Source organism: Coenobita brevimanus, chromosome 26, assembly GCF_032717465.1.
Source record: "Coenobita brevimanus isolate Jiangsu-jjx chromosome 26, ASM3271746v2, whole genome shotgun sequence".
Classification (NCBI taxonomy): domain Eukaryota; kingdom Metazoa; phylum Arthropoda; class Malacostraca; order Decapoda; family Coenobitidae; genus Coenobita; species Coenobita brevimanus.
Window position 1 is genome coordinate 5,190,020 of NC_136979.1, and position 71,643 is coordinate 5,261,662.

Genomic DNA, 71,643 nt, shown 5'->3' on the forward strand with positions numbered 1-71,643 from the left:
ACGCATTCCAATCTCATAAATAAGGCTCATCAAATGCAACCAAGACTTAATTTTCAGTTGACACGATAGTCCCAGTTCCGTCAAATTATTATTATTATTATGATGATGATGATGATGATGATGATGATTATTATTATTGTTGTTGTTGTTGTTGTTGTTGTGGTTGTTTTATTATTATTTTGTCGTCCTCAGAAGAAAGGTTGGTTATCCTACGTTTCACTGTTTCTCATTCTGTGCCAGCAAGGGACCACATTCACTTATACACTTACGATTAATCCCTCTCGTAAGTGTGATTGGGTTTTGCAGGAAAAACTAGGACAGGAGAGAGCAGAATCCCTCCTTGTGTATTGGTGATTGAGGGAAAACATTGTCGAGGTTTATATTTTTATCTGCAGGAAGCACGAGGAGCAGAGAGGTCAGAGTCTTCCCATATCTCTTGTTCCTGCAAAAACAGGTCTTGGTTATAAGGCGGAAATTATCATAGGTTATAATCATGTTTCTGGGAGGAACAGGGAGAGGACACTGCACATTTTTCCTATATATCTTTTTCTTCCTACAAATAGAAAATATTCATAGGTTATACTATATTTGTTTCTACAGGAAGAACTACTCCTTCCTCTCGTCTTTCCCTTCTTCCATTCCCTCATCTTACTTGAATTCTAATTCTGGCCACCACCAAGTAGTGGTCAGAAAGTCCACTCCCCCAACCTCTATAAACTCTTGCATTCATTACACATCTTCGCATCCTTTCATCCACACACACATAATCAATCATTGCCTTCCTTTCATTCAGTTCACCACCCACCCTTCTCATCACTCGCCATGTATACCTGTGGATCATTTTATGCCTGAAGAGGGTATTGGCTATCACCAACCCCCTCCCAGCACAAATGTCCACTAACGCACTCCCATTCTCATCTATCTCAGCAGGCACACCCCACTCACCAACTATTCCATCCACCTTCACATTCCCAACTTACTAGAGTGAGAGCAGTGGAAATGAGTTATTTAAGAGGAGCCTGTGGAGTCACATGGAGAGACAGGCTGACGTGTGAGGAAATAAAGGAGCGTTGTGGTGTGGTGTTGATGTACTGAGGAGACTGAAGCCTCCCCATAATTTTTCTTCTTCCAACACAAAACAAATTAATTATTCGGCGGCGGTGAGAATACTTCCGATCTTGAGATAACGAACAGTTTTTGTCCGACCTGAATTGAATTTGTCGGAGGCTTTGCGGGGTAGCCCATAATGTGACCGACCAGTTTCGATAACAGTAGGTTAAAAATCAAAGTCACAAGGCGAGGTCAACTTTGAACTTGCCTTGTCGCCATGACGTTGGTCCTTCTGAGCTCAAACCTCGAGAGTTTGGTCAAATGAGGTCCGTTAACACCTCCACTAAATTTGGTTAAAATCGGAGGAAAACTACTCGTCAATGCATGGCCTGAACTATTATCTCGGCGGCCGTGAGAAGAGTTCCGGCCTTGAGATAACGAATAGTGTTTGTAAGATTTAAACCAAATTTGTTGGTGTTGCGGGGCAGGCCCAGTGTTCGGAATGCAGTGGGGTTTGGGGGGTTTGGCCCCTCGTATACAGTGATGACCCATGGATATAGACAGTGCAGGAGGACTCACTCAAATAAGATGTATTCATTATTGTTTCGAGGGGGTATACTTTACTTGTATAATTCAGAAATGAGTAAAGACGTAACCTTTATTATCTTCAGAATTAGGAGAAATAGTAGTTCACTCGCAACCTAACACTGTTCATCATATTGTGAACAAAAAAACAAAAAAAAAACAAAGTTTATGTTGCCCCAGATTTTTTCACATTTTTTAGCCACCTTAGATCCATTCTGTGGCGTGATATTACGGATTGGAAGCACTTGGAATATTCCTATTTTATTAATGAAATTTTTAATCTCATTTGCAAGAGAATATACTTCACTACAGGTGGGAATCAGAAGAGACTTTGAAGATGACGCATACCAAACGTAGTTATATATGTTATAAAAAAAAAGTGTATTATATTGGGAATACTGCACCCTGAATCTTCGAAAGTAATGACCCTCCAAATACAATGACCTATTCTGAAAACTGTTCTTTACCAATACAAAGCAGTAATTGATGCAGATATGTTACGAATACAGTGATTGTTCGTCTCATCTTCAGTTTTGTTTAATATCATTTTATTTTATATGAATGTAAATTGCAGAAAATATTAGTAACGTTGCTTTGAATTATTTTGACTATTAAATTATACGGCACGGATCTCATCTTTTAGGGGATCATAACAACTAATCTCTCGTTGATGGCCAAATTTAGCGTCAGTCAAATATGGCGTAGTTTACCCCTTAATAAGTTGGTTTTCTCTTATTACCATCCATAGAAAACGATTGCTGTTCCGGGTTATTCAAGTCTTTCATAGTAGTGTCATCGTTTGTTAGCTCGTGATTTCAACCAGTTAAGTGCCTTTATGAACGATATTTGACAGTTTTAGGCAAATCAGGTAATCATTTAATTTTTTTTAGACAACAGTGCGTAAGTGACATTATGATACGTTAATGTTATATAAGGCAGTTGGTGATTTTCTGACAAGGTGATTGATAATTACTCAGCCTTACCTGTTTGTTTGCATTCTGCGACGGACAAGAACAGCATGCAGTGGTGACTTAATATGGTTTCTCGAACACTTAGTTACTGTAGACAATTACAGGTGTATCCGATAAGTGTAAAGTCAAAGTGAACATTTGATATTTGCCGTGACTAGCGCAAAAGTGAACACACGAAGGTTCAGTTTATTTCTCCAACCATTGCTGTTGAACTTCACTCGTCTGCAGATAGTCGTGGAAAAGCGGGTGGTAAGTACTTGAATTATGCTTTGGTAAATGGCAAGTTGATGGTCATTTTCCAGAAGCGCAATGATTTCATATTGATCATTCTTTTTGGTAAGCGCTCGTTTCATTTGTTCCGCCAGTTTTTGTCACGGCATTAGCTTTCTCTCATTTCTTCCTAAAATGCCTCCAGTATCATTTTCATTTGTTTTTAATGAATCCAACAATTTTCTCTTGGTAAATAAAAGAATATACTGGAAGGAGCCGAAGCAACACAAGTGACGCAGGTAACCCTTGGCCAATAGTCTCGTCGGGTAAGAAGGCTCCCTGATACCTCTTCCTTAGCGATTTATTTTTGGATATGGCTGGTTAATATCCTTTTGAACGTTGTTTATGGAGAGTATGGCGATATTAGAAGGATTTTTGTAACACAGAATAGGACAGGAAGGCGTAGTAAGCAAAATAAATCGCTTGGGAAAAGGTGTTACGGAGCTTCCTTAATCGACGAGAATACGGAGTTTGGCCTAGAATTTCCTTGCGGGATACTGAAAAACAATCAAGCCTATTTAGCCCCTTCAGTCCGATGACGCATTCTCTCTCTCTCTCTGTCTCTGTCTGTCTGTCTGTCTGTCTGTCTGTCTCTCTCTCTCTCTCTCTCTATCCTTGCTACGTTTGACAGCTTCAACTTTTGAGAGACTTCGAACTGCGGGGGGGGGGGGGTAAATAGAGCCCTCATTAACCCTTTCAGTGCGAGAGGGGTTTCCTAATCTGAAAAAAAAATAATCTGCTGGGAGTAAGAATAGGGAGGAAAAATAGATCATCTAATTAAAGAGGATGAATAACTTAATCTAACCTAGGAGGAGGGAAGAACTTTGATGCCTTTTAATATTTTCCAGGACCGTTTTCAGTTATTTTTTTTGTGATTGATATTATTTACCGTTTTTATGACAGCAATCCCCCCAACCCACGAGAAGATGATCTGTATTATTTACCCTATAATTTTATGATTTTGGTTAGCCTCTTCAATCCCATGACTTTTTATTTTATTTTATTTTTTTAATTAAGGGCATTTCTTGACGATTATATTCAGATTAGATTTTTTTTTTAAGCTGGAGGATCAGATATACAGTTTATTAAAATCTTCACTGCCGTAGCAAAAACATCCCCAAAACTGAAAGAAAGAAAGAAAGAAAGAAAGAAAGAGACCCTCGAGTATCGGTAGCAAGAAGGAAAGTAATTAAGCATGTAATAAGGGTGGACACATTTTTTCTATTTCACCTACTCATTTTCACTTTTTAACGGCATCATATTGTTAGAAAAAGCTACAGTACTGTTTGTGTAAGCGACCTCACCTGGAAAATGACCATGAGCTTGAAATTTACTGGTATTTGTTTAAACTTCGGTAAATATATAGATAAATGTGATGTGCAAATGCTACTGACACCGTTTTTTGTATTTATACATTAATTCATTCAGATTAATTTAAAGAGATGTCAAAGGATGAAATCTTGAAAAAGTCCCTTTCTAGAAAGTAAAGATGTCGGAACTAAGGTAAATTAATTTCAAGATGTCGGAGCATACTGTGGATAAAAAGCGACAGTACTTTGACTTCTATATATTTACCGAAATATATTTGTAAATTTTCTTTTGTACTACCATCCATATTTTCTGGTGTTATATGTTTTTCCGTGTGTGTTTGTGAGTGTTTTTTTTATTCGATTTTGATCTTCACTTCCATCGCAAAAATTGTCCTATTGCAAGTTACGTGACCTAATCTAACCTAACATAATACCTAAGCAGTTGCTCCCTCCACCCTCTCCTATGCCTTCCTGCATCGCTAGCTTTCGAGTAGTAGCCTGTGGAAATTTCGCTAATGTTAATATTTATCTGCGAACATATTTCATAGGGAATCAAAGTTAGTACAATCTGAAAAACATTTACTGCATGGCAAAAGGAAATCTCCAGAGCTATGGGTACACAAATACGAATTCATCAATGTATTGTTTATCAGATAATATTAGTGGCCGTCTCCCCGAAATGCGGATGATGGGTTTCAGCGTCGCCATTTCATATTTATTTATTTATTTATTTATTTTTTTGCAGAGTCTGTGTTGTACTTAGGTCACTGAATTAAACTGAACATGAGATTAACCAGGAGTAAAGGCTGTGTGAGACTTGGGTACGTGGGAGAAGATATATACCGAGAATCAGATAGAAGGAAACACTAGTGGAGTAGACTTAAATGAGGGACGGAGGTGTATAATGGGAGGAAGGGTCGTTGCTAGGTTAGAGAGAGAGAGAGAGAGAGAGAGAGAGAGAGAGAGAGACTTTCCTTTTGTGGTGCAACATACTGTACTTTTGATGGTTGCTGTCTTCATAAGTATAAACCTGCATGATGGAATTTCTGAGACATGAATGTTAAGTGATGAGAGTGGATAGGATAATGAAAAATGAGATTCGCGAAAGATGATGAATAAGGAAGTTCTTAGACAATACAGCTGAAGTGAGTGTGCTTAGATGATATGGCCGTATGGAGAAAAATGGATATGAACATGGTGGTGAAAAGGGTATATGTGAGTGAAATTGATGGTGGGAGGAGGCCTGGTAGACCAAGAAATAGGTGGATAGATATGGTAAATTAGTGTGTGAAAAAAGAGGTATATGGAATCTGACGAGGCTAGGGAACTAACAAGGGATAGGGCTGGTTGAATGAAGTTTGTACGGAGTGTATGACTGTGGTGTGGCACTCCCTCTTTTAATTTGACAGTCGTCGAATTGACTCTGTCGATCAAGCAAATATGAAGATACGTGTAAACAAGTGTACCTTTCAGATGGAGCCACGATTCCGGGGGCTTGAACGGTGAATGAATGAGTGTGTGACCCATTTCATTGAACATGCTGTTGATTAGTTCTCTCACTGTCGTATTCTTCCCCTTTTCCTAGCTTTTTGTACCCTGCTTCATTCCACATGTAGTACTTCATTCCACGTGCAAGTGGGAAAAACAGTAAGGAGGGATGACCTGATTGCTGTAGTGTAAAAGGTGTGTACCCATGTTTTTAAGAACAATTTTATTGATTTCTTTCCATCTAGTCAGGTTTTCTATATTTAAAGCGTTAAAACACACACACACACACACACACACACACACACACACACACTTGGTCACCAACTCAAGAATGCTCGTTTACAGTCGTTTTAATCTTCTTAATGTCCCTTTTGTCGGACAGTTGCAGGTAGCTCTTTATAATGAATCCACATGAGAAAATTTCCAGTATCCGTGACGTGCTGGTAAACACTGGACAGACTGTTGGCGTGCTTTTTGGTAACTTAATGACAGGGTTGGCATTGATTAAATCAAACTGATTTAATCATGTGATAAAAATCAGTGATTTTTATTACTAAAAAATCATGATTTTTTTGAATTTTTGATTTTTTTGATTTTTTCACCTAAAGATTAACAAATAGAATCTGAGGGTTTATAAAAGTTGTGTATAACTTTGCATTCATTTATTCTGATTTTATACTTAGGCATTAAGTAAGCAGATTTTTAAGGAATGATGCCATTTGAAACTGTTACATTGTATGACACATAAAATAATTTTAAATTTGTGGAACTAAGGATTGATAATATTTGCAAGTTGCAACATACATATTAGATAATCAGGGTCCAAGCAACACCCTTCCGGGCCCCGGTACTGCTTTTGAAATGTTTCCTACCATATATGATGAAAAATCAAAAAAATCAAAAACATCAAAAAAATCGATTAAATCATTGAATTTTTGATTTTTTTGATTTAAAAAAAATCAAAAAAATCCCCAACCCTGCTTTATGATCCGTTCTTACCATCTTCACTTCGTGGCTTGGATCAGTGTATTTTCTTAGTCTCATTCTTTTACTCTCCTGAATTTTTATCATACTTAGTTTTTGTCCTAAGTATGATCAGCTTGAATCCCTATCACTGGCTGAGTCACGTCGGGATTTTATTTAGCCAGCTGAGGAAGGTACCCCGCCCTTAAACTCTATCTTGGTTGTATCACTTTCCTCGGTGAAAATAGGAGGTTCATAAAACATTTTAGCAGGCTTTATTTTGGCCCATATCATCCCTGAAAAATATCCCTCTACAGTATATAACACTTAATGTCTCAACTGTATCAAACTTCACATCCAGGTCTTTTTCATTAGATCGATTATTATTATTATAATTATGATTATTATTATTTTTATTATTATTATTATTATTATTATTATTATTATTATTATTTTGTTAGTAGCAGTATATTGTTTTCATGTAGAGTGGAATAAAAGACCCAATGTACTGATGAAAGAATCCATTTATTAGATAGGAAGTACCAGCAATAAACATTTTAACAGTAGCCTACGAGGTATTAGTTTTACCTGTGCAGGGAAGCAGTTATTACCATGGTTACCTCCGACAAGGTGATTATATTTTGGGTTTGGTTTGTTTGTTAGTCTATCTTTTCGTCTCAGCAAGATTATGGAGAACCTACGTGATGAATTCCACCAGATTTGGAATAATGGCTGAGAACCCTTAGAGGAACAAGGGTTTAAATGATAGGCGAAAATGGTCAATATTCTGGTTCACGGTAATCAAAAACTCTCTGATGGAACTGGATATTTGGAATTATGACTGAACACCATCAGAGGAAGGTGCGATTAAATTTGGGACGACAAATGTCAGAGATCTAGGTCACAAAAAAAAAAAAAAAAAAAAAAGTTTGAGGTCTAGTTAACTTCTTCACTCCATGACGTATTTTTGATAGCCTATTTAATTTTGCACCCTCAAAAATGACTTTATTCGACGTAATCTGTTCAAGTATCTCAAAGTGAACAGATTTGACTTTGGCTTTCGTACTCTTCAGTTGTCTTTCGAAAGAACAGATTTTGCTGGCTTTCAGCCTTTGGTTCTTACGTTTTGGATAATAATGAGTGGTGAGGGGTATATAAATGAAAGTAATATCTACAGTAATTCCAGGAGTTTCGAAAGTTTCTCAAGTGCTTAGTGGTTGTAATGATAAAATATAAAACACGTCATGGGATATTAGGAGTTAACCTGTGAGTGTGAGTGGCCAAGCGATCACACGACAACACTAGTGCTCCGGACGACCCTGGTGACGCAGGTTTGCCGCTGGTAGTCCTCCAGTTCCGTCTGGGCCTTGCGGAACTTGGCCAGGTTGAGGGCCGCGATCTCCTCCGCCTCGTCCACCTGCCGCTTGTAACTCTTGATCTTCTGCTCCATCTTGTCCACGAGGTTTTTCATTTTGACGCTATTCTTCCTCTCCTCCTCTGCCTGGAAAGTAAGCTCGCTGATGTGTCTCTCGCATTTCCTCAGCTGCTTCTGGGTCTCGGAGTGATGGGAAGTCTCGCCATCTAGTTTCTTCTCCAGGTCCCTGTTGCGGGTCTCCAGTTTGGCCACCGTCGCCTTCCCGGTCGTCTGCAGGATCTCCTCGCTCTCCTGCAGACGCACTTGTAGCTCCCTGGTGGTCATCTCGAGGGCCTTGCGCATCTGCTCCTGTGCGTGGGCGTTATCCTGTTCGGCCCGCAGCTCATCAGCCAAGCGTGCGGCGTCCACCTTGGCTTTTCTGGCTTTGTCCTCGGCGTTGTTGACTTGCGCTGCCATGTCCTCCAGTTCAGCCTGTGCCCATGGGAGAAGCGATTAATGGTTTGTGATGCTACTGAGTGTTAAAACAAATACATATTTCACAGTATTTTAACAGTTATTCTACAATGACCCACTCTCAGCTGGTTAAAATATTCGCCTTAGGCCTAATCCGGAAAATAAAAAATTAGATTTGTTCCGACCGTGAGAATCAGTGGTATCAATATTAACACTCTCATTGTCCTGTAACGTGGCCTAAGATGAATAAAATATCTGACGTTAGTAGAACTGCATTTACTAGAGTTGACCCTACCATGAGAGGTTTCCAGTAATGGTAACTTGTCGTAATGTATCTTAACCAAGCTATTGTACTTCTGTATCAACTCCTGAGCTGCTAAACTCTGAGTGCTATTAATAGAAAATGATTGTGGTTAAGTTAGCACTGATCTGATTTACGGATTCCAAGAGCACAGGCTGTACTCTTAAGTGACGGTATTATATTAATGAAAATATTCTCACTTATTGAAAATGGAAATAATTCTACCTTGTTTCAAAAAACGACATTACCCTCAGAAAATAGTGATACGTATGTGTGGTTTTTCGTCACAAAACCTGAACATACTTTACACATGTACTATTACTATTTGGTGTGTGATCATTAACAGTTACTAGTGAGATTAGTAAGCTCTTCAGTTCAATGATGTATGATATTATATTTCATTCCTGCTCCTCTTCAGACGATTTGTTATAGTTTAGCAGGGAAAACCAACTCGATGGGTTAGATATTGTTTTTACTGAGACTCCTTCACAGAAGGTCTCCCCCATGACAATTAAAATCGTCTGTAAGCAGTAAAATACATTACCTGACTGGAGTGGCTAAAATTCCTCACCGTTTACGGGTTGGCCTGTGAATAGGTGAGGTGGGACATTTCGAGAGTTTTGTGGTAAATGAACGGCGATGGATATACTCTTCTTTATTCAGTAATGTATTTTGCCTTATTTCATTTATATATATATATATACGTTATCACCTGGGCAAACATCCATCCATCCATCCTTCCATTCATCCATCCATCCATACATAAAAATGATGCCTTGCTGCTCCTTACCTAAACCACTTACTGGGATTGGTGATGGTACCGCTGATTATTTCCTGTGGACTGGAAGCTAAGCCAAGTGGCAAAACTAGCTGATTACCTTCCAACAATTGCTGGAAGATGTTGAGAAAAAAAAATTGAGATGTGTAATAAGAGTTGGAAAAATGTGAGAGTCTCAGCCTGGACTTATGACACCACGCACGGCACTCAAAAAACAGAACAACGAGTGACTCTACTTGTGGCTGACTGTCCCGCCTTAAAATGATGACTGTGTAGTTAGTTATTAAGCTTGTAGCCATATTTTATTCTCATGGTAGTGCCTTCTAGGGTCGATGTTAGCTATCCATTTACGAGAAAAACCTATCTGTCTATCTACCTATTGCCAGAAGTCTCAATCCCGTACGGGGTGGCCACAAACAAATCGCCTCCACGTCGCCCAGTCCCCAGCCATTTCACTGCCCTGCTCCCAACTCACACACCCCTCTTTCATATACCTCTCCACCCCATCCCTCCATCTCATCCTCGGCCTCCCCCTCCCTCTCCCCCCCTCTACCTCACTTACACACTCTCCTCGTCAGTCTCTCACCCTCCATCCTCTCCACATGGCCAAACCACCTCAGCGTGTTCCTCCTAACGCCTCCTATCACATCCGCATCCACACCACAACGCTCCTTTATATCCTCATGTGTCAGCCTGTCTCTCCATGTGACTCCACAGACTCCTCTTAAATAACTCTTTTCCACTGCTATCACTCTTGACTTGTGTCCTTCCAACAATGTCCAAGTTTCACTTCCATACGTTAGAGTTGGTATCACTATACTGTCATGTAGTACGGTAACTTTTTCACTTCCATGCTCACTTCCCTGTTTCTTATCACTGCTTTCAAGGAACCAGCAACCTTTCTTCCTTGTTGTACCCTTTCAAGCACTTCACCCTCCAAACTTCCATCCTTACTCATCACACTACCCAAGTACTTAAACGTACTCACATTTTCCAGTTCCTCACCATCCAACCTCACTGTACATTCACTGACTTCACCCCTCTCAAAGACCATCACTTTACTCTTCCCTACATTCACCTTCAGATTCCGTTTCTTACACACTCTTCCAAACTCATCCACGAAGCTTGCAGCTCCCCTTTGTCTTCACTCAACAACACAGTATCGTCTGCAAACAACAGTACAGAGAGTTTCCAAACACTACCCTCTCTCACCAGGGCCACTCCAACATCCACTACCCTACCTTGTACCTCTTTTATTGCCCCATCCATATACAGATTGAACAATCATGGAGACATGACACATCCCTGTTTCAACCCAACCTTCAAAGAGAAAAATTCACTCAGTTCACCATCCACACGCACTGCAGCCTTAGCACGCTGATACATACTCTTCACAGCATTCAACAACTTCCCATCTACTCCATAAATTCTTAATACTTTTCACAATCCTTGTCTATCCACCCTGTCGTATGCTTTCTCCAAATCCATGAAAGCCACATACAACTTCTTTCCCTTCTCTAGATATTTTTCCACTAAAGATCTAAGAATGAATATCTGATCTACACAACCTCTTCCCTTCTTAAAGCCTCCCTGTTCTTCTCCAACTAATTTCTCTGTTCTTTCCCTAACTCTGTCAATAAGTATCCTACCATACACTTTTCCTATTACACTAAGAAGACAAATGCCCCTATGATTACCACACACTTCTTTTTCCCCTTTTCCTTTGTACAAGGGAATAATTATACCTGACTTTCAATCCTCCGGGACTCTACCTTCCTCCCAGGCCAATCTGCACATCTTCCACATCCATTCTACTACAATCTCTCCCCCATGCTTCAGCATTTCACCATACACTCGAACCTACGAGAACATTAATACTGAAGATATCTGACGGAGTTGATCTCTGCGCTCATTATCCTTCTGATCTGCGTGAGGTTCCTCGTGAAGGTTATATTCTATAGTCATTTTACCCTAACTTGGCCCAGATTTTTGTCTTTTGCAGTTTATTTCACGTTGCTGTGTGGTAAAATAAGACAATACTGTGGCTTTACATCCTTTGCACAGCACTTCTTCGTGACTTACATCACATTATAGCGTTACTCTCTTGTCACAGCTCAGTATCCAAATTGGCGAGAGGGCAAGTTTAGGCCAAGTTTGAGTAAAACGGGTATGGTGAAGGTAACTAATATAGCTACCTACCTGAAGTGAGCTGATCTCGGCATCCCTCATCCTCCTGATCTGCGTGAGGTTGCCGTTTTCAGCTACCAGTTTGCCGTGCTGGTCGCGTGACGTGGCGAGGTCGTCCAGGGCCTGGCGCCGGGTGCGATCTGACTGCTCTAGGAGGCTTCGGGACTCCTCCAACTCGGCCGCTAGAGTGTTGGCTCGGCGTTCAGCTGCGCTACACTCTTCGCTGAGCTGTGAGTACCGCGTCTGGGCCTCGTCAGCACGCGTCTGCATCTCGCTCATCTGTGCCTGCATTTTCTTGATGTGTTTCTCCAGATCGGTGTTGGCGCGGTTGCTGTGGTCAAGCGCCACTTCAAGCTGGTGGATGTCTGTCTCCATCTTCTTATTCAGCCGCATCGCCTCAGCCTTACTCTTGGCCTCAGCTTCCATGGAGGCCTGCAAGGACTCCACGGCCCTCTGGTGCCCCTTCCTGTCCCACAAAATTAAGACTGTATTATTATTAAGTACTGAATTTCGCGCCGTATGGTCAGGGGTTCGCTCACTTGAGTTAAAGCGTATGTAGGTATGTGAATACCTAGGTGGGACAGCAGGTTTTAACAGTTAATAATTATCTTGTTGGAACACACACACACACACACACACACACACACACACATCTGTCTATCTATCTGTCTATTTATCTGTCTATTTATCTATCAGTCTATATTTATCTATGTCTATCTATCTGACCATCTGTCTATCTATCTATCTATCTGTCTATCAGTCAGTCAATCTGTCTATCTGTTTGTCTTTCAGTCAGTCAGTCTATCTATTTGTATGTATCTGTCTGTGTGTGTGTGTGTGTGTGTGTGTGTGTGTGTGTGTGTGTGTGTGTGTACACTTTGGAATTCTATTACATACCTGAGATTTTCAAATTCTTCTTCTTTCTCTTGAATTTTCTTTTCGATTTCTTGCCTGGCTTGATCAAGTTCCACTTGTACTCGAAGAACTTTGTTTTCCTCTTGTTCAAGTGCTGTCTCAGCCTCCTCCAGAGCCACCTGCGTCTCCACCCTGTCCGCCTCAATGCGTTTGGCGTTCTTCTGCACCTCGAACAGTGTGCGGTCACCCTCACTGATCTGGTTCATAAGGTTAGTGATCTCGTCGGCCAGGATTTTGTTCTCGCGACGAACTGAGTCAAGCTGGCTGAGATTCTCCTCATTGGTGGCCTTCACGTGGAGAAGTTCAGTGGAGTAGGTGCGGCATTCCCTCTGGGCGGCGTCCAGCTCGGTCGCAAGTTCGTCAATTTTCATTTTCCATTCAGCGGCGACTTTGTCAAAGTGCTTCTGTCGCTTTTCTGCCGCCATGGCCATGGTCTGGGCACGGTCCACCTCTACCTGGACCTGCTCAAGTTCCGCGTTGACCTGCATCTTGGTCTTCTCCAGGTTAGTGTTGCGTAGGGTGAGCTGTTCTATGTGAGCTTCGGCCTCCTCCAGCCTGGCGTTCAGCTTACCCCGCTCTGCCTCCAGCTCCTCTGCGCGCGCCAGACCCTCGGATTCAAATTTGGCGCGCCACATCTTCGCCTCAGCGGTAACCTTATCCAGCTGTCGCATCAGCTCGCTCTTGACTTCGTATTCCTCATCCAGCTGCTCCCTGAGGCCCTCGTTGTCCAGCTCCAGGTTGCGGTACTTGCTCAGGATGGTGATGCGGCTCTGACATCAAAACAAAGACAGTGAGTGAATGATGGCCCCTGTTGCAAGATTACTGTATTTTTCTTTTTGTGCCGGACTCCTGGCGTAAAATTTAGTCCCTGATAGAAGACTACAGTATAGACAGTGACAAAAAACTATAATATAGTCTCAAGTGCAAGAATATAATATAGTTACTGACAGAAAACTTCAGTACAGTCTCAGATACCGAACAACAGTACATATGGTCCCCGATAGAAGTCTTCAGTATAGTCCCTGATATAAGATTGCAGCGAAGCCAGCTAAAACACTAAAGATGCAAAACAAAGCACCCAATGTCAGGTAATAAAACATAACCAGTGGTACCTCAAAGTTCGAGAGCATTACACCTGTTCAAGAAAAAAGGCCGAAGCTAAAAGGAAAAAAAAAAAGGAGAGGAAAGAAAAAGAAAAGTAAAATATAGCAATCTAGAATCCGATAATACCGTACCATGATGGCTTAAAATTTGAAGGCGCCTCATATGTTCGAGGAAAGGTGAAGGAAATAATAAGAAACAGGTAATGGAAAATAAAATGTAAAAATGAAATGCGTACTGTTTTCATCAGAAGGGGTTATAGTGTCATTTATCTCCTTGATTCCAATAGGACGTATTTTTCAACACATTCTTGCTCTCTCCTCACTGTAGCATTCAGCACTGGAGAAGCTTTTCGAACGGGGGAAGTTAGATATAGCATTAATTTACTCCTTAGCTACAAGAGGCCTCCCCAGAGCTGAATAACACGTCTGGTAGCGGCAAGAGTAAAGATATAGGCGTCTGTACGTGAAGGTGTAGAACGTATTCGAGCACGCAAGTTAGTTTATGTTATTGTTTTACCTAGAAGATGAAGATTACGTGTCTCTAATCAAACGAAACTCATTGGAGAGGAGGGATCGCGGGGTCGGTCCGCGGGCAGAGCACAGGAACTCTGCCCCACAATGCAGTGCCCCCAGTGCGCAATACAGCCTTCGGAAGTGGTAGGTGATGGCGACCATCATCCACTCACTTGATGTAGTGCTGCCTACTTCTTCCTTAGCCTTTATCATTCTTTTTCTGTGCCTGCCCTCCTCTCTTCCTATTTTTCCCATCTTTCCTGTCACTTCTTATTGCTTTTCTTTCCATTACAGGTGGCTTTACATTGAGTGACAAGCCAAATGGTTTCCTGTAAGCCAAGAAACCATTTACAACGCTGGGTGGTAACCATATAAACAGACCATACGTGCTCCCTACGTGTCAACAAGTGGGTTGGTGAAGGGTTAGTGCCCCTCCCTGTAAAACAAATAACTCAGAGTCAAATGGCCACCCCTTACGGGATTGTGGCGTCTGGCAATAGATAGATGAAGAAGTAGTATGTTGTCCCACTTGCCTGATATTAATGTAGACTTTAAAATGAGCCATATTATATCAGTATGTGCATGTTATCACTTTGGGAACTTTTAAACCCTTATGCCAAAATATGGTGGTTTACACTCTTGATTTTTTTCTAACTTTTGCGATTTTTGGCACTTTTCAGCAGTACATTGGTGAATTTTGGGAAAGTCTCTGAAATAACAAATCTATAGCTATTCTGTAAGCTTCCAACAATGCCCGTAGGTCCGCTGAAGCTGTAATGATTTCCGATATATCCCGGGTTCGGTGCTTAGTTTGGAGCCTTTCTTTTTTTTGGTCTGGAATATGGTGGTAAATATTGAGAAAAACCATTTAAATTACATATATTATTTTTTCATAAGTGTCCCAGCCATGTTCGTAGGTCCGGTGTAGCTTCTTTAATAGTCTTCGAGATACCAGTAACACAATTCGGGTGCTCAGTTTGGCCTTTTTTTTTTTTTTTTTTTACCCTTAAGCAGTATGGTGGCGAAATTTGAGAAGAATCACGTAAAAAAACGTAATTATTTTTCCATACACTTTCCAGCGATATGCATAGGTTTGTTGTAGCTTTCATAGTATCTAAATAACACAGATTACTTGACTTTGATGTTATGTTTAGGCGTCCATCCCTTTCTGTGTGTTCTCGCTCGCTTCGCTCGCACGTGACCAGGAAACTAAAATGGCTGTCACTGAATTGAAGGGAACCAGGAAACTGATGACGTCATTAAATAAGTCGCCGAACAATAAGAACAACGATAGAAATAATCTAAATAAAATCGTCGGGAAATAGCAAATATAAACCAATAAAAAACATTATTTGACTCTCGTATAGACCATTGAGCCCAACTGTACCCTGGTCTCGTCGTTGGCTAGCTTCTTGGCCTCGAGGAGCTGGTTCGAGAGGGAGATCTTGAGCGTGCTGAGCTGCCCCATCTTGGCCTCGGTGTCCTCGAGCTGGTGGACGAGGTCGCTGTTCTCGGCGGCCAGCTTCTTCCTAGTGGCGTCGTACTCGCTCAGGAGACGGGTGGCCTCGTCTAGCCTGGCCGTCACCTCCGTCACCTGCTGCGTTAGTTGCCTGTTCTTCGCCTCTACTGCCGTCTGTAATGGGGGAAGCCGGTGTCATCATCATCATCATCATCATCATTACCATCTTCATCATAATCAAAAATCATCATCATCATCATCATCATCATCATAACCAACTTTTAGCTTTGATTAACATTGGCGTTCATACCTACCCCCCTCTTCCTTCTCCTCCTCCTCCTCCTCCTCCTCCTCCTCCTCCTCCTCCTCTTCATCATCATCATCATAATCATCCTCTTAACCTTTCTTCCCACCCAAAGATAAGACAAGGCAAGATCCACAAACAAGGGAAGAGAGAGCACAAACAAAGGGAGTAGGGCTGGGACTTGCATTAGGACCTAGGTTATACAAAGACCTATGAAATATTACCAAGAATAGAATGAAAGAATTATTACCCACATGTAGAAAGTGTCTGTGGTTGGTGTACGGTTGCTGGTGTTAGTTTTTGCCTTGTTCTCAATTTTTGTTATGTGTTCTCGCCATGTTCTCAATTTTTATGTGTTCTCGTCTTGTTCTCAGTTTGTTATGTTTTCATCCTGTTCTCAGCTTTTTAACTGTAATCTCACTTTGTTTTCAAATTATGTAGTGTGTTCTAACCTTGTTCTCAATTTTTATATGTTCTGATCATGTTCTCAGTTTTTGTTATGTGTTCTCACCTTGATCTCAATTTATATGGTGTGGTCTTGCCTTGTTCTCAGTTTATTTAATGTGTTCTCACCTTGTTCTCAATTCATGTGATGTGTTCTCACCTTGTTCTCAACTTATGTAATGTTCTCATTTTGTTATCGATTTTTGTTGTGCAGTCTCACCTTCTCAATTTATGTGACATGTTCTCGCCTTGCTCTCAGTTTGTGTACTGTGTTCTCACCATGTTCCCAATTTTTGTTATGTGTTCTCTTATTGTTCTCACTGTCTATTATGTTTCCACCGTGTGCTCTCTTCTTTTTAAATGTTCATTCGGCAGCAGAAGCTTTGTCGCCTCTCCTGCTGCTCCACGGACTTCAAAAAATCAGTATAAGTAACTCCTCAGCAATCGAAAAATCAATATTAGTAACGCCGCAGCAGTTGAAAAATCACATAAATAACTCCGCAGCAACTGACACTTTTCACCTTATTTAGCAATGGATCAGCGTTATTAGTGTAGTCAGCTGCAGTTTGATAAGCGTGGTATTGTAAGGTCATGGAGGGGAAAGCAGGTCGGGCGTTCCTACCAAATTCTCACCTGCCGTTGTATTCCTACCTTGTCCCTCAGAATATTGTCCATGGTTGCCCTGGTAGCGTCCGCTGCTCGCTTCAGGTCCTCTCTCTCCCTCTCGCTTCTGTGGGGGAGATAGTATAGTTGGTTGGTTTTCATCTGAGGGAACTGGGTCACTCGCAACTTGAATACTAAGTGGTGGTTGCATGAACTTTATTGAGATTTTGGTTATGAGGTAGGGATGAGTGTCCTTGGTTACTAGACAAATCACGCTTGCAGTATGACTACACTTCGCCATTAATCAAGCTAAAGGGGGTTAGAAATTTTTATCGGGTCCGAGCAAATGAGCAACAGTAGTAGTTGTAACCCCAGGCTCATCTGGATGTGACCGGAGTGGACGGCAGGCTGAGGTTATGTGCAATCTCCATTCCAACTCCCCGAGTATCTGTCTTAAAATTTTAGTTTGGCTTACCCCAGACGACTGTCCAATTGAGGGGAGACCCTTTGGGCTGAAGGGAACAGAAATTTCCATCTAACCTCTGCCCTTTGGAGACGTTATTTATATATTTATTTAGCTAAATTCACATGATTAGGTTTAGTTAAGGAGAGTTCCCTAACATGAAATGGTTAGGAACACATTATGCATTAACGTTTTACCCCAAATACTTTATGTGGGTTCATGGTGGCAATTCCTGACGATTTTATATGGCACAATAAATACCCTCGAGGTAAGGAGTCTAACCTGAATTTGTGACTCCTTTCGACTGTCAGTACATAAAGTGAGCTCACCTGGACTTCGCCTTATTGAGGTTTTCGATCTGGTCGGACAGTTCAGCCACGGCGTCAGTGTGCCTCTTGCGGAGGATGGTCAGGGTGGATTCGTGCTTCACTCTGGTTTCCTCCAGCTCCATACGCAGCCGGGCTAACTCACCCTCACGCTTTTTGTTCAGTTCAATCTGGACTGCGGTGGCTCCTCCAGCTTCCTCTAGGCGGTCCCCGGCCTCAGATAACTCCTTGATCAACTTGGCCTTGCTTGTCTCCGCCCTCACACGACCCTGCCGCTCGTGGTCCACCTCTTTATCCAGCATCTCCGTTTTCACTTCCAGCTCCCTGACGTGTCTCTTGAGCTTGGAGGAATTCACCTGCTTCTCTTCCAGCCTGGCAGTGAGGTTGCTGATCTCGTTGTCCTTGCGTAAGATGGTGGCCTCCAATTCTTTGCACGTCTTCTCAAGGTCAACGACGGCCTCCTGCGTCAGTTTCAGGTCACTTTCAATCTTCCTTCTCAGTGTGTCGCCCTCACCTCGTCTCTTCTTCTCACCGTCCAGGGACTCCTCAAGCTCGTCCATCGTCTTCTCCAGCTTGGCCTTGGCGCTGTAGAGGTGTGAGCACTTGTCCTCAACACACTGCAGGTCCTCAGCCATTTTCTGATTGGACTCCTGCAGGTGCCTCTTCTCCTTGGCCACCTTGCTGATGTGCTCCTCCCGCTGGGCGATGTCCTCCTGCAGCGAGCGGATTTGGTGTTCCTTGGCTGCCTTTTCGTGCTCGCCTTGTTGCACCGCCGCCTCCAGTCCATGCAACTCCTTCTTCATATTGGTCAACTCCTGCTCGGTCCTCTTCTTTTCTTGAACGAACTGCGTGCGAGACTTTTCCTCCTGCTGCAGCCGGCCTGAGAGATCCTGTGGTTGGACAAAGAGTAAGTACAATTATCTATAAATACAGTTATCTGCAAAATCAGCGTCGTCCATCCTGACCCACCTTGAACCCCCGTCAATGTGGCACTGAATTTGAAACAGCACACACACACACACACACACACACACACACACACACACACACACACACACACACACACACACACACACACACACACACACACACACACACACACACACACACACACACACACACACACACACACACACACACACACACACACACACACACACGGAGAGAGAGAGAGAGAGAGAGAGAGAGAGAGAGAGAGAGAGAGAGAGAGAGAAATATCTTTGTTAAAATTATGCCTATGGCTTTGGGTTGGTGAGGGCCCAAGAGTGAGGAAAAATAAGTGTTTGGGGGTGGAAGTGAGGAGGAGATCAATAACGCGACTTTCTTGGTTGATTATATCGTAGTGTATATGGTCAGCTTTATCAACAATTTCAGTTCAGTCACACTGGTTAAACACCGTCACAGAATTGATTGATTATGGCATCGTTGAACACAGCACTCTCTCTCTCTCTCTCTCAGCTGTATCAAACGTGTCACATTTTACTTACACTCAGCTGCTTTTCCAGTTCGCCCTTTTGTGTCTGAAGCTGCTTTTGTTTCTCCACATACTCCGACACATTTCCCTTGGCGGATTCCACGGTGACCATCAGGTTGTTTTTCTCCTCGACAAGGGCAAGGTTGATCGCCTCGAGTTCCTTACGAAGCTTCACCTCGTTCTCGAAGTCGGCTTGAACCTTGGCCACCTTCTCCTCGAGGGCCTTCATCTCGTCCTCGATGCGGGTCACGTTGAGTAGCGGCTTTACCCTCTGCCATAGGAGGAACCAGGACCAGGTGCGCATCTTGAGGTATTTCCTAAGGTTACGCTGGACTACTTCAAGGGCGAGGCGCTGCTCCTGAAGCTTCTTGTAGGTCTTCCTGCTGATGAAGCCTCTAATCCAGGCCTGCAGCCACGACACCATCCTACCCACTCGGTCGTCACGGATCTCCTCCAGCGTGCCCAACACACCAGCTCGGAAGAACACCTGGGCACAAAGTCACAAAAGTTGAGGACAGTCGCACACTTATTGCCACAACAAATTTTATTCTCTCACACACACACGGTCATGAAAAACGGAATACAACCGCTGCATATAGTCTCAAGAAACAGAATGATACAGGTGCAGGAAATACAGTCGCACACTTATACCCTCTTAAGAAACTGAATGATACAGGTCAAGAAATAAAGTCGCATACTTTCCTTCCCAAGAAACAGAGCGATACAGGTACAAGGAATAAATACAGTCGCAAGCATATATACGGTATCTTTTGGTCTTCGAATATTATGTGCCCAAAAAGATGAGTTCAGAGAGAGTTCTCAGTAGTGAAAATTGTGAAACTAGTGTAAAACAAATCCCTTTGCTGCGATGAGATTATTATTTTTTTTTTATTCAGTCCGCCTCCAAGAGATTTTTGTCCAATTCTGGGAAGATGTCTCGCAGCAAAAGGGTTAATAGCCATGTCTAACCACTCTGATTTGAGAAGCTTCCCTTGAGCTGAAGAAAATCGTCTGCGGATGACAAGAACACACACACACACACACACACACACACACACCGAATTGAAGGGACTACTGGATACTGTAACTTTATATTTATTTATTTATTTTTTACCTTGGTGTTTCCTAGTCGATACTGTTCATCTGTCAGACCAGCCTTGTCGAAGCAGGCCTTAGCTGCTTTTTTGTCGTCCTTCGCCTCGGCCATCTCCTTAGCAGCCAAAATTTTGTATCTGAAGTGAGAACAGATATATTGCCCACATAGTTACTGTTCCTATAGTTACGTGTATTTTGTTACGTAAGATCGCGGTAAAAAAAATTCGCCGACACCTTCCTGACGGTTGTGTAGATGAAAGGTGTTGCATGAGCATTTTTTTCTTATCAAATCTATCTAACTATCTATCTATCTATTGCCAGACGCCTCAATCCCGTTTGGGGTGGCCACAAACAAATCGCCTCCAAGTCGCCCTGTCCCCCGCTATTTCACTGCCCTGCTCCCAACTCACACCCCCCTCTCTCATATACCTCTCCACCCCATCCCTCCATCTCATCCTCGGCCTCCCCCTCCCTCTTCCCCCCTCCACCTCACTCACATACACTCTCTTCATCAGTCTTTCACCCTCCATCCTCTCCACATGGCCAAACCACCTCAGTGTGTTCCTCATAACGCTTCCTATCACATCCACATCAACACCACAACGCACCTTTATATCCTCATTCTTCAGCCTGTCTCTCCACGTGACTCCACAGGCTCCTCTTAAATAACTCATTAAATGACAGCAAAATGAAGCAGACAGTAAAAAGAGTGTGAGAAGGACGGATCCTCTCTGGCAGTCGAGGATGAATGAAGCAAATATTGGAAGACACAACACAATGGTGGCAAAGGAATGTCGGGAAAATTTTGCTCGCGACACAATTTTTGATTTAAAGGATAAAATTGATTCATGCCGATAATGCTGGTGAATTCCTATAAGCCTCATTAATATACTGTATATGGCTTGTCTTCATTCAACACTCTTATTGCTAAGGAATTGTCTCACCTGTGCTTGAAGTCAGGGTAGGGGATCCTGTTGGGAAAACCTTTGCGGCAGATTCGGATACCCTCAAGCACACCGTTGCAGGTCAGCTGATGCATAACCAACCCAGCGTCGATCACACCTACGTGGAAAATAGACAAAGTAGTGTTATAGAAAACAAAAAATCTCCTGCTCACAAGGCAATATATCTTTAGACAGAATTATCTCTCAAACTTGGCAGTCTTCATTAGAGATCTTCCAAAACTGACAGATAGAAAATGACCATAATCACACCGCGCAGTAGAATACATCAAATAAATAGACATAACTGATCCTTAAGTTTGGACGACATTATCAGAATTGCCAAAACTCATAGAAAGGAAACGCGCCCTTACTTGCATGATAAAAAATGAACTCGATAGACAAAGCTGATATTTGTACTTGTCTGTTATTATGCGAGGTCTTCCAAAACTGATAGAAAAAAACGCATTAGTCACCTTATAATCTAACTGTGAAATCGGTGAGAGAAGTAATACTTAAACTTGTATAGAATGATTAGAGGACTTCGAAAATTTGAGATAAAATAAAAGTCACTCGCCACAACGTAATTTAACTGCGAGATCTTGACAGAAACTCCCACCCTTTGTTTGGCTGTCGATAAAATTGCCTGAGTACGTGGTTTTGTGTGAAATGTAGCCCAAATATTTTACAGGATTAACTAAATTCATATTACACACACACACACACACACACACACACACACACACACACACACACACACACACACACACACACACACACACACACACACACAAAGTAGCTGTGCCCTGAGCTGCTGGTTAGTTCTGGAATTGCTTTCTACAATCTGCTTTGCCCACTGCCTATGACCTCCAATCTTTTCAGCAATGTGTATTCACACATCTCGAAATGAACTGATCGGTTTTGGCTTTCTTTTGTTTTGTGTCTGGAAAGGACACGTGATAACACCCTATGGTCTTTAATTCATTCCTTCTGAAAAAAGTATAATATGGGTTAATTCTCACTGACTTAGAAATATTACTCTGCTGAAGCCTCACCTGGCGATTTCGTTTCGTTGGGCACGATGCAGCGGATGAAGTGAGGTTGTGTAGCGTTCAGGGTCTTCATCAGGTTGGCCAGCTGCTCCTGTGGTGGGGTATAAGTGGTGTGGGGTTAGCCAGCGTCATCTCGTGCCTTTCACTCAGTAATATCATGTCGACAGTGGTTTTAGCATGGTTAGATAATCATAATGTCATCCGCTACACTTTTCAGTCGGATCTCTTATTTCAATTAAGTCGCCATCCAAGCCAATAAACTTCTGAACTTTATGGTCGAAACTCAGGACTCAAGTTAAATACCTTAAAACAACTGAGTACATGCATATTGTTGGTAATAAGCATCATGAAAGACCTTGAGCTTGTATTTAATGGCGTTGAAGCTGCTTAGTCTTACCCTGTATCCTGATGATACGGTCTTGAAGGCCCCCGACTTCTGGCCACGACCTGCAAGATATTACGAAACTAATTCTTTAACCCAGTCAGCATCATTACTATTTTGATTTTTAATAGTCTGCCAACACGTAATTAAATTAAACTTAGAAGGACCTTTAGCTGTAGGGGGGTTGACGAAAGGTTTATATAATCCCATCAGTTCAGAATGTCTCCCTTAATGGCTGGAAATACCGTGATAATAAGCAGAAACAAAAAGAATAAAGACATCCTCGAAGTGAAGGAATTTTGTAGTTGTTTGTTTAGTGTTTCCTATTAGGCCTACAGCAGTCACAATATGGAAGTATGCATCTTAAAATATTTCGTATTTCCTGCTAGCCATGATTTACGCAGTGTGGGTGTGGTGAAGGTGTACAGCCACGGATATAAATACTGATCCACTTCATACAGATATCTAACGAGTCAGTGAATGAAAATTTGCGACACTCAGTGATGTGATTTTCGGAGTCCAACATTTTTTCCATAATACTTTTTCTGAGTTTCAGTTGTCTTACTCTAGAGAGGAGCATTATTTTTGTCCGCAACTGTACTATAACACTGACCTGCCTTCGCCTCTCCACCTCCGGACTGGCCAGGATGATCAGCGAACAGCAAGACCGTGAGCTCGTTGGTGGCCTTCTTCAGCTGGTCCACTACTGTATCGTTGAGGGGGTCCTTGTTCTTCTCCAGCCACCCCGAAAGGTTATAGTTCACGGTGCCGGCGTAGTGCACGATGGCGAAGTGGGACTCGGGCTGGCCTGGCTTGGCGGGCTTGGGCTTGATGAAGACGGCGGACTTGCCCAGGTGGTTGGCGTTCAGTTTATCGTGGAAGGTCTTGTCCGTGGCCTTGGGGAACATGGACTCCTCCTCCAAGATCGAAAAGATTCCCATTTTCTGTAGAGACAAAAAGGCTGATTTAGCTACGTAAACTTCTCGTACTTGGCAAAGAAAGGCCGCAACAAACGTACCCTTTGACAACGACACCCAAACGTCATATTGGCAGGTCCTGGTCCCTAGTCCAGCTGTAAGTGCGAACATATTGCCCATAGGTCTCTTGGTTGACCGAGGTTTGAATAATGGTGAACGAAGATATAATGTATACATCTTTCAATCACAGGTATAACCAAGCCAGTGCTGTCTATTCGTGAACAGTACGTACCAGAAACAGAACTTTCGATAAAAACTGAGTACTATTTGTTTACCATCAGTTAATATGGCTACTGTTGGTTATTCGGCCCGACCCACATCAGAACTACTAAAAGCAGCTGGATGACATAATTGTAAACACATATTGTTTTTACCTTCTCAAAGAGTTCGATGCAGGCCTGAAGATCCATTCCGAAGTCCACGAACTGCCAATTGATGCCTTCCTTCTTGTACTCCTCCTGCTCCAGCACGAACATGTGGTGGTTGAAGAACTGCTGCAGCTTCTCGTTACAGAAGTTGATACAGATCTGCTCGAACCCGTTGTACTGCTCCCGTCCCCATAAACAGGTCATTAGTTTCTAGAGCTCTATCTGTCTATCTATTAATCCATCTGTATGTATGTATGTGTTTATGTATGTATGTATATATATATATATCGGTTCATGTATTTCATCTCAGTCATGTTGTATACACACTCAGCAGAATGGTACTAATATTCTCAAGGTAACTTAAAGTAAGGCAGTGTGAAAGGGGAAATAATAGAGGAGTGAAAGATAGGAATAATAGATTGTTGGTGGAGAAGAGAGAGAAATTGAGGAGATGGAAGGAGCACTTTGAGGATTTGTTGAATGTAGAGAGTGAGAGCAGTGTGAGTATAAGTGGTTGGGGAATGGCTGGGAGAAGAAGAGATGAGAGGAGGGAGGAAGAGATCAGTAGGGCGGAAGTAGTGGAAGCAATGAAGAAGATTAAGCTGGGAAAGGCCCCAGGAATTGATGGAGTGTGTGGTGAAATGCTTAGGTATGGGGGTGAGATTGTTGTGGAGTGGATATGGAAGTTGTGTAGATTGGCTTGGGAAGAGGGAAGGGTTCCAGAGGACTGGAAATCAGGTATAATTGTTCCTCTGTACAAAGGAAAAGGGGAGAGAGAAGTATGTGGTAACCATAGGGGTATTTGCCTTCTTAATGTGACTGGTAAAATATATGGTAGAATACTCATTGATAGGGTTAGGCATATGACAGAGGAGCTAGTTGGAGAAGAACAAGGGGGATTTAGGAAGGGAAAAGGGTGTGTAGATCAGATATTTGTTCTAAGATGTTTAGTGGGGAAGTATCTAGAGAAGGGAAGGAAAGTGTATGCTGCCTTCATGGACTTGGAGAAAGCTTATGACAGAATAGATAGGCAAGGTATGTGGAAGGTATTAAGAATATATGGAGTGGAGGGGAAATTGTTGAGTGCTGTAAAGAGTATGTATGAGGGAGCTAGGGCTACGGTGCGAGTGGATGGTGAGCTGAGTGAGTTCTTTGATCTCAATGTGGGACTGAAACCGGGGTGTGTGATGTCTCCATGGCTGTTTAATATATATATGGATGGGGTTGTAAAGGAGGTGCAAGGTAGGGCAGTGGATGTGGGGCTGGCCGTAATGAATGAGGGTGAGATTTGGAAGCTTCCGGTGTTGCTGTTTGCTGATGATACAGTATTGTTGAGTGAAGATGAATGGGAGTTGCAAGGTTTGGTGAATGAATTTGGGACAGTGTGTAGGAGGAGGAAGCTGAAAGTTAATGTAAACAAAAGTAAAGTTATGGTGTTTGAGAGGAATGAAGTCACAGAGTGTGCAGTGAGGTTGGATGGTGAGGATATGGAGAATGTGAGTGCATTCAAATACTTGGGTAGTGTGATGAGTAAGGATGGAACTTTGGGGGATGAAGTACGTGAAAGGGTACAGCAGGGAAGGAAGGTTGTTGGTACACTGAAAGCAGCGATGAGAAATAGGGAGGTGAGTATGGAAGTTAAGAAGTCACTGCATGATAGTATTGTGATCCCTACCCTGACGTATGGAAGCGAGGCGTGGACCTTGCAAGAGGGGAACAAGTCAAGAGTGAGAGCAGTGGAAATGAGTTACTTGAGAGGAGCAAGTGGAGTGACATGGAGGGACAGGTTGACGAATGAAGAAGTGAAGGAACGTTGTGGGGTAGATGTGGATGTGGTTGAGAAGATTAGGAGAAATACACTGAGGTGGTTTGGACATGTGGAGAGAATGGAGAACGAAAGACTGACTTAGAGGGTGTATGTAGGTGAGGTGGAGGGAGGGAGAGGGAGGGGTAGACCGAGGATGAGGTGGAGGGATGGAGTTGAGAGGTATATGAGGGAGGGGGGGGTGAGTTGGGGGGAGGGTAGTCAAATGGTGAGTGACAGAGTGACTTGGAGGCGTTTTGTCTGCGGCCACCCTTTGCGGGATTAGGGCTTCGGGCTATAGATAGATAGATAGATAGAACTTAAAGCCACTCTTCCTAATGAGAAAGTAATAACATCCTTACGTCGAAAATCTCAAAGCCAGCGATGTCGAGCACACCGATGAAGGAAACCCTCTTGAGCCCGGTCTCAAGGGTCTGATTACACTTGGCCACCAGGTACTTAAAGAGACGATCGTAGAGCGCCTTGGCCAGCGCCCCCACGGAGTAGAAGCACTGTTCCCGGTTCATTCCCTTGGCCACGAACTCAGCACCGACCTTGATCTTCGGTTTGGTGATGTTCTTGTACAAATCAGCGGTGTCCACGCCCAGCAGCTGTGCAACCCGCTCTCCTTCCTGAAATAATATGTGAAGGATAAAGTTAAATGAAGTAAAATGGAAATACTAATACCGGTATAAATGAGATAATGTAAAGTGTATATGTACCGTATAATGTAATCAGTAATGTAAATGTGATTGATAGTGTGAATTTAAATGTGTGATGTAAACGTTATTATGGCTATCATCCAATCCTGCATTGCCGTATCAGGAGCGTAGGGGCCCGAGACTAGGCTACTCTATCCGGACACAAAATCCAAGCGTGACCAATCCCCTCCACAGGTAGCATTTATGAGCAATTAGCTCAAACCACTCCTTGGGTTTAAACACTTACGGGCCACTTACGGCTGGAGCGCCATAACCCATTAGACCACCAGGCGTTCAGCTTTTGACTTTACGGTTACCACCCCGCGTATTAAGTGGGTTTCTGGATTGCAGGAAGGCATGTGATTTATTACTTAGTGAAAACTTACATAAAATTTGCAATACATCGAGTGAGTGGATGGTTAGGTCCTCCACTTATCGCAGTGTCTGAAATACCTAATGTAAAGAATTATAATCGTCAGATCCACAGGTCACACATCATTGAAATTCGGAGCTCTCTCCACCTCCTCCTCAGCGATTTATTTTGGATATTTCACGTTCTGTTGTGTCATTTATATTGTTGTAATATCGACACCTAATGCATCAACGGCTTATGAAAGGGTACTGATATGGAATATGCAGACTAAGTTGCTAAGGAAAGGATGTTACGAAATCTCCAAAGCCATTTACAGTACAACATGAAGACTAACCTTGGTACCTTCTGCTTCGGCTTGCTCCTCCCTGGGTCTCTGCTTGAACTTCATCTCGCCCATATGCATGACGGAGGCGGTGATCTTGTACACGTTGTCGATCTCCTCCTTGCTGAACCCCAGGATGTCGAACGCGTCCTGAGTGTCGGCAAGCGAGAATGAAAGATATCATTGAGGAATTGCCTCTTTTTAGTAGTAGCCTATCCGTAACACTTGCAGTGCGAAAGTATGGAAAAGGACCAAAATTATTAACGACATTTGAAAGATATATGACGAAGGCTCGTGCTGGTTTTTCGTGCCTGGCTGATGAATATGATATGTATCTGGGCTTGCAGAGTGCCCATATTTTGTGTCCACAAGTGCTTCATAAGCTATAATAAGAATTTGTGGCATGCTTAAACCCTCACACTACAAGTATTAAGAAGACAGACAGTTTCTTCGATGTATGGTTGATCGTAGAACATTTTGATAAATGTACATTTTTTTTTTTTTAACTAGTTGAAAACCATCAGCCTTATAAAGTTTGCACAAGACTTAATCAGTCAAGTTATTACCATCCGGTTTGATTTATATTCAGCACCATCCATATTACACAATAACTCTGTTCAAAGCTCTGTTTATGTTAATTTTACTATGGCTGACAAATAAGACTCACGTGACAGAACTGCATGTCCTCCTTGTCATCTATGGAGGGCACGGTAACCTTGCCTTGAGACACGTACTGGTAGTCGTAGATGTCGTCAGTGAGGATGCACATGGCTGAGGGAACAGGTGTACATATGAGCGTGAAACCATTAAGGTGCTCGCAAATACAAAAGATTACTTCAGAGGGCGATAAAATCAGAAAGAATTATATTGTTCAGAGAAAAGGTGTTAAGCGTTGATAAAAAAAAAAAAAAAAAAAACTGTGTGAAGTCCAGCTGATAATCTTTGTTTTTCGGACAGCAGAAACAAAAGAGGAACATCGTATGAGTGTCTTTGTTGTGTACGATATTCATAAGTACATTTTTTTTTGTAGTTTCAATGCATCGTAACTCACATAGTGTCTTACATACCAACGATTATCATTCATTCAAAACTGAAGGTTATTGTAATGTTGATGGCTGACCATTGTAAGTCAAGAGGTGAGTGAATGAGAATCCAGAAAGTAAATAGCAACTTTGTAGATACAAATTTGATTCCGATATGCGATTAATATTTAATGTCAGTCACTGATAACTCACGTTTAATTTCCGGGATTTGGTCGGACATCATCTCGTAGAAGATGTGGTAGGAGCGCTCAAGCGGCTGTTGGGAGTTGACACGAGCCTTCTCCAGCAGGTACACCTCGATGTCAGCACCGGACAGCTTGCCGTTTTGTTGGAAGTGGATGCGGATGAACTTACCCTGCGAGAGAGAGAGAGAAAGAGAGAGAGAAGGTTTCACTGGAGAACAGATATCAAGAGTATTATTCGAACAACACTTGTGAGTTACTCTTGGACGAAAAAGGACGCAAAAAGGATCTAAGAAGGCCATAAAAGTAACTTGAACAGGGAAACCTCAGGGAATCATCTAGAGGGTCCCAAGGCTTAATTCTCTGTAACTGGCCAAGAGTCTCTTAGGGGGTTGAAAAAGGTTAATTACAAATCGGGTCCTCTTTACGATGTAAGTCAGTAACTTAGTGACACGTTTCTAGGACGACCGCTGAGAGAGAGTCTGGGAATAAGGAGGAAAAGTCGCTAATTTACATATGTTTGATTAAAAAGTTACTTACGAAACGAGAAGAGTTGTCGTTACGGACGGTCTTGGCGTTACCAAAGGCCTCCAGCACAGGGTTGGTCTGTACGATTTGGTCCTCCAGATTCTGAGGGTAATACACAGATTTTTCACATCACCGACTGGGTATAGGAAGAATATTATGTCCATGCGTATTTTGAATTAGGTTTGGAGGGGAAGATGTGTTCCTTGTCCACTCTAACCTGGCCTAAAATCACAGTCTTTCCATCTGTATACTGAGTTTTAGCAAAAGATTAATACTAGAATATAATGTTAGTCACGGAGAACTGCTAGGAAACTAGTGTAGGGCCAACGTATTGTCTTGTTTTATTACAGAACTACGAGAAATATGTTGCAAAAGGACTTAAATCTCCGCCAAGTTTAGGTGCTTTGGAATAGGTGTGGAGACATAACATCTTCTTGGTTTGACACTGAGCTACGGGAAATACGAAGCAGAGGGAACGAATTTTCCTCCAGGTTAAAGTGGACGAACTTTAATACTCACGGGCTTCTCCTTCTCTCCCTCCTTCTTGGCAGCAGTAGAGGCACCGACGTTGGCGAAGTAGGAGAGTACCTTCTTGGTGTTTTCAGTCTTGCCCGCACCAGACTCACCGCTGGGGGCAGAGGGAAAGTAGAGAGGGGGTTGGGGGAAAGGAGAGACAGTGATTGAGATAAGGGATCGTCTTCTAAGTGTCTTGGGAGATATCGCTACAGTTTTGCCGTAGAAATATATTCTGCACATTGGACTTAAGTATCCTCTTGTATGTTATTTAGGCAAACTATATCGATACAAAAACACTTACAGTAATTACGGTAATACTGCAGAGTTCGCATACCTTCTTCAGTACCAATGAAATTTATGATTTACCGCTGTAATTCCACTTCGCTATCAGCCGAATGTTTTTACTGTCTTACATGGTCAGTTAAATCTGCGGTCTTAGTCTGCCCTGAAGTATAATCTCAGGGAGCACATGACTGGCATCCGAATTCGGACCCACCTCAAAATGCAATAAATTCTACCATTATCCACGGTGCACTGATTCACCAAGTTTCATTGAAATCCAATAAAAACTTTTTGAGGTGTCTTGTACACATGCACACAAACAAACACGAGTGAATACATAACCTCTACCCAACTTGGTTGGCGGATGTAAAAAAAAATATCAAAATGTAATATGAATAAAAAATCCCCAAGGAAAAAAAAAAGCCATAAGCCACTTATGCCACCTACCTTACCACCCAGGTTGTCATGAAACTGGAGAAAGTGGGTAGGATGGAAACACAGGAAAGAGTTGAATGTGTCGTGCGAAGCGTTTGAGAAAATTAATCTACTTATCTTTCTATCATCCAAACTTTTTTTTCTCTCTCTTTTTATGCCTCAGCAGGAGAGTAGGGGATCGTGGCTAGAATAAGCAATCCCAACATGTAAGACAAGGGTGAGCCGTCTCCCTCACCCCTGTATAGCACTACGTAAGCATTAATCCCCAATCATCCTACTGATGTGTACCCATACGGACCCTATCCGGTAACTAGACCTGTGTTTCCTTTCTTCCCATTACATCCACATCTCGTAATGAATCGGCCACTTTTGTCTGTAAATCTTTATTAGTCAGTGCCACCATCTTCTTTATCACTAATGTCAGTTTCTTACATAAATAAAAAGCATGAAACATAAGGAATAGGGCTACTTACGTGATCAACATGGACTGATTCTCTCCACCTGTAAAAATATGGGCGACGTTGGACATTTTTCTAAATTACCTAGAAGACTGTTCTTTTTAGCATAGTTCTGTCCATGATGTATAACCGTATATCAGTTTTATTCAGCCATTGCAATACACTGTCTTAGCTATCAGACCTTGCATCATGTCGGTATATGCTCCGTCAGAGATGGCAAAAAGATGGGGCGGCACCTCATTACGCCTCTTGCCCTGGTAGATCTTGACGACGCGGTTGGTGTAGATGGGGTAGCGCTTGTAGGGGTTGACGACGATACAGAAGAGGCCGGAGTAGGTGTAGATCAGCCTGTTGACGTAGCGAGCCTTCAGGTTATACAGGACAGAAGCGTCGTTCAGGTAGGTTAGGTTGGACATATCCTCGCATTTCTCGTACTTGGGAGGGTTGACTTCTTGAACCATGGTCTTCTTCCAGTCCTTGGTCTCCCCGCCGGCGTAGACAGTCATCAGGTCGCCCTTGGTGCCCTGGATCTCGCCCTCGATGAAGCCCTCCTTTTTGTCCGGCACCCAGCAGGACTTCTTGGGGTCGTAGGGCTTCGTGGAGTCTTGGATCTTCATCTCTGTAGACACGAAGAGGAATTCGGAGGGGTCGGGGTCAGGGCCGGTGCTTTTCTTGACGTGGCCAGGCATGGTGGTGGTGGTGGTTGTGGTGGCGTTGAAGTGGTGGTTATGGTAGATGTGGAGTTAGGTGTAGTGGTTGTTGTGGTTTTGGTGATCAGGTGGTTATTGTCGGTGTGGTTGTGGTAATATTGGCGATGGATGTTGTGGTTTTTGTGGTGTTGATGCTGGATATGATGTTTGTTGTGGTAGTATTATGTTGGCTGTGGTAGTGTAAGTGTTGAATTGGTGGCTGTGGTAGTGTTGGTGTTAGAAATGATGGTAGTTAGTTGTGGTGGTGTTGGTATGTGAATGGTGGTTGTTGTGGTAGTAGTGTTGTTAGATGTGGTGGTGTTCGTAGGTGAAGTGGTGATTGTTGTTGTGTTGGTGTTAGTAGTGGTGGTTGTGGTAGGAAAGGTGGTAAAATAGTGCTTTTGTTGTTAGAGATGTTGTTTGTGGTGTGTAGAAGGAAGTGGAAGTAGTGGTTACAGTAGTGTTGTTCTGAAAGTTGTGTGTTGTAGTGATGTCCGTGTTAGAGGCTGTGGTTTGTGGTGTTTGAAGTTTTGGTTGTTTAGTTTTAGTAGCCGGAGGGACTGGAGGGCGGGGGAGAGTGCTGTCTGCTTCACCGTCTTCTTATAATTCTGTAAGTAGAGGTTAAGGTTGTCAGTTATAATTTCCGTTGTAAGTTATTACTCGTGGAACAGTGTACGGGCATGTTTATTTTTTGTATATATTATGTAAACACACACACACACACACACACAACAGACTATCAAGAGCAATCGTTCCAAGTGACAGGAACATTTGTCAACCTACAGCAAATTACAGATATATTTTTAGCGAGACCTTTGTTAATTCTTCACTCCTTAAGCATTTCCTTCATCTGAATTAACCTCTTCAGACGGTTGACGTATTCTTTTTATTTTCGCTACTTTCAGACGATTTTATTCTGCTTACCGGAGGCTTTTTGAACTAGGAGATTTGGAGGATGTTTCACCGACCTCATTCTGATTCCTATTCTTGTCGATTAAGGAAGCTCCCTAACGCCGCTTCCTTATCGCTTTATTATTAGTCATAGGTGGTTAACATCCTTTTGTGTGTTATTTACGTAGAGTATGGCGATATTCGAAGGATTAAAATATTACAGAAGAGGACAGTAAGGTGCACCAAACAAAATAAATTGCTAGGGATTTTTTTCTGACGGACGGGAATATGGACCAGAGTTTCTCCCAGAGTGTATAAATTTGTCTGGAGGAGGTATGAATAAACCAATGGAATATGTCACCTCATACAGTAGATTAAATTATTTGGTCAAATTACACTAAAGTGTCTGGGACAGAGGGAACAGCGTCAGGTTAGCTGATGGATGTAGTGGACATTTCCGAATCATCATAAACATTATTTTCAAGTCATAAAACGAGATATAAAGGAGCGTTGTGGTGTGGATGTGGATGTGATAGGAAGCGTTATGAGGAACACACTGAGGTGGTTTGGCCATGTGGAGAGGATGGAGGGTGAAAGACTGACGAAGAGAGTGTATGTGAGTGAGGTGGAGGGGGGAAGAGGGAGGGGGAGGCCGAGGATGAGATGGAGGGATGGGGTGGAGAGGTATATGAGAGAGGGGGGGTATGAGTTGGGAGCAGGGCAGTGAAATGGCGGGGGACAGGGCGACTTGGAGGCGATTTGTTTGTGGCCACTCCAAACGGGATTGAGGCGTCTGGCAATAGATAGATAGGTAGATAAAACGAGATCATGGCATGCAAGGCAACTTTTGGTGCTGGAGAGGGATGGCTGCATGTGGTGGCACTGATATAACCAGGCGACTCCAATGTCTGGTTATATATACGTCCCTCAGCGACATCGCTCTCCCCTGAAAGGAGAATGTTGGACTTCAGAAGGACAACTTTAGTTTGCAGTCCACAGGGTTCACGTTTCAAATATGCGTGGGGCAACAGCAGCAACAGGACAACTTTTACAGGTAGATTTCCTTAGCTGTTTTTGTCAGTCTCTAACAGTCATTTCTCTGCATTTCTAGACAGTTGCTAAAGTAATGGGGAATAGGTGAGTCTTGTAGGTGATCAGCAGGAGTATAATGTTGTCAGGGAAGGAACATCACACTCACAAAGACGGATATTTACAGTAGTCAAAGGATCGCCTTTCCTCCGAGTTCTGTCTGGAGATAATTTACAACAGGTGAAACAGCTAAAGTTTTATCTCGACTAATGTTTGTTTCGGATAGGTCCACATTATCCAGATGTATTAAGTTTGTGAAGATTTGTTTGTCGTACGAGTAGATGGCACAGTTATGGACAGTAACATTGCCCTACTTTTCACTTCAACAAGCACGAAACTCTGTCATAATATTTTGACAAGCTTGATGGGCTCCAAAGCATTATCGGATTTGGAGATTCAGTGCCCACTATCTCATCATTCATCTTATTAGAGTGGATCGATAATCATGTCCGCAACTGTACATAGCTATTTTATTTCCATCACAACTCATGTTACTCTTTAGTCAGTATCATATGAGGCAGAGTACAGTCACGTCACCGTATATCCCAGGTGGTTCACGTCACGGCACTGCTTCCTCTGCCGTCACCTGTCCAATACGTCAAAGGTGTCGATTCAGCTATCTTCATATCTCATATCTCTGGTCGACACACTTTCATTTCACTCCCATAACCACACATTTCCTTCCCTATGTCAGAAAAATCTCCACATCTGGCACACCAACCACCAGATGCCACCGTTCAGTACCAGTCACACGTTATTGCACTGCCACATCACACGTAATTTCACAACTTATCTACGGTAATAACTCCACCTCGTTCAGTGCCTCCCCTCTGCCACGTCAGCCGAGCCCCTGGTGAACGGAGGTGCTTTGTGGCTTTCCTGGGCGTGGTGAGGGGGGTGTCGGGGCAGTGTGGGGGGAGGGGAGGGGGGAGGCAGGGCAGTGAGGGTGATGGGAGGGGTGGGGGAGGGCGATTACGGGGGAAGGAAGGGGTGTGGCAGGGAAGGGAGGGGTGGGATGGAGCAGTAAGTTGATGGGAGGGGTGAATCAGGACAGTGCGGGGGAGAGAAGGGGTAGGACAGAGCAATAATGGGGAGGGGAGGGGTGGAAGCAACGTGGGAGAAGGGGAGGGGAGTGGTGGGCGGGGCAGGGGAGAGAAGAAAGGTAATGAGAGGGAGGGGTAAGATCGGGATGCATGACCAGGTAAGGTTAGGGAGGGAAGGGAGGGGGGGGGGCAGCGCAATGAAAGGGAGGGGAGAGGTGGGAGTAACGTGGGAGAAGGGGAAGGGGGAGTGGTGAGTGGGGCCGGGGGGAGAGGAAAGGTAATAAGAGGGAGGTGTAAGAGGGACGGGATGCATGACCAGGTAAGGTGAGGGAAGTGGAGGAGGTCCAGGTGTTAATTTCCCCGCAAGCAAGAATAGTCCCTGGCCACGCACTGACCACACCCCCCCACCAATGGCTCCTGGCACCTCACCTGCATTTTCAAGTCCCGCTGCATTGGAAAATTCCGTGACTGTCTGTTGCAGCGGACATAAAAAGAAGAAAAGAAGGAAAGGTAGGCGACACCTTTGGCACGAGAGATAATTAGGAAGGTAAGAGGCTGAAATAAATAAATAAATATATAAATACAGTAAATAAATAAATAAAATAATAAATTCATACTGATGTACTAAAATCCGTGACATTCTCTTGGGCCGGATATAAAAATCATGAAAGGTAGACGACATTTGCAGAGTGTAGTGATCCTGGAAGGCTTTATGGAGCCCACTAGAGGACAGTAAGGTGTAATAAGCAAAACAAATCACTAAGGTAAAGGTGTTAGGGAGCTGCCTCAACCAACGAGAATACAGGCCCTGAATTTTGGTAACTATTTGACTCTTGTAACCGCACACGATTTTATTCAATTTTGGTCCTTCCTAGAGTGAAAAAAAAAAAAAAAAAAAACGCGTAGTGGTTGCTAAATCGAAATGAAAAAGGTATTGTTGTCATGAAGGAAGTATTATAGAGTCTTGTATTTTTCTGTATTCATAGTAATAAAAAAGTAATATAGAGTCTTGTATTCCTTTGTATTCATAGCTCTATATGGGATGACACTGAAGTTATATATACCGCACCCTTGTCGGAGCATGTGACACTAGAAAACAGTGGAAGGTGGTAATGCTGAACTGATGGAGTGGGAGACTAACTAGGAGTGTATGTGGCATGGGAGGAGGAGGAGAAGGAGAAGCAGAGGGAGACTTAGAAGGTGGGGAGATATGGTGTGATATATAGCATGTGTGGTGGTGATGTGTTGTGGGGAGAGGGATCTTCACTGAGTAGGGATAAAAGTGCTAGGAGGTCCTTTAGTCGAAGCAACCCCACACAGGATGCGACTTCAGGCAACAGACAAGCAGACAGATAATTAAATAAATAGATAGATAGATAGAGAGAGAGAGAGAGAGGTAGACAGACAGACAGAAAGACAGATAGATATAAATATTTGGATACATCGATAGATAGATAGATGGGTAGCAACAGTGAACATTAATTTGCATCTGCCTACCACAGATTTCGATGTGTTTATAATGTGTGTGTGTGTGTGTGTGTGTGTGTGTGTATTCAAGCCACACCAATTATCCCTTCAATCTGAGGACGTCATTTTTCTCTTACTCTTTCCCTCGACAAATTTGTTCAACTTCAGAAGGATCTGTGTTGGTGGAAGAGCTAACCTGAACTAAAGTTTGTTTTGTTTGGGTTACGTTAGGGTAGTTTAAGCCATTGAATACAGTGTAGTTTTATTGGCTTACTCTTTCTACCTTTGGATGATTTGATGCAGGTGTGAGGGGTTAAATACGGTCTTCATTCACCCTTCCACCTACAGAGATCCTGAACAAAATTTATCTGTTTGTCTATCTATCCATCGGTCTATCTCTCCTTCCTGAGCTCAAGAAAATTTACCTATCTGTGTATCCATCTGTCTCTCTCTCTCCTTCCTGAGCTGAAGAAAATCGTCTGGAGATAGCAAGAGTGAAAGAAAAATGATGTGGAATAACGTTTAAATAAATCTTGGGACTGAAGAAACAGGTAGCTCATAAATAAAATAAGAAAAAAAAAAAAAAACTGCGTAAGCGGTGGTAGAATGCCTTGCAGCACGGAAATACCTGTATGCTTGGGGACCCTTACCAGGTGGGTGTTAATGAAGGAGGGGTTGAGGTGAGACATAAAGCGGGGATAGGAACGGGAAAGTTTGTCTTCGTGCACCCCAAACTGTGTGTAGGAATGTGCAGTCTCTCTCTCTCTCTCAATAAAAAAAATGTACCACCCTTGTCCCATACTCAATCTTGGTAAGCAGCCACACAATCTCTCTCTCTCTCTCTCTCTCTCTCTCTCTCTTCGTTTTTTCCTTCGTGTTTTTTGTTGCATAGTTTATAGTTTCAATTATTTATTATTATTCTTTTTTGTATTGTGGTTATTTTCTGTTATTTCATTTCATTTATTCTATCGTATTTTTTTATTATTTTTATTTCATGATTGTGCTTAAGGTGTTTATTTCGTGGCTTTTATGGTTTTAAATAGTGGTGTACATTTCAAAGTTTTTTTAGGGGAGAGGATGGAGAGCGAGAGACTAACGAGGAGAGTGTACGTGAGTGAGGTGGAGTGGGAGGGGGGAGAGGAAGAGAAAGGCCGAGGATGAGGAGGGATAGAGTTTTTTAGAGGTATATGAGAGACGGGGGTGAGAGCTGGGGGGAGGGCAGCGAAATGGCTGGGGACAGGGCGACATGGAAGCGATTTGTTTGTGACCACCTCTTACGGAATTCAGGCGTCTGGCAGTAGATAGATAGATAGATAGACAGATAGATAGATATTTCAGAAGTATTCATGGAGATATTTTGCGTAGTTTTTCATGATTTATATTTCGCGGTTTTATTTCATGATTTATATTTCGCGGTTTTATTTCATGATTTATATTTCGCGTTTTTTCGTGTTTTTTTTTTTTTCACGGTATTTTAGTTTCGTGGTGATGGTTTAGTATATCTGTGCGGATGGTGTGTGTGTGTGTGTGTGTGTGTGTGTGCGTATTAGTAATATAACGTAAACCCTTTTTTTTTTTCCGATTTAGGCCAAACTTGGTGAAAGGAGTTAAGGTTAATGCAAAAACGAAAAGCATCGATTTTGAGAACAAGAAATGAAAGGTCAAGGATAAAAGGCAGTGTAAAAGTTCGACCCTTGTGTGTGTGTGTGTGTGTGTGTGTGTGTGTGTGTGTGTGTGTGTGTGTGTGTGTGTGTGTGTGTGTGTGTGTGTGCGTGTGTGTGTCAATAAAATAACTAAAACGGTTCTGATCTGGTTTAAACCGAACTTGTTGGTAGGGTTGAGGATCAGCCAAGTGACCTTTCATAGTTCCTGTTTTCATTGTTTTTATTTTATGGTTTGTGTTTCATGTTTTTTTAGTAGTATTTATTTTGTTTTTTCATGTTTTTTCTTATGGTTTTATTTTCTTTTTTGTCTTTTAATGTGTTCCATTGTTTTTTATTTAGTTGTTCTATAGATTTTTGGTCATTTTATATTTTTATTTTATTGATTTAATTTCCTGGTGCATTCGTTTCAGAGTTATGTTTTTATTTTCATTGTTTTCCTGCCTATAAGGACGCGAGACCAATTCCAGCAACATTTTACAGGTCTGAAGTTCACCTAAAGAGTATCTGATTTTTCCTTACAAGTTTCCAGTATGTTATAAAAGAATCCCCATTGTTACTATCATACCCCTCCTGAATGAGAGCCTTAACGTGTATTTAGTGGATGGATGGTGGGTATTAGTGGTGAAATGGTGATGTGTGAAGGTGATTGGCACATAGGTGGACTTTTGGGCCCCAGAAAACGGAATGTCGTATGCCCAGAGTCAGAACCACACAGGAAGAAGAAGAACGATGAAGAAAAACGAGAAGAAGAAGCAGAAGAAGAAGAAGAAGAAGAAGAAGAAGAAGAAGAAGGAAAGACAGAAGAAAGATGAAGAAAAAGAAGACTAGCCTCATAAATGGCACTAAGACACTATCATCAATGGATCTCGCTTTTGTCTTGCTGTAACCTCCCCGCTGCCTGGCCATGCAGCCCACCGGCCGTGGTCAGTGTGCCTGCTGCTTCTCTAATGGTCCCCGTCAATGCCTCCCTCGTATACCCTGCCTTTACTCTGTCCGATATTCAGATTTTGATCTTCGCACACACGTTCAGATTCACCCCCTCTCTCTCTCTCTCTCTCTCTCTCTCTCTCTCTCTCTCTCTCTCTCTCTCTTTCTAATATTACGTAGTTTTCACGTATCCCTCTATCTTCTTATCCATTTTTAAAGTAGTTATTTGAAGCACGCAGGTCAACAAAAATCATTATTTTTTTTCATTATTGTTTATTAGGATTTTTAGTGCATTAAAAATCATCGCTTAATCGTATAGTGGGTGGATGAAAATATTGCGTGTCATTTTGTTGCAGTTTGTTTTTCATTTGGTTTGAACTAAAAAAAAAAAAAAACAGTATGACAGTTAATGGTCACTCCATCCTATGGCTTTACATTTCGATCTCCATGATACTTTGTTTTATTTTTAATCACTACAATTTTAATGTAAATTATGGTTTTAAATTTCATGAAGTCTGGCAGCAAAGCTAATGCTGGTTTGTGCCAACGGTATAGGAAATGAGAGTTTTAACACTGTATGTTGTATTAATTTAATAAATCAGCTGCCATAATATTATAAATGCATAGTATGAGCCTGGCCTCTTAGGCTCGTGCCTGGGACTCCTCGAGCTCCTGCTGGCCCTTGCGATACTTGGCAAGGTTAATGGCAGCGATCTCCTCAGCCTCCTCGATCTGCTTCTTGTAGGTCTTGATCTTCTGCTGCAGCTTGTCCACCAGGTCCTGCATCCTCTCGTGGTTCTTCTTGTCTTCGTCAGCCTGGAAGGTCAGCTCCTTGATGCGCCTCTCGCACTTCCTCAGGTTCTTCTGGGCGTCGGAGTGGCGGCGGGCTTCGTCATCCATCTGGGTTTCAAGCTCACGCGCACGGGTTTCCAGCTTTCCGATGGCCCTCTTGCCAGTCTTGTTCACGTAGGCCTCGCTCTCCTCAAGTTTCACCTGAAGCTCCTTGACAGAAGCTTCCAGACTCTTGCGCATCTTCTCCTGGGTCTGGGAATTTTCCTGTTCGCCGCGGAGCTCGTCAGCCAGGCGGGCAGCATCCACCATGGCCTTCTTTGCCTTGTCCTCGGAGTTGCGAGATTCATTCATCATCTCGTCAAGGTCGGACTGTCGAGAGGAAATAAGAGTGTTATATGCAAGATCCAGCTGGGAAAGAGAGCTGAGGATGGGATCAAATGGTGAATAATGGGACCCCTTGAAATCTGATATTTACAAAATTCATGCATCATCTCGTCAAGTCGGCCTGTTGAGAGAAAGTATGAATGTTATACGCCAAATCGAGCTGGGGAAGGAGATGATGATGGTGCTAAATGGTGGAAGGTGGAGTATCTCAAATCTGATGGTTGGAGATGTTAATGTGTTGCTTGGTAATAGTGACTGGAGCTTTGTAGATTGGTGGAACGTGTTATGAAAATTTGTGGATGGAGTTGTTCTGAAGGTAAATATAGATAATAGTAAGATGGTGATGTTTGAGAGAGAAATTGACGCAGTGTGACGTGTCGGTAAATGGAGAGAGAGTTGAGCTGGTGAAAGAGTCAATGTGTAGAAGCAGAAAAGTGAGGTGAATGTACAAAGGAAGAGGAGATTAGAGTGACTGAGGGAAGGAAGGTGGAAGGTGCTATGAAGGCTTGGAGATGAAGGAGTGGTATGAGACTGAAGGAAATTTTTTAACGCCAACATACGGGTGTGAGTATTTGGTATGGTGCGGGGTAAGAACGGTGGAAATAGGACCTCTGAGGAATGTATATGGAATGCGTTGCCTGTACAGAGTAAGAAGCTGCGTGCAATAAAGAAGACGTTGTGTAAAGAGGCCAGTTGACCATTAGGCAGAAGAGAGTGTGGTTTGATGGTATGTTCACAAGGAAAGAATGAGTGAAAGTGAGAAGGGGTATGTGAGTGAGACTGAAGGTGGAAAGGGGCGGGGGCAGTATTCTCGTTGCTTAAGGAGACTCCCTAGCACCTCTCCCTTTGCTACTTATTCTTAGAGATGCCAGGTTAATATAATTTTGTTCGTTAATAATGCAGAGTGTGCCAGTATTTGAAGGAAAACAGAGGAGGACAGTAAGGTGTAATAAGCAAAATAAATCACTTTTGAAAAGATGTTAGGGAGCTTCCTTACCCGACAAGGATACGAACCCAAGGCGAAGGCGGATGGCTATAGTAAATGAATGTGGGAAACAGAGATATGAAAATTGAGGGTGACTGAGGAAACTGACAGGATCAGGTTAATTAGATGGGGTGTACTGAGAAACACCTGACAGGGTTTTGGCAATTGTTTTTAAAGTGATTGTAAATGGACGGACTCACTCTCACAGACGTATGTAATGCGCTTCTAAACAAACAAACAAAAAGTAGATATGCTGATGGTTTGGCCTGTGTGATGTAGCCAGGATGTGAGGTGGCATGACTGGTGTGTGGATGACTGCGTGGTTCATTTTACAGTGGATGTTTTTGATAGTTATCCCGCTTTTTTATTTCTTCTCACCCTTTTCCTGGATCCTATTTAAATTATTCCTTCATAGGTAAAAATAGGAAAGGGGATGATGATGATGATGATGATGGTGATGATGATGATGATGATGATGATGATGATAATGATCATACCTATTTCAATTCATCCAAAGGTAAGAAATAGGAAAGGGGATGATGATAGTGATGATGATGATGATGATGATGATGATGATGATGATGATACTGACGTACAGAATTTTCTTACCCGTAATGCTTGCAGTTCGCCTTCTAACTTCCTCTTGAGCAAAGTGAGAGTACCGTACTGGGCATTAATACCGCTCAGTTGTTCATGAGCTTCGGAGAGGCTAGACTCAGCCTGGCGACGTCCTCGGTCTGACTGCTCAAGGAGGGTGCGAGATTCCTCCAGCTCTCCATTGATTGCGTTGGCACGGCGGTCAGCGGCAGCGTACTGGTCACGGTAGTCAGACGCCAGCCGCTGCTCCTCCTCCATCTTCACCTGCAGGTCCTTGAAGTCGGTCTGCAGCCTCCTGAAGCTCTTCTGCAGATCTGTGTAGTTCTTGTTGGAGTGATCAAGAGCAAGCTCCAGCTCGGTGATGTCAGACTCAAGCTTCTTTTTCAAGCGCATGGCCTCTGCTTTAGCCCTGGCTTCGGCCTCCAGGGTGGTCTGCAGGGAGTCAAGAGCATGCTGGTAGCTCTTCCTGTTGGTGCAGAGTTAAGACGATTGTTAATGACCATGTCATTTGGCATGTATGCAGTGACTTAAAGTGCCATGCTTTGAAATACAAACATTATATAATAGGTAACATGGTAAGAAAAAAAGCGAAGCTAGTGGTAAATTTTACTTTACTTACCGTGTGTTGTCGAACTCCTCTTCCTTCTCCTGGATGCGCCTGTCGATCTCCTGCCTGACCTGGCTCAGCTCCAGCTGGCCACGGAGCACCTTGTTCTCCTCCTGCTCAAGAGCGGACTCGGCCTCCTCCAGAGCTGCCTGCAGCTCCTCCTTTTCCACTTCAAGACGCTTGAATGTCTTCTCAACTTCGTGTATGGATCGGCCTCCTTCGGTAATCTGATCCATGAGATCTTTGATTTCATCACTGAGGTTCTTGTTCTCACGGCGGCATGAGTCCACCTGCTGGATGGTCTCATCGTACATGGCCTTGTTGCGGAACAGTTCCGTGGAGTAGTTGCGACATTCTTTCTGTGATGAATCCAGATCAGCAGCAAGCTCATCCACCTTTACCTTCCACTCAGCAATAACCTTGTCAAAGTTCCTCTGTCTTTTCTCAGCAGCACTGGCCTGGTTCTGTGCACGATCTGCAGCAATCTGTGCATTTTCGAGATCTGTTGCAAGTTTTTGCCTTGTCTTTTCCAGATTGAAGTTCTTCACATTAAGCTGCTCAATCTGAGACTCGGCTTCATCCAGGCGGGCAGCAATTTTGAGGCGGGCGGCTTCCAACTCCTCTGCACGAGCCACTCCTTCGGTCTCGTACTTGGATCGCCACATCTGGGTCTCAGCGTTGGCTTTGGACAGAAGGCGTTGCACGTCTGCCTTGGCCTCAGCCTCTGCTTCCACTTGCTCGCGAAGACCATCGATGTCATGCTCGAGGTTGCGGTACTTGCCAAGCAGTGAGACTCTCTCCTGTGGGAATTTAACCATCAATGCATGTGTTGGCAGAAAACCTTGGGCATTCTTCTAGGTGGCTTAGAAGGATTCATAACACATCTTCCTTAACAACTTACCGTGTGTATTTTACCTTAGCAGTTCCTTACATGCAGTTTGTGTCGCTTTGATATTGATATACTTGGCATCATACATTCAGGATAATATTAAGATGTAATGGGCAGAATAAGTCGATTAGGAAGAGGTTTTACGAGGTATCCAAAGCCACTTAGAAAACCACCCTATGTGTCAAATCAAATTACCGGCAGTGAATATGCATCATGCATTTTAGTATATGCTTTGAATTTCTTCGTACTTCAGTATTCTACAAGTATGAAGTAAATTTCACTATTTTGATATACAGACTTGCCCATAAATAAAGTTCCTCATGTACTCTGCTAGCAACTTCTCTTGTGCTTCAGAGACGGCTCGGTCAACGTTATCAGAGTCTAACCAGCGTTGTTTACCCATTTCCCACTCTGTCTCATTCAGACCCACATCAGCAGACTAAGCCGTCCCCACAACACCAAAGATACCGCCTGGTGAGTTTGTAGTGGAGTGTACAGACCACCCTGCACATTAAACTTACCCTGCTCTCCTCATCAGCGAGTTTCTTGTTGTCCTCGAGCTGGTTGGCAAGAGTAATCCTGATCTTGGTTAGCTGGTTGATCTGGTTCTCAGCTTCCTCGAGTTGGCGGAGGAGGTCAGCATTTTCCGTGGCCAGTTTCTTCTTGTGCACGTCGAAGTCGTTCAGGGTCCTGTTGGCTTCGTCCAGTTTGGCGCTCACTTCTGCCAGCTGGTTCTGATGGAGCTTGATGGCCTTCTCAGCATTGGCCTGTGTGGGAGAATGTGCAAGACCGGATCAGAATCTCTTTGGTTTCATAATAAGACGCAGAGTCGGAAACTATATCCTTTTTACTGTAACTTGGCCTAAAATTGCCATCTGTCTTGAATCCTGACTTGTAACGATAGATTAAGACAAGAGTATTATGATATACCCTTGTTACTTCAACTTGGCCTAAAATTGCAGAGTCTCCGTCTTGAATACTGAGTTGTAACTTGAAACTGACGCTAAATATGATGCTGGCCAGTAAAAGTGTTATGGAAAGCATGTGGAGCAGTAACGTTGTCTTTTTGTATCACGGACCTTCGTGATTTAAGCTGCAGGTGGAAGAAAAAGTGGGTAAGTTAGAGTAGAAACGGTGTAGTCATGAAGAAGTGCTATGGAAAAGATGTAGAGTCATTGCGGTGCCTTTTTCTTCCACTGAGCTACGGGAGAAAAGCTTCAACTAACGAAAATCTGTGCCATGTTAGGGTAAAATGGGTATAGTAACCTTGTTTTTATCTTAGCTGAAAAAGAAATATATATTATGCCCCTGCTTTTCATGTGTACATTCGAAATCAATAATCGGTATCCATAACTGACAAAGGCAAAAGCAGGTGAGAATGAGGACAGTTCATAGGGAAGTTTCACACTTTTCACGTTAACTTAGTCCAAATTTTTGTCCTTTTGCTGCGTATTTGCCGTAGCTCCATGGCAGAAAACGACAAAACTATGGCTGTACCCTTTTTCACAGCTCTTTTCTGTGACCAACATAATTTTCTAGTGTTGATGTATTGACAGAACTCAGCATTCAAGGTGGAGAGATGTCAGTTTTGGGCCAAGTTAAAGGAGAATAGTGGAATGTGATGTAAGCGAAGGGCCAAAAGGTTTTGTCTGCTGGGGTGTTGTCGGTTATTGCTGTTGTCTGTACCTGTGTTCACAGTTAAATAGTATGGAACACTGATGATCTGTGTTACCTTTTCGCGAGCGACGCCGTCAAGAGCAGCCCTGGCCTCCTCAGCTCTGTGCTTCAACATGTCTTTCTCCTTCTCGGTTCTGCAGAGAAATATTCGTTCTGTATCTTAAAGCTCCTGACTGTGCTTATTATAGCCTATTTCATACTTCTGCTGAGAGGAATAATGGGTATGCGATAATAATTAAGAATAAACATATATCAAACTTAGCTAAAGATGTCCACTGTCGTATAACAACTTACTTGGCCTTCATTCTGTTGAGCTGATCGATCTGCTCAGACATCTCCGTCACGGCATCGGTGTGCTTCTTGCGTAGGAGGTTGAGAGCGCCCTCGTGATGGATGTTAGTCTCCTCCAGGTCGCGGCGCAGCTTGGTCAGTTCGGCATCACGCTTCTTGTTCAGCTCGATCTGGGCGTTGGTGGCGCCGCCGGCCTCCTCCAGACGGTCACTCACTTCATCCAACTCGCGGGCCAGGCGAGACTTCGACTTCTCGGCCTTGGAACGGGCCTGACGCTCGTGCTCAACCTCGGCTTCCAGCTCCTCGATGCGGGATTGCTGCTCACGGATCTGCCTCTGGATCTTGGAGACCTGGTTCTGCTCCTCGTCAACTTTGGCGACAATAGAAGCGAACTCCTTGTCCTTGCGCTGGATGGTGGTCTCGAGTTCCTTCTGGTGGCGCTCGAGATCAGCAATCGTCTCCTGAGTCAGCTTCAGGTCCCCCTCGATCTTCCTCTTGTTCTTCTCAACCTCCCCGCGGACTTTCTTCTCCCGTTCCACGGAGTCCTCGAGCTCTTCCAGGGTCTGCTGCAGCTTGGACTTGACGTTATTGTAGTGCTTGAATTTTTCCTCGGTGTTCTGGAGTTCGTCACCGGTCTTTTGGCTGGCCTCCTGAAGCTGCTTCTTTTCCCTGTTCAACCTGGCAATAAGTTCCTCCTGGTGGGCGATCTCCTCCGTCAGGGTGTGGATCTGGTGGTCCTTGGTGGCCTTTTCCTGTTCGATCTTCTGCAGGGTCAGTTCCATGTCTTCCAGGTCGCGCCTGGAGCCACTCACATTCTGCTCAAACTTCTTCTTATCCTGGAACAGCGAACTACGGGCTTCCTCCTCCTTGTGCAGCTTCAAAGTCACGTCCTGCACAGCCAAGGAGAAATACTGTCAGTAACTCACGTAATGCCACTCAGGGATGAGTGAGGCTTGTCACTCTCATCTTAAATGTCAGCACCAACTTGCCTAGCCCCGGGCTTCTACGCTCCTCATGGGGCAACGTAGGATTGGATGATGGATGGATGGAGGGAAAAACTGGTAGCAACACGTGTACTTTTACAGTGCAACTTTTGACATGAACAGCCGTTAAATATTTCCCAAGCATATCTGGGGTTCTGAATAAATGAAGCGAGTTCCTCATTCTTGTTCTGTATATATATATATATATATATATATATCCATCATCCAATCCTACGTTGCCCCATGCGGAGCGTAGGAGCCTGGGCTAGGTAAGTCGGTCCCAATATTTAAGATGAGAGTGACCAGCCTCACTCATCCCTGAGTGGCATTACGTGAGCAATAAATCACAACCACCCCTTGGAAATAAGCCTTCACCGGCTCAGTCAGATTGGAGCGCCCTAATTACCCACTAAACCACCAGGCGCCAAAATCTGATTATATGGTTACCACCGAGCGTAGTAAATGGCTTCCTGGTGTACAAAAAACCATTTGGCTTGTCACTCAGTGTAGAGTCACCCACAGGCAGAAGGTAAAGGGAAGAATGAACGAAAGAAAGACAGAAGAGGGAGTGTAAAGTCACCCGTAGGTAGAAGGACGAGGAAAGAATGAAGAAAGACAGAAGAGGATGGAAGGAAAGAAGGATGGAAGAGAGGAATGGGCAGACACCCGAGAGCAGCAGTACATCAAGTGAGTGGATGGTGAGCGCCCCCACTCACCACCATATATATATATATATATATATATATATATATATATATATATATATATATATATATATTCTTTTATTATAAAGACACGCTCCCTGTATGTAAAGCTTTATGTATCGCACACTTACATTGAGCTGAGCTTCAAGGTCGGCCCTCTGACTGGTAAGTTTGGCCTGCTGGTCCAAGTACTCGGACATGTTGCCTTTGTTCGACTCAATGTCTTTAAGGAGGTTGTTTTTCTCCTCTTGCAAGGCGGCATTGGCGGTCTCCAGCTCCTGACGCACCTTCAGCTCGCCTTCCAGTAGTTCGACGGCCTTGTCGGCTCTCTCCTTCAACTTGCGGATCTCGTCCTCAATGCGTGGCTGGTTGATGAGAGGCTTGACCCTCTGCCACAGGTTGAACCAAGACCAATTCTTGAGGGTCATGAACTTCCTCAAGTTGCGCTGCACCACCACCAGGGACGCGCGCTGCTCCTGCAGCCTCACGTATTCTTTACGACTAGTGTAACCGCGGATCCATGACTGCATCCAGGTTATGATTTTACTCAGGCGTTCGTCGCGCTTTTCCTCCATCGTGCCCAACACTCCGGCGCGGAAGAACACCTGCAAGGAAAAAGTTCATGGCATCAGCAGTGTACCATATTTGCCGTATTTGCTAAACCAGCCATAATTAGAATCTCTTTTCACTCGTACAAAGGCTCTTTGACTCTTGCATGGTAGGGACAACTCTGCTATTCCATTTTTGATGACTCCAGACGATTTTCTGCAGCTGAGCGTGAGTCAGGGGAGTCTGAGAGTGTTGTTAGTGTCACCATAAACTGGCATATTTACTGTATTTGCAAATAAGCTATAATGCTTATCTGCTTTCACTACCACAAGGTCCCGTTAAAGACACTGGTATTGTCTTTTGAAGTATGCCATAATAGTATGTAAGTAGTGTAACCGAGTATTTTGCAGTATAAACAACGTATACTCTTTTCACTTTAACTTGGCCCAAAATTACCATCTTTCCGACTTGAGTGCTGAGCAGTAGCAAAGCATTAGCACTAGAATATGCTGCTAGTCACGAAGAAATTATATGGAAAGACAGTAGAGCCTTGGTATTGCCTTATTCTGCTACAGAGCTACCGAAAATAAACTACAAAACGGACTACAATTTCCACCAAGTAAAACGTGGATAGGCGATAGGGGATGGTCCACAAATAGCTCCCCACTAGTAACTCATCTGACGGTTTCTGAAGTGTTGTAGTAATAGCTCAGTCTGCTGGTGTGGGCGTGGGTGTGGCAGTCGTATTAGGATATAAGATAAATGATTCAGGGTGGACACTGATAACGCTGACAGGGCCTTCCCCACAACACACTTAAATTTCTGCCCAGTGGAGTGGACGAGCAGCGTTATATGTGGACCACCCTGTCTAACCCTGCTGACAGACCCACCTTCGTGTTGCCCAGACGGTAGCTTTCCTTGTCCAGCCCAGATTTGTCGAAGCAGGCCGTTGCAGCTTGCTTGTTATCCGATAAAGACTCCATCTCCTTGGGGGCCAAAATCTTGTACCTGGAAGCGAGAAGACACATTGGCCAGATATTACGTGAGTGCCGTAGTAATAGTCTTTTTTTTTTTTTTTTTTCATTGGGTCACTCTCTGCTTGAATGTTATTTTGTTATAGGATATTTTGTTATTTAGTTAATTTGTTCAGCTGGGATAAATTCTTACGTTCAGAGGCTTCAGTATCTCGAGTAAAAAATTTCTCTTGTACCTGTATATCTAGAAGTGTTACCTGGGGCGACACTTGACGGTATTGTTTGGTACAGAAGAATCTTTCAGGTCAAAATGGTAGAATATGTGACGCTAGCTTGGTTAGGTATGCCATATTAACTACCTCTTAATTGGTGATTCCTTTGCTCTCTTACCTGTGCCTGAAATCCGGGTACTGCATCCTGTTGGGGAAGCCCTTGCGACAGATACGGATGCCCTCAAGCACACCATTGCAGGTCAGCTGATGCATGACCAACCCAGCGTCCACAACACCTGCAGGAGAATGAGAGGAAAGGGGATAATTATGAGGGGAAAGGGGAAAATTAAGTACAGTGAGGAACAAAACTTTACCTCCTGTTCCACTTCGTTTGCGTCACACGGAGGGCATGTCCGTCACTTTCTCCAAACAGTAAAGACGGAAAAAGTAACAGACAGTGCTGTTTTATCCCGTTAAAGCGTAGGGGCCCAAGACTAGGCTACCGTTTTCCAGCATATTTAAGGACTGAATACGAGACTACTTCCCCTGATATATTACACGTGATCAAAAAGCCTCCACTCTCTTTTTGGGGAATCGAACCTATGCCTGACCGTCACTAATACTGCAGCCCTCAGACCACTAGACCACAAGGCGCCAGAAGGAATTATAGTGTTGTAAAATCTAACCTATATTTTGTTCTCTGCTTGAGTGGCGGATTGAGGGGGGGGTGGCTAGGGAGTATGGACTCCCCTTTTTCATTAGATGCATTTTTCCCTCAGCAAAAACACATAATTATGAAAGAAAAACAGTAAAATCCCATGAATTCAAACCGACTGATGAACGCTGTACTTTTTGGTTGTAAAATAGCTTAGAATAATGTCCGGGAGTTTTTATTTTAATACTAGAAATTGTAAAACCGTGAGAGTTGCACATAGGAACAAATATCGTTAAAAAGACTTGAATCCCTCTTCCGACAATGCTGAATCCTCCTTTTTGTGTTTATACTTTTCTCGGTGTATCTCACAGAGAATCTTGTTCATTTATACAGTATTCATTTTTTTTTTATTGGCTACTTGTACAGGAATTTATTAACATATTTAGGATAAAATACAGATCTCAGTGGTGTAGGGAGCATCTTTTTCGACAATAGGGAGCTACGTAAAGTTATGAAAGGAACTCAGGAACACAGAAATTAAAGTTACCTGGCGATTTGGTCTCGTTGGGCACAATGCAGCGGATGAAGTGAGGGTGGGTCGCGTTCAGGGTCTTCATCAGGTTGTTCAGCTGATCCTGAAGGGGGAGAGAGGGGTGATGGGGAGATTAGAGAGGGGTGATGGGGAGGTTACTTTCATGTCAGTGTTATTTTGAACGTTTGGGTCGCCTATTACTTCTGACACCTGTGTATTTATATTTTTATTTGCTCCGTCAGCTTATCTGTCTGTCTGTCCATCTGTTCATCTGTTTCCTTATCTATCTGTCTATCTGTTTCTCAATCTGTCTCTTATTCTATGTATCTTTATCAATCTGCAAGCCTACCTATCTGTCTATCTACCTATCTGTCTGTCTGTCTGTCTGTCTTTAATTTTTCGTCATCACCCATTTATTACCCCACCAGGAGCGTAAGGACCCAGGCTTGACCACTCAGTCCACACCAGTCGCTCGTCCCTGAGTCACATTAGCTGAGCAATAAATGGCAACCATTCCTTGAAATTAAACCCTATATGTACCTCCAGCGTTTTCTCAGACACCATATTCTATCGGCATTTTAAAAGGCAAAATTAAACCAAAAATATATCATGCATTAAATTTTGTGAAGAGTATACGATGTGGTAAATGAGTCTCTTAAGGAGGTTTGCCTAGCACCTCTTCCTTAGCGATTTATTTTTTGGATTTGACCGGTTGGTAATATTTTATACGTTACTTATGAGGAGTATGGTGATATGAGAAGGATTTAAATAACATGTGATAACCAAGATAAATCGCTCAGGAGGAGATGTTAGGCAGCTTTCTTCACCGACGAGAATACGGGACAAATAATGGTATGAGAATGATGTAGATAACACAGAGAAAGATATCAAGGTGTAATAAGCGAACTAAATCGCTTAGGAAGAGGTGTAAGGGATACGGGTCAAAGTTCTTACCCTATAGGCTGATGAGACTGTCTTAAAGGCACCCGACTTAGCACCACGGCCTCCTGTAAAAAAAAAAAAAAAAAAAAAAAAAGAGAGAGAGAGAGAGAGAGAGAGAGAGAGAGTTTATCTTGACTCTTCAGTGCGATGACGTCTTTTCTGTTCTTGCTGTTACTGGACCATTTATTTTAGGTCAGGGGGAGAGCTCTCGAACTGAAGGGGTTATATGTAGCGTTATCTTTCTGTGTGTGTGTGTGTGTGTGTGTGTGTGTGTGTGTGTGTGTAACCCCAACACTAGTAAGGTCCCTCCTAACCCAAGTAAGCAATCTAGAAACAGCAAGAATATACTAGAAAATACACCTCTCTATCCCTCATATATACAGCTGATATATACAGCATCGAGTGATATATAAAAAAAAAAACTGCGAGCATACCAGATCGAAACTCTAAAGCAATTGCAATGTTGAATATAACTGTGACTCAAGCATAACTATATATCACATCAGGAGCAACGTGCAATATTTCATTTATCTATACTTAGGGCGATCCTTGGCCTTCAGTTTCGAGGGCGAGGTTTGGAGGATGACTCTGTGGAGGGAGATTATGAGTATTAGTAATTATGCTTACTGTATATACAATTCTTCTGTGTTTCATCTTTAAATCCAGTTATCTTTAATTATCTTTATAAATATTATGCTTATTTTATTACTCATTTACTGTGCCTCATCTCTAAATGCAGTCGTCTTAAATTATCTTTTGTCAGTATAATGCTTTCTGTATATTCAGGTCAGGTGCGGGTAAGGGGATGGGTCTGTTATGATGTGGCAGGGGTAAACCAGTTCTGCTGTCGGGCCCTGCTGCGGATGTCACTGATTGCATTGCGCAATTGACCCTTGTGCGGTGTGGTGCGGTGAGGATCTGTCTGTTCTCCCCTTTGGGGCTAAGATGTGAATGAATGTGTTTGAATGGATGAGTAAATGGAGAGTGTCGTCCTGTCTCGGCTACCTCCCTTTCCTTGGGGGAAGCAGCCTAGGTATATAGATAGATAGATAGTATATAATTCTTCTACTGTGCATCATTTCTGTATGCAATTATCTTAACCAATTATCTGCACAAATATTATGCTTACTGTATATATTTCCTCCACTGGGCTTCATCTATACAGTATATTCAGTTAGTCTTGTTTTTCTGAGAGTGGCATAGTGATTACCGTAACTGAAACGCTTCCTCTATGCTCTGTACTCTTTCCACTCTAACTTGGCCTAAAATTGCCGACTCTGTATTCTGAATGCTGAGCTGTAGCAAGAGAGTAAAACTAGAACGTCGCGCTAGTCACGAGGAAGTGCTGTGGAAAGGATGTAGTGCTATAGTATTATTCTAGCAGTGAGCTGTGGAAAATAAGTTGCAGAAGGATAAAAGTCTCCCACAAGTTAGGGTGGGTGAACTAAAGAAAATGATGCGAGTCACGAAGAAGTGCTATGAAAAAATTGTAGAGCTGTATTATTGTTTTATTTGGGGACTGGACTACGGGATATGAAGCTGAAATAGGACGAAAATCTGGTCAAGTTAAGGTGACCGAACCATAGCTACTTACCACCCTTTTTGGTGTCGGCTGGTCCGGACTGGCCAGGGTGGTCAGCGAAGATGGTGACGATGAGCTCATTACTGGCCTTCTTGAGCAGGTCCACCAGGGTATCGTTGAGGGGGTCCTTGTTCTTCTCCAGCCACCCCGACAGGTTGTAGTTCACGGTGCCGGCGTAATGCACGATGGCGAAGTGGGAATCGGCCTGGCCTGGCTTGGCGGGCTTGGGCTTGATGAAGACGGCGGACTTGCCCAGGTGGTTGGTGTTCAACTTCTCCAAGAAAGACTTGTCCGTGGCCTTGGGGAACATGGACTCCTCCTCCAGGATGGAAAGGATACCCATTTTCTGTCGAAGTTATGAGTCTTATGGTAAAAATCGGTGGCGCTGCTATGACGGAGATACTCGCACCGATATTCTGAACATAGACAACTACTACTAGTACATATTGAACCTACCTATTGTGTCTGTGGGGTTATTCAAGATATAAGGAATAGTCGGTCTGAAATAATTTTTATAAAGTGGTGTGGAATTTCATGTGGTGGCAGTTTTGAGGACTCTGTTCTCCTCACAAACCTTGAATACTAAGCAAGGAAAATTCGACAGGTTCAGATTGTGACGTTCGTAAACTCGTCGACAAACGTGTATCGTGAGTTTCGTAAAACACTGTAATTGTAACTAACCAGACATGATCTCCCTCTCCTTGATAATGGCGAGGGAGGGCTGACTGTTTGTGTATAATGAAATTCTCTGAGCTAAATAAAATAACTGAGGATGGCTTTCACTACACAGCCACGATCGCAGTGCACGCCTACCTGTTGATTCACCACGGGTTTCTTTGACATTGATATAGATCTAAATACGTGTTTAAGTACCTTCTCGAAGAGTTCAATGCAGGCCTGCAGGTCCATACCGAAGTCCACGAACACCCAGTCAATTCCCTCCCTCTTGTACTCCTCCTGCTCCAGCACGAACATGTGGTGGTTGAAGAACTGCTGCAGCTTCTCGTTACAGAAGTTGATACAGATCTGCTCGAACCCGTTGAACTGAAAAGGGATAACATTAGCTTTATTCATCAGTGGTTAGTGAGACATAGCCGGCGGTACATATCCTAACCTTCTGTTTTTGATAATCGGCAATGAGAAGACGTCGAGAAATATATCGGAAATTCGGTTCAGTTGGCAAAGATCAGTTCAGTTGCTGTCACTGCTGATCTCCTAACCAAAATTACTTTACCCTGAATAATTTAGCATATGATTGTACAGAATATTGTGGCTGTAGATTCTTCAACGGAAAATAATGTTACTGAGTCCACGAGTATATTCTTTCTGGCCATCTTTAAGTGAAAAAAAAAAAAAAGGTACTGATGATGATGATGATGATGATGGTGATGTTACTCTGAAGAACATATCAAATTGCGACAGTCAAAGTGAGGTGGAAGGGGAGAGGGGGAGGGGGAGACCGAGGATGAGGTGGAGAGATGATGTGGAGAGATAAATGAATGAGGGCTGTGTGAGTTGGAGGGAGGACAGCTAAATGGTGGTGGACAGGGTGACAAGATTTATTTGTGGCCACCCCCTCCAGGATTAAGGAAAGTAGATAGATAGATAGACATAGGTAGGTAGGTAGTTTGATAGAAAGATGGACGGATAGGCAGGTATATAAAAGATGGTTAGACATACATATAAACAGATTAGACAGGCAGACAGACAGATAGATTGATAGACAGACAGATAGACAGATAGATAGATAGACAGACAGACAGACATAAATGGACAGACAGATGGACAAATAATACATAGACAGACATTAAGCAGCCAACGTACAGAAAGACAGACAGATCATCCACAGAAATAAGCTTTAACTCACGTCGAAAATCTCAAACCCGGCGATATCCAGCACACCAATGAACCAGGCACGCTTCAGTCCTGTCCCAAGCGTTTCATTACACTTGATCACCAGGAATTTGAACATCCTGTCGAAGAGCGCCTTGGCCATGGCACCCACGGAATAGTAGCACTGGTCTACGTTCATACCCTTGGCCACGAACTCAGCACCGACCTTGATCTTGGGCTTGGTGATGCAGCGGTACAGGTCATCGCCCTCCACACCCAGCAGCTGACCCACTCTACCGCCAACCTGTGCATGGGGAGAAACACGAATGCCAAATTAAACTTTCCCCGCCACCCAGGACACATGATTTACAGAGTTGCTGAATCAGTAGGCGCTAAAACGTTTGCAGAGACACAGAACGCCTGACATGACTGGAAAAATGCCCCCTCTTGGAGAAAATAAATAAAAAGGAATTAAAATGTTACCAGATACAGAGAACTCCAAAACAAACTAGAAAAATGCTAAAAAAAAAAAAGTATTCAGACAGAACTCCAGAAACTACTTAAAAAAAAAAAAGCTGAAAATGTCAAATCAGAAGGTGCTAAAATGTTGCTAGGTACAGAGAACTCCAAAGCTAACCAGAAAAATGTAAAAAAAAAGTGTTCAGTATCGATGTTGGGCAAAAACCTTTAAAATACAGCTAAAGATCGCCAAAATTCCGAGCTAGGAAGACATAAATTTTTCAAGATCCATTGCCGAAATTGCTGAGTGAATTGGCAACGCTGCAGAGAAAAATGTTGATGGAATTAGGACTAGTTTGATCACTTTCTCGCTAAACTGAAGAAGAAATTTTGATGGAACACGAATTTATTTATTTATTTATTTATTTATCTATCTATCTATCTCTCTATCTATCTATCTGTCTGTCTGTCTGTCTACCTATCTATCTATGTATCTATCTATCTATTTTCCTATTTAAAGAGCAATATCAAGCTGGGTTTTATATCTTGAAAGCTGGTTGTGTTCTGTGAGTGAGATGTGTAAAGAGTAATACATTCTGGCATTGGTGAAGGATGGCGTGTGAATTGATGATTGGACTGAAATAAATAGACTAGACGTAGATAGATGTATAGACAGACAGATAGAATTTTAGATAGATGGATGGATGGACTGGAATGTAGACATAGTTTGATCAAGGTAGTTGGATAGATTGATGTGTGTGTGTGTGTGTGTGTGTGTGTGTGTGTGTGTGTGTGTGTGTGAGAGAGAGAGAGAGAGAGAGAGAGAGAGAGAGAGAGAGAGAGAGAGAGAGAGATCCATCACTTCGATCCATCCCCTCCTCTCATGTAGTCAACAGGCAATCAGGCAATCCTTCCTCCACCCACCTCAGTACCGTCGGGTTCGGCCTGCTCCTCGCGACCTCTCTGCTTGAACTTGAGCTCACCGAAGTGCATAATGGCGGCTGTTGTCTTGTACACCTCGTCCACGTCCCTCTTCGAGAAGCCTAAGATGTCGAACGCATCCTGTTGAGAGGGAGAGAAAGAGAGTGGGTCTTATTCTGAGTGGGTTCTTAACACCTCTTTCATAGCGGTTTATTTAGCGTATTACATGTGAAAGACCGACTAAGAGGGAGAGAGAGGATGGGTCTTATTCTGAGTGGCTTCGTAACACCTTATTCTCATGGATTTATTCAGCATTACACGTGAAAGACTTGTGTGAAAATATTTGGTATCTTACGTGACAGAACTGCATGTCCTCGCCGTCGTCAATGGAGGGGACGGTGACCTTACCCTGGGACACGTAGTGGTATTCGTAGATGTCGTCACTGAGGAGGCACATCGCTGCAGGGAAGAGTAGCCAAAGTCAGGGATGTGGGTTTGCTTAATATATCCACCGCCTCTCTTTCGTAGTGTCCTCAACTTACTAATTTTCCTAGGCTGAGGGGTACGTGGTATGTGCTGTTTGATTTGATGCGTCAGTGAGAGAAGTGACGGACGTGCCATAAGTGTGATGAAGAGACTGTGGATTATTAGGGAAATTATAATACTGTACATAAATTAGTGTAGACAGGGAGATAGACAGAAAGACAGACAGACAGAGAGATAAATCGATAAGTAGATGAATGGATAGATACTCTGATACTGATAGATAAAGAGACACATAGTTAGACAGAAGGACAGATAAATATATAAACCACGTCACATTCACCAAGTATTTCATTTTCTTTACCTCTCACTGCCCTCCGCTAACCCTCCTAAGCCAGCCAAATTCCCCATATACAGAAACCAGCCAAACGATACCTGTGCAGTGCTGTAAGTAAAGCCCACCTGATATGTCTCTCAGTTTTGGACTTCACACAACTTCAATCATCGAGGAAAAGACAGAGGGCTTCAGGGAGACTCTTCACCTCATAAAACATAGACCAGTGAACAGTAATCGTGCAGTAATCTAAAAGTCCAGATGATATTTTTCTCAGTTTGTTTTCTAAAAGTAACTTCACGTCATTGCCTCAAATTGAAGCACCAATATTCTACTTAATATTCTACTTAAAGTCCATCTGATATTCCTCTCAGTCTTGGACTCCACCAGATAACAAGGCCAGTGAACGGTACCGATTCAGGATTCTACTTGAAGTCCAGCCGAGTTTCCTCTCAGTTTTGGACTAAAAAAAAAGAAAAAGGAAAAAAGATAAAACGCATATCGTAACAGCATCGTCTTTTAAGTGTTTTGGTATCTCTGATGTATTTGGAAACCCCTTTGAAGACCACTTTTTCTTTAATACTTGAAACTATTGCAATACTGTCCAAATGCCTGTAGGATCAGAATACGTGTTACTGGGTTATGACGTGAAATATTTATCAGTGCATCTCAGAGTTTTTTTTTTCAATCCTTTTCTTAATTTGGCCTAAAAATACTGTCTCCCCATCTTGACTGCCAAACTGTACCAAGACATTAGCACTAGAATATGGTGTTGGTCACAGATAAGTGTTATGGGAAGGATATTGAGTTGCTTCGTTATCTTACTCTGCCACTGAGCTGTAACAGGAGATTGATTCCTAGATTATGGCGTCAGTTAAAAAAAAGAAAGTGTCATGGATAGGAGAGTCGATGTATTGTCTTATCCTGAAGCTGAAATAAGGCGAAATAAACTGGAAAAAAAAAATCCCAAATACAGAGAAATGTTGCAAAATATACATATAAAAAAAGTCCCCGTCAAGGGAAGGTGGACAAACTGAAATATTCATGACTCGGACTCAGTACTAATACTTACGCTTGATCTCTGCGATTTGGTCGGACATCATCTCGTAGAAGATGTGGTAGGAGCGCTCAAGCGGCTGCTGGGAGATGACACGAGCCTTCTCCAGCAGGTACACCTCGATGTCAGCACCGGACAGCTTGCCGTTGGGTTGGAAGTGGATGCGGATGAACTTACCCTGCGAGCGAGAGGGAGGATTTCAGTGGAAGACAGATATCAGTGGCAATATTAGGAGGATAAATCACCAAATGACAGATGCTTCGATTCACCGAGGTTACTCACGAAGCGGGAAGAGTTGTCGTTACGGACGGTCTTGGCGTTACCGAAGGCCTCAAGCACGGGGTTGGTCTGCACGATTTGGTCCTCCAGGTTCTGTAATGGAGAGGAGGAACCCGGTATTAGTACCATCAGTAAGCCAGTCACTGAAATTTTGCAAAGTGTCAATCCTTCCATACCCTATGACACGCAACCATCACATTTACAATCTAGGTCATTATTTCAGGTCTAGTCAGGAGCAGGGCAAAGAAATCCAGGTACTGTTGTTAAAGACTGAGGCGCCCATAGTACTCTAAGCTGAAGACCATCTGTGTCATCTGTAAAAACTGTGGTTCGTGGATGAATTTAAGAGCCTTTGATTCCTGTGATTTACAATGTTTTTAATGTTTTTTCTCAGTTTGCTCCTGAGATTAGGTTGCTCTCTCTCTCTCTCTCTCTCTCTCTCTTAATTATTGCTGATGAAGGACTATTTTTTTTTTTTTTTTTTAACTTTCGAAAGGGTCCTCGGTTGTGGAGGGGTTATGGAGGCTGAATATATATGATTTCAGAAAGTCTGCTCAAAACGGAATAAAATCATCAAAATAATGCGGTAAATTTAAAAAGTTGTCATTGTATTGAGAGAGTTGTTGATGATGATGATGATGTTGATGGTGATTGATGACGATGGTGGTAATGATAATGATGATAATAATAGCGATGATGATAATGATGATGATAATAATAATGACGACGATGAAGATGATGATGATGATGATGATGATGATGATGATGATGATGTTGATGATGATGGCGGTGACAATGATGACAGTGGTGATGATGACGATGACGATGGTGGTGATACTGATGATCATGATGACGATGGTGATAATGAGGATGATGACGATGACGATGTTAATAATAACGATAATGATGACAATAACTAATCTACTCACAGGCTTCTCCTTCTCTCCCTCCTTCTTCTTGGCGGTGGTGGCCCCGACGTTGGCGAAGTAAGAGAGTACCTTCTTGGTGTTCTCAGTCTTGCCTGCACCTGACTCACCGCTGGGGGGGCAAAGGAAAAAAAGGATTCGATTCATGGCGCGTGATTTTCTAACCTGAAGATCCCTAACTCCTTCCAGATCAGTAGGTGGCCAAGTGGTGAATTCTGCCTATCTGTCTATTGCCAGACGCCTTAATCCCGTAAGGGGTGGCCACAAACAAATCGCCTCCATGTCGCCCTGTCTCCCGCCATGTCACTGCCCTGCTCCAAGTTCACACCCCCCTCTCTCATATACCTCTCCACTCCATCCCTCCATCTCATCCTTGGCCTCCCCTCCCTCTCTCCTCCTCCACCTCACTCGCATACACTCTCCTCGTCAGTCTCTCACTCTGCATGGTGAATTACAAACAATAATTAATACTGTCTGTGTAAAGCCTCTTCCAAGACTGATAAAATGGTGTGAAGGTGGAAAGAATTAAACACACACACACACACACACACACACACACACACACACACACACACACACACACACACACACACGCACGCACGCACGCACGCACGCACGCACGCACGCACGCACGCACGCACGCACACACACACACACACACACACACACACACACACACACACACACACACACACACACACACACACACACCATCCTAATGAAGGCACTAAATGCAATAAGTACGATGCTTTCTTTTTTCCTTTACATTTTACTGTACCCACTCTACATAACAAGGCAAAAGAAAAAAAACTTACGTGATCAACATAGACTGGTTCTCGCTATCTGTAAGAGGAAGAGAATTTTTATTAGTCACATTTTACACATATCACATTTTTGAGGATAAAGGTTTAACCAATATTTCACCTTCTCTACATCTCACTTTTCCTCTGTTGCTTATATTCCAAAGATGAGAGAGGCTTTTTATGTCGCCTTCTTTTACACCTCCTCTACTTCACACTTTTCCTCTGGTAGCTATTATTCCTAAGCTGAGATGGGCTTGGTGTGTTTCTCTTTTCATAGATGATTCTCTTGTATAATGCATCGGGGAGGAAAGTGACGGACATGCCCTAAATGCCCTAAATGTAAAGCAGAAGTAGTGGAAAAATGGATGAACTCTTGTCACTAACTCTACACAGATACATTTTAAAAGGGTATATTCCATGATTATTTTCGTTGGATGTCTGTTTTGCAAGCTACATACTCCCTCCTTCAACATTTCAATATAGAGACTGTAAATTTTATCCCATATTGTTTACGGCACTATTCTTTTGTATTCTTGTAATGTGAAGTGATACTGAGGTGAGTTGTGTTCCAGCAGAATGCGAGGCAGGGGAGAAAATAGCTTTAGGATTTACTGAAAGAATCTCTACTTATCATCCACAATGCACACCGAGATGTCACCAAAGCACCCCTGCTATGCATTGTTCACTCTAACTTGGCCTAAAACTGTCTTCTCCCCATCTTAAAAATTGAGCTGTAACAAGAGATTAACACTAAACTATGATGCTGGTCATGAAGAAGTACTATAGACAGCATGTTGTGTGGTAGTATTGTCTTATTCTGCCACTGAACTACGTGAAATAAACTGCTAAAGGATGAAAATGTGGGCCAGGTTAAAATGGATGAACAATGATATCATCAAGTCAGTCCTGAGTGTCACCCCTCTCATGTAATTAAGTAATCTAAGGCAATGAAATTACTGCCAAAGAGGTGACATTTGAAGGTGTGTGAGACGGAGTATAATTGCTATGCCACAGAAAACAAGTAATCCAGTTTCTAGTTTATGCCAAGACTGTAATTCAAAAGAATGAAAACAGCGAAGTACTCACCCTGCAGCATGTTCATGTAAGCGCCGTCAGAGATGGCGAAGAGATGGGGCGGCACCTCATTACGCCTCTTGCCCTGGTAGATTTTCACGACGCGGTTGGTGTAGATGGGGTAGCGCTTGTAGGGGTTGACGACGATACAGAAGAGGCCGGAGTAGGTGTAGATCAGCCTGTTGACGTAGCGAGCCTTCAGGTTGTACAGGACAGAGGGATCATTCAGGTAGGTCAGGTTGGACATGTCCTCGCACTTTTCATATTTTGGAGGGTTGACTTGGTGGACCTGATCCTTCTTCCAGCTCTTGGTCTCGCCGGCAGCATACACGTTGACCAAGTCGCCCTTGGTGCCCTGGATCTCGCCTTCAACAAAGCCGTCCTTGGGGTCCGGGACCCAGCATGACTTCTTGGGGTCGTATGGCTTGGTGGCATCTTGCATTTTCATTTCCATGGAGATGAACAAGAATTCGGAGGGGTCGGGGTCGGGACCCGTGCTCTTCTTGACGTGGCCAGGCATGTTGGTGGTGGGTGCCTAAAGCTGTCTGAATCTCAGCAAGGTTTCCGGATTTCGTAGGTCCTGAAAAACGAAAGATGTGCTGTAACTGGAATTGCTGAAACTAATATTTGCATATAATGCTTCGAAAGATATGGCCATTTCACTTCAGTATACAAGAAGTACATAAACATAACAGTTTCATTCTGAAAGCTAATAAGAAGTGGTGGAAATTCACCGTTTATCTGTCTTCTCTACGAAAAATTATAAATGATTTTATGTTACAAGGCAGGAAGTACTTAAATTTCACATTGCAGCCTAATAGCAGTTAATGAGATAATGTGTCTTATATTGCAGTCACGTTCATCCATTTTGGGCATTACAGTGACTTCATAAAAGAACCCACAATACGGAGAGTGGTTCAGCGAAGACAAGCCCGTTGCTGGGGGCTGTAGGGCTGAAGAAAATTTTTGGCTTCGTATAAAAAAAAAAAAAAATACGTTCTCGGTATGTTCGGAATCGCAAAATTAAGGAAACAGGGATTGCTGTGTAGAATAATGGTGCAGGTTTTTTATCTGGCAGAAACTGACTAAATGTGTTTTCCTGTAGTCCACGTAAGGAAGCATAAACTTTACCTCGTTGGTTATAGTTGTTACACACATCGGTGGACAAACTCTCATTTAACCACTACGCAAACTACGGGTTCTCATTTGATCCCGGTGTAGCTGACAAACACACCTGCCACGGATGAGAGTGTCTGACGTGTATGATGCATTACCCAAATGACGGATACTTGTCAACTGTGAGACTCCAAATACTGGGTACTTAATGCTGCAAATCTGTTCATAATTTCCCTCATAGCGGAGATCAGTAGAAAATGTCCATCTATTTTTTGACTGCTGCATTAGAGAATGAAATTACGAAGACAGTCTGTACACACTGCGCGTTTATCAGTAACTTTCAGTCAAGAATCCGGTGGTTTTTAGATCCGTTTTCTCCTGACAACTACTCTGCATAGTGTTTGACGTATCACGCACGAAGGCTTAAGTGTCGTTTAGGTTGTACTCGTGTCATATGAAAGTGTAAAGCAAAACGTAACTTGAAGAGAGAAGCCTGTAATATGGTGGATGGAAAACTTATCTCTTCACTTCAGCGATGACCCAGGACAAGCTGTATATCAAAAACTATTTCAGTATTTGTAAATGAAGTTCTTTATGACTTAGGACACCTTTATCAAACAGTGTCATTATATGCTCTGGTTGACTTAATATTTACTGAAGAGTGATGCTTCGTAACATGCTTACATTCTTCTTCCTTATTTGCTGTTGTAGTAGTTTATGTATATTGAAGCGTGAGGACTACAGCACACTTAGGCCTGTAAGTATCAAACAGGGTCAGCATATGAAATTAAGCCATTATTTGCTATTAAAGTAGTTGATGTTAAATGTGAATACTGACGCCACACTTGGGCATATGTCATACTATCAGTCACTCTATTTCACTAAACTGTTACAACGATGACTTGTGACACGCTTAAGTCAGTTTCAGTAGCTGCTGTTGATGTATTTTGCCTAAGTATTTAACGTTCATTAAGTGGAAGGGGTGAATTACGACACGCTTATATCAGACTATGCCAGTATTCGTGGTGACTGCTCGCTTATGTCAAAGTATGAACGCATATTAAGCTATATCACTATCTTGTATTGGGTCAACTTTAAGTATGGTGAAGGGTGATGACTTCCAATGAGGTTATATCAGCTATATCAGGGTATGAATCTACGTCACTACAGCGATGATTTTCGAAGCATATTAAACTATAAGGGATATTTCTCTTTGATATACTGTTTAGTTGTTCATGTATTCAGAAGTGTGATGGCTTACGACACGCTTATATCTATCAAACTATGTCGGAATATCAAACAAAATAATCTCCTACAACAGTGACTTACGACACGCTTCACTGCACCACAACGAGCACACCACCGCTCGGAGCACCCACCGGAGCGCGTCTGAGGCAGCTTCTTGCCCTGGCCTGCCTGGTCGACTCAGGGGCGGGGCCAGCCTGTAAGATGAGCCCCAGACCAGAATAGACCCCCTTCTCAACTCACGCGCAGGCACAAAGGCATTTTTCCTTCTTGGCAAAGCAAAAGCATCGAAAGTACCAAACCCCCGACTGACCCAAATGCGGCGCCGTTTAATTCTATCCTTGTGGCATCCGCTGCTGCCTGCCAAAAAAGAACAAAAAAAGATTAAAAAAAAAAAGGATCCTCTCCTTTTGGGATGATCGCCACCTGCATAGAAGTAAAAAGATTCTTCACTTTCTTCCATCTTAACTCACACTTGGTCCCTCTTTCTTTCCCTTTCGTTAGACTATTTTCACCGGCAGGAACTGGGCCACTTCCTCAAATATGTCGTGCTTTCATGAACTTCGATGAAACTTGGTTATGAGGTAAAATTGAGTCTCCTTGGTTCCTAGTCAAATGGAGCCTCCAGTTTGGCTACAACTGTGCCGAATGGGGTTAGGGATCAATGTTAAGTTAGAACACATGGACTACAGTCAGATCGACCTTCTAGTCCAGCAGTCCACGCCCTCTAACAGCTGATCTTCATATCCACGTCCCCTCTCCCCCTCTGTTCATCTGATTGCCAATTCTTCAGGTGCCATATAAGCAGTTACTTATTTTATGAACTTAAAAGAATAAAATTGTACTCTTCCTTCACAATACGGACTGTAGAATTTAACGTATATAAATTCCCTAAAATCTGTTCATGAAAAAGATCATAAATTATAATCCACAGTCATAAACATTACTACAAGTCATGAATTTACTCGACAGTCTTAAACGCCAGTCAGGAACAGCGCTTGTATGTTTATAATCGGCTATGGTTTGTCAAATTTCTTTCTTGTTGTGAAAAACGAGCCAATAAATGTGAAAAACGAGGAAATAAATGTGAAAAACGAGCAGATAAATGTGAAAAACGAGCCAATAAATATGAAAAACGAGCCAATAAATGTGAAAAACGAGCAGATAAATTTGAAAAACGAGCTAATAAATGTGAAAAACGACCCAATAAATGCGAAAAACGACCCAATAAATGTGAAAAACTAGCAGATAAATGTGAAAAACGAGCAGATAAATTTGAAAAACGAGCAAATAAACGTGAAAAACGAGCCAATAAATGTGAAAAAGAGCAAATAAATGTGAAAAACGAGGAAATAAATGTGAAAAACGAGCCAATACATGTGAAAAACGAGCAAATAAATGTGAAAAACGAGCAAATGTGTGAAAAATGAGCAAATAAATGTGAAAAACGAGGAAATAAATGTGAAAAACTAGCAGATAAATGTTCCTTTAAATCGACATACTTACGAAAGGGACTAACACAGGCGGAGAGTTAGTAGATTTGGTTAGTATAAGTGGCGCGCAAAGGGGAGTGAAATACGTGTGAGACAGGAAGGTAGGTAGTTGCTGTGTAGATAGATATAGAATGTAACTAAAGCCAAACCCCAGCTCGACCTCATAGCAGCTTTTTCATGTTAAATTCTAGACGGCTGGGATGTGGTCCAACCTTCAGGAAGAGACTCTGGGATTTTTCTTTCTCGTGTGACGGCCAGGAGGAGAGAGAGAGAGAGAGAGAGAGAGAGAGAGAGAGTAGGAAGACTGCCAGGAAACAGACAGGAAGAGCAAGAAACCAGTTTATCACACGAGTACAAAGGGGATAGTATTTCGTGTGTTGGAGCTAACATAAAATATAATCAAGAGAAATGAGGGCCTTACTTTATAGGGTACACACACACACACACACACACACACACACACACACACACACACACACACACACACACACACACACACACACACACACACACACACGTTTATACCTTTATTTTTCCGCAGGGTCCTCGCGCCCCTCCCATCCCCTCCCCCCTGGATATTACCCCCGCCCCCTAGGTAAGCGTGGCCCCCTCCCCCCTTGTTAAGAACCCCTCCCCTAATATAACTACACAAGACCACCAACTTAACAGAAAAGGATTAGGCATTTGTATTACGTTTGAATATAGTGCGTTTGTTGATAGTCGGATTCTTCGTGTTTGCCATCCCTCCATCTTGAATGTTGAGCCGTAACAAGAGATGAACACTAGAACAAGATGCTAGTCACGAAGAAGTGCTGTGATTAGGATGTATAGCTTAGTCCTGCTTTCTGCCATTGAGCTACAGAGTAAGTTGGGAAAGGACGAAAATTTCCTCGATGTTAAGGTGGCCTCACTATAATATACAGTAGGCTGGTATCGTCGCCTCATTTCTTCCTTTTACTTTTATTTTTCCAGCCTTTATATTTTATTTATTTATTTATTTATTTACGTATTTATTTTTACGTGTATTTTTGCGCTAGTAAATACATAACAGTTTACAGTACTTGCATCCCTACTGTATGCGTGGTGAAACATGGAGCGCAATTCCCGTAGAGTTTCCACGTCCCTGATGCTGTGAAAAAAGCGAGTAATACCGTAGCAGCTAAATCCCATACCGTTCCAGAGTTATGCCCCCGGAGCCAGGGTAGTGTAGTTCTGTATATTTAGGGGTAGATGACCAGCCTACTCCCCTTGATGGCATTACGTGACCGAAAAAAACTCCAGGCAAAGTTGGTTAATACTGACATATTAGTGACGTTCAGTATCATTCATTTTCAACCACATATTTATAGAATTTGGTAGAACAGTTAAAATGAACAATTATACTGGAGTCACTTATGAATGCTGTATTTTTCATGTCTCTCGAGTTATTGCCCTCCAAATTGCCCATGACGATGCTCCTCCTCATCCAATCTAGCCCGGTAATTTACAGATATCATAGAGTACTGCTGATTTATGTACCCCTTCACTCCGACGACGTATTATTTCGTTTATTCTTATTTCTTAGACATGGGATAGACTTTTCGAACTGAGGGGGTTAGATACAGCCTTCAATAAACCCCCTTTCACTACGAATGATCCTTAAGTTGAATGAAATCGTCTTGTAGTAGCAACAGTAACTAGAATAACTAAAAATAACTACAATAACATCACAGACAAATAGTTTAAGGAATTTTGCAAGGGTGAGAAGAAACAACTGTACATCTTATTATAGTCATCCTCTAAGGGACCTTGACGTTACAGTGATGGTTGTGGAACCGAGATATGCTTAACTGAGATGCAAGCTTTTCATTCGCGGTGACAGAAGAAAGGGAACGGTTTTAGCATGTGTGTGTGTGTGTGTGTGTGTGTGTGTGTGTGTGTGTGTGTGTGTGTGTGTGTGTGTGTGTGTGTGTGTGTGTGTGTGTGTGTGTGTGTGCGTGTGTGTGGAGTTCTTTACGAGGGTCTACCACTGTCGTTGATCATAATAGTGTAGAGTTTAAATCAAGTTTCTCGAATTACAAGACACTATACTCTTTTTACTCTAACTCTGCCTAAAATTCCCATCCCTCGAACAACAGACTAACCGTAGACTACCACTGTGTTGCTAGTCATGAAGAAGTGCTATGGGAAGGATGCAGAGCTGTAGCATTGTCTTTTTTATGCCACTGAGCTATGTGAAATAAGCTGCAAAAGGACGAGAATCTGGGCCAAGTTAATGTGAAAGACCTATAGTGGTATATGTGAACTTTTCCTGGACTTTGCCAATGGTATGAAGAGAGCTGAAATTATTACATATTTTTGAAGCGATAGGACAGAAAATATAAAGCAAATATAGTCTTTTCACGTTAACCTGGCCTAAATTTGTGCCCTTCTGCAGCTTATTTCGCGTAGCTTAGTGGCAGAAGAAGACGCTTATACGGCTCTATATCCTGTTTTATAGCACTTCTTCATGACTAGCATCATATTGTAGTATTAATCTGTTGTTACATCTCAGCCTTCAGAGTGGAGAGATGGCAATTTTAGGCCAACTTAGAGTGAAAAGAGTATAGTCCTTTGCTTCGAACTCCTCTGTCGCCTTGGGCAATAGTAAGGGCTGTTGACTAGGTGGAATGAGAGACTCCGTGGCACTTCTTCCTTAGCGATTTATTTTGCTTACTCGTATTGTGCCCTAATATTTTCTTGTAAGTTATTGATATTGCCTTCCTCTCTCTCTCTCTCTCACACAATAAAAAATGTACTGGCCTTGTCTCGTGCTCAGTCTTGGTAAGCGGTGGAGGGGAAGGGGAAGGGGGAGGAGGAGGGGGAAGAGGAGGAGGAGGGGGAGGGGAGGGGGAAGAGGAGGGGGAGTGTGTGTTTATTGTTTACTTGTTTACATTTCTGAGATGTTTGGGATTGTTTTTTTTTTGCTTTAGTAATGCTTTTACTTCCTGTTTTTTTTTTTTTTTATTGTGGCTAAACAGAGAGAGAGAGAGAGAGAGAAAGAAAGAGAGAGAGAGAGAGAGAGAGAGAGAGAGAGAGAGAGGGGTTTTTCGACCAGAGGGAGTGAGGTATAGCGTTCCTTTAACCCCTTCAGTACAAGACGCCATTCCAAAGATGAATAAAATCGTCTGGAGGTAGCAGGAATAAAAGACGCAAGAGCAGACGATTTTGGAGAGTGAGTCATAGGAGCCTGAGAGTGTCAATATTGCCCCCATTAACCATCTATTTTTTTGCGTCACTTTTAATACAATATTTTGATTAATTCCAGACGATTTCATTAAGTGGAAAGTGGGTTATAGGAGCTTGAGAGTTTTAAATGGTACAATGTTTTAATTATTCCTGTCCGCACATAATCGCATTTTAAGTTATTACACCCGCACTCACGAAGCGAGAGAGGGTGTTGTGCTTTGTCAGTGTGTGTGTGTGTGTGTGTGTGTGTGTGAGAGAGAGAGAGAGAGAGAGAGATCAAAACAACTCATATTTTTCATACAATTTAAACTAAACTTGAGTGCGAGCCAGAGTGACAAGAGGCAGGGAAGGGGTTGGCCTATTGTTTAAGAACGATAAGTGAAAGGTCAAGGTCAGAAGGCAAGATCAAAATCTGACCTGGCAATGTCCACTTCAAATAGTTTTTATCCGATTTTGGCCAAACTTGGTGGGAGGAGTGAGGGTATTCCAAAAACGGAGGGGGGGGGGGTCGATTTTGAGAACATTCTGTCATAGGACAAAGTCGCAGGGCTAGGTCAACTTTCGATCTTTGTGTCTGAACAAAGTAACCTAAGCCTTTTTCATTAAACCCCGACCAAACTGGGTGGAAGAGTTGAGGATCATGCAAGGGGTTGACCTGCTGAGAAGAATCGGTCAGAGGTCAGGGTCACAGGGCAAGGTCAACTAAATCAGTTTTTATATGATTTAGACCAAACTTTGTGAAAGGGTTTAGGATAATGCAAGGATAAAAAGGATTCGAAATTGAGAGCAGTCGGACAAATGTAAAGGTCATAAGGAAAGGTCACAGGGAAGGTCAACTCAGACATTATTTTTTTATCCGATTTCGACCAAACTTGGTGGAAGTGTTAAGGGTCAGGAAAGAATGAAGTACTTCGATTTTGAGAGCAATGAGTCGAAGGTCAGGGTCACAGGGTAAGGTCAGCTGTTCGGCCTTTACACGGTCAGGTGGGCGCGGGTATTGCACTCTTTCATAGGTTTTTCTTGTATTTTTTTCCCCTTCATTCTTTTCCTTTGCTTAATGTTTTCCTCGTCTCCTTCTCCTTCCCTGTTTAAATCTCCCACCTACCTCCATGGATATGTCTGGGTATCTGTCTATCTGCATACCTATTTATCTACCCGTCAATCAGGCTCTTACTGTAGATAATAACCTTCTCTTTTATTTTCTTCAGATTATCACCTATTTTATTCTTTTCCTTTTCTCCTTACATCTTCGTTCTCATTTCCTTGTGTCATTTTTCAGACTTTCCCTTTTTTTCTCTCTCTCATTACAGCTTTTCCTTCTCTTTCTCTCTTTATCTTGCTTCTTTCTCCTTGCTTTTTCTTCCCTCTCGCTGCATATTTTCTTCCTTTCCTCTTATCTTCGTCGTTACTGGTGTTTCCTCATTCTCTGTCTGTACACATACTTTCTTTACCCCCGTCCCATCTCCTGTCATTCTTATCTTCTCTCTCCTCTCGTTCTCCTGCCACCTCCCTCCTTCTCCTCCTCATTATCATGCATAGGGAGGGCACCTATGGTCATGTCTGAGAAATACTGAATATATATGTATTTTTTACTTTTATTTGCATTAGCAAGAGCATGCAAAGAAAAGGATGTAAATTTTCATGAAAAATGATGCAAAGGAGATGTTTCATTCATTCATTGCCAGACGCCATGTATCCCAAACGGGGTGGCCAAGGGCTTTGAGTTAATTGTTTTACAGGGAGGGGCACTAATCCTCCACCAACCTCACTTGACACGTAGCTAAATGAGGGGGAAGAGCTAAATGAGGGGGAAGAAGGAGATGTACGCTATTTTATTTATTTGTTTTTTGTCATACATTTGACAGTGCAGATATTAATGCATTTCTCGTTGTGTATATAAAAAAGAATCCCTACTCAGATATTTGAGCATATACTTGAAGTATTTTATTGTCAGATCATGACTTTGTAAACTAACACAAGTTTTTGTGTAAATAAAAAAGCTAATTCATGTCTTGGTGTTCTTGTTATGTTTACTTCATGAACGTCTGCAGAGCATGTTTGGTGCTGCCAACCGAGCGAGTGTGAGTTACAACAACCACTTCTGCAATAAAAAAAGTTTACATCAACCTCAGCTGTTTGTCTTTCCTGGATGTCATTAGGTATCATGTATGGTGCCAAATGTAAGACACTGAGAGTGAATGCCATTACATATACTTAGCTGCGGTGGTGTTTTCATACTAAACTACAGAATACCCCAACTTGTATGTTCTCCTCCAGACGTCCTAAGCAGTACCTTCTTCCAGCTCCTGCTGAACCTTGCGGAACTTGGCCAGGTTGAGGGCAGCGATCTCCTCAGCCTCCTCGATCTGCCTCTTGTAAGTTCTGATCTTCTGCTGCAGCTTGTCCACCAGGTCCTGCATCCTCTCGTGGTTCTTCTTGTCCTCGTCGGACTGGAAGGTCAGCTCCTTGATGCGCCTCTCGCACTTCCTCAGGTTCTTCTGGGCTTCGGAGTGGCGGCGGGATTCGTCATCCAGCTGACCCTCCAGCTCACGGATGCGGCCCTCCAGCTTGGCAACGGACTTCTTGATTTGTTTGTGGGCGTTGCCTTCGCTTTCCTCCACCTTCACCTGGAGGTCACGAAGATTAACCTCGAGACTCTTGCGCATCTTCTCCTGGGTCTGGGCGTGCTCCTGCTCAGCGCGAAGCTCATCAGCCAGACGAGCAGCGTCCACCATCGCCTTCTTGGCCTTTTCTTCTGAGTTCTTGGCCATACTCAGCATCTCTTCCAAGTCAGCCTGTATGGTGGAAATGAAACACGGTAGTACATATATTATAATTATGACATTTAATGCGTCACTGTTAACCCCTTCAATCCGACAGCTTTTTTCACATTGTCCATCTTCTTTACAGGCGTTTTATTGGCAGACAGAGAGGGAATTTCTGAGCTGGAGGCGTGAGATACACTTCTGCGGTGTTCGCCTTAGCCCAATTAATTCCTTTGGGAGCAGCAATAATAAGATTTAAAATGATGTCCTAGGCTACTACTCCTATAAAAATACTCACATGCACAGCCTGAATCTCGCCCTCCAGCTTCCTCTTGGAGGCAGTGAGAGTGCTCAGCTGTGTGTTGAGTTCGTTGATCTGCTCGTTAGCTTCGGCCAATTCTGCCTCAGCCTGGCGACGTCCACGGTCAGACTGTTCGAGGAGAGAGCGTGACTCCTCCAGCTCTACACCCAGGGCGTTGGCGCGGCGCTCAGCGATGCCGCACTGCTCGTGGTACTCGGAGCCGATGCGGTGCTGCTCCTCCACCTTCAGCTCCATGTCCTTGCACTCGGTCTGCATCTTCTTGTAGCTCTTCTGCAGATCTGAATAGGCTTTGCTGGAGTGGTCAAGGGAGATCTCCAGCTCGTTGATGTCGGACTCCAGTTTCTTCTTCAAGCGAAGAGCCTCGGCCTTGGCCTTAGATTCGGCCTCAAGAGTGGCTTGCAGGGAATCCATGGCTTGTTGGTGGCATTTTCTGGAAAAATAATGTAATTTAATGTAGACGACATTGTGTCAAATTACTGATAATTTACCGTGTTAAAACACGTTTAGTCTGTTCTGTAATCAGAACACCACATTATTCAGGAAAGCTTGATTACACAGCATTCAAAATAAATGTCAAACGTTCATTTTTATCAGTTGGTGAACTGAAAAATATTCATCGTTTATGTAGACCTAGGTAGTTATGTGACATGGAATAAAAAACATACCTGGTATTTTCGAACTCCTCTTCCTTCTCCTGGATGCGCCTGTCGATCTCCTGCCTGACCTGGCTCAGCTCCAGCTGGCCACGGAGCACCTTGTTCTCCTCCTGCTCAAGAGCGGCCTCGGCCTCCTCCAGAGCCGCCTGCAGCTCTTCCTTCTCAATCTCAAGGCGTCTAACATTTTTCTCCAGTTCGTGGTATGCACGGCCACCTTCGCCGATCTGGTCCATGAGATCTTTTATCTCGTCACTGAGGTTCTTGTTCTCACGTTTGATGGAATCGACCAGCTCAAGGTTCTCTTCATAAGTTGCTTTGACGCGGAAGAGTTCAGTGGAGTAGTTGCGACATTCCTTCTGAGAGGCATCAAGGTCTGCAGTCAGATCATCCACCTTTAGCTTCCACTCGGAGAGAATTCTGTCGAAGTTCTTCTGCTTCTTCTCTGCAGCTGCGGCAGCGGTTGCGTGTCTGTCCCCAATGACTTGTGCTTCTTCCACCTCAGCTACGAGCCTCTGGTTGGCCTTTTCCATGCTGAGATTCTTGATGTTGAGCTGTTCAATCTGTGCCTCGGCCTCGTCCAGACGGGCAGCAAGCTTCTGGCGGGCAATTTCAATCTCTTCTGCCCGAGCCACACCCTCCGCCTCGTACTTGGAGTGCCACATCTGAGCCTCGGCGTTGGCTTTGGAGAGGAGGCGCTGAACGTCGGCCTTGGCTTCATTCTCAACCTCGAGCTGATCACGAAGCCCCTCAA

The 71,643-nt window shown here is 43.1% G+C and overlaps 3 protein-coding genes across 3 annotated transcripts in view; all 3 read right to left on the minus strand.

Moving 5' to 3' along the window:
- Nucleotides 1–7,925: 7,925 nt before the first annotated feature.
- On the minus strand, nt 7,926–31,483 carry LOC145394139 (myosin-4-like). Its single transcript, XM_080268118.1, has 21 exons — nt 30,976–31,483; nt 30,810–30,837; nt 29,623–29,731; nt 29,116–29,205; nt 28,586–28,748; nt 28,018–28,121; nt 27,363–27,500; nt 26,317–26,586; nt 24,157–24,327; nt 23,419–23,749; nt 22,821–22,870; nt 22,427–22,514; nt 21,375–21,492; nt 20,450–20,567; nt 19,349–19,822; nt 17,865–18,751; nt 17,121–17,199; nt 15,650–15,895; nt 12,629–13,416; nt 11,744–12,197; nt 7,926–8,483 (listed from the first exon to the last, which is right to left on the minus strand). The coding sequence occupies exons 1-21, from the start codon at nt 31,481–31,483 to the stop codon at nt 7,926–7,928; spliced, it is 5,772 nt and encodes a 1,923-aa protein (XP_080124244.1).
- Nucleotides 31,484–39,125: 7,642 nt separating this feature from the next.
- LOC145394163 (myosin heavy chain, muscle-like) lies at nt 39,126–62,605 on the minus strand. The gene is made up of 22 exons (XM_080268142.1): nt 62,534–62,605; nt 60,101–60,668; nt 59,027–59,054; nt 58,215–58,323; nt 57,289–57,378; nt 57,022–57,184; nt 55,488–55,591; nt 55,136–55,273; nt 53,787–54,056; nt 52,793–52,963; nt 51,935–52,265; nt 50,350–50,402; nt 49,411–49,498; nt 48,387–48,504; nt 47,913–48,030; nt 46,605–47,078; nt 44,790–45,676; nt 44,551–44,629; nt 43,340–43,585; nt 41,942–42,729; nt 41,335–41,788; nt 39,126–39,725 (listed from the first exon to the last, which is right to left on the minus strand). The coding sequence occupies exons 2-22, from the start codon at nt 60,606–60,608 to the stop codon at nt 39,207–39,209; spliced, it is 5,736 nt and encodes a 1,911-aa protein (XP_080124268.1). The 5' UTR covers nt 60,609–60,668; nt 62,534–62,605; the 3' UTR covers nt 39,126–39,206.
- A 6,379-nt stretch (nt 62,606–68,984) lies between these two features.
- LOC145394162 (myosin heavy chain, muscle-like) overlaps nt 68,985–71,643 on the minus strand; it is an 18,042-nt gene continuing 15,383 nt past the window's right edge. Inside the window, exons 20-23 of the mRNA XM_080268141.1 lie at nt 70,902–71,643; nt 70,213–70,666; nt 69,443–69,944; nt 68,985–69,250 (exon numbers count right to left, since the gene is read on the minus strand). The exon at nt 70,902–71,643 is cut by the window's right edge and continues 46 nt beyond it. Of these exons, the coding sequence (XP_080124267.1) occupies nt 69,180–69,250; nt 69,443–69,944; nt 70,213–70,666; nt 70,902–71,643 (1,769 nt within the window). The 3' untranslated portion in view covers nt 68,985–69,179. The remainder of the gene's footprint in view (nt 69,251–69,442; nt 69,945–70,212; nt 70,667–70,901) is intronic.

Coding starts and splice junctions, on each gene's coding strand:
- LOC145394139 (XM_080268118.1), bottom strand. CDS start 31,483: ATGCCTGGCCACGTCAAGAAAAGCACCGGCCCTGACCCCGACCCCTCC. Junction 13,417..15,649: donor TAGCCAACGACGAGACCAGG/GTACAGTTGGGC, acceptor TTTTGATGTCAG/AGCCGCATCACCATCCTGAG. Junction 8,484..11,743: donor CCGAGATCAGCTCACTTCAG/GTAGGTAGCTAT, acceptor CCATGGGCACAG/GCTGAACTGGAGGACATGGC.
- LOC145394163 (XM_080268142.1), bottom strand. CDS start 60,608: ATGCCTGGCCACGTCAAGAAGAGCACGGGTCCCGACCCCGACCCCTCC. Junction 48,505..49,410: donor CAACGAGACCAAATCGCCAG/GTAACTTTAATT, acceptor ATTCTCCTGCAG/GTGTTGTGGACGCTGGGTTG. Junction 42,730..43,339: donor TCGCTGATGAGGAGAGCAGG/GTAAGTTTAATG, acceptor AAATTCCCACAG/GAGAGAGTCTCACTGCTTGG.